Raw genomic sequence first — 66480 nt, 5'->3', positions numbered from 1 at the left:
CACCATCATATTATCTCTTGAACTCTTTTTTTATTCAAATTTCTTTGTCTTGTAGTTCATTTGTATAATGTGGAAAATAGAAAAAGCAGATTTAAGAAAAACAAAAAAAAAGTTGCAGAGGAAAGAAGAAGAAGAAGAGAGATAAAAAAATGAGAAAGAAGAAAGAGAAAAAGGAGAGAGAAAATGAGAGAGAAAAGAAAAAAACGAAAAAAAAGGAGAAAGAGGAAAGAGAAAAAGGAGAGAGAGAAAAAATAAAATATGCATGTGTTTAAAAGAAGGAGAGTAAAAATACAAATAAGTTATTTTGCTAATTGAGGTACAACTAAAAATAATAGAAAAATAGAGTAAAAAAGTAAATTTTTGAAATTGAGATATTTAGAACAAATAAGTTAAATAAGTTGAATCAAGTTCAACCAAACTATCAATAGTTTTATTTTGTTTAATTTAAATTTTAAAAAATTTGATTATTAAATCATAGTCACATTTCAATCGAATAATACTCAAAATTTTAGTGTGGTTAAAATTTATATTTTATATCTATCTCATTCTATTATTTTATTTTCTATGAGTGTTTTAATAAAGAATAATACTAATATTATATAAATCTTTCTAGATTGTTTCCTCAATTACCTAGTCCATAGCTCACTCTCTTAGTAATGCAATTGAGAGGTGAACTTTTCAAAAGTTGATAAGTTATGGTAAAATTATTCCAGAATGATTTCCAATTTGGTCACCATATTATATACATTCTGAAAAAACATGGCCCCAAATAATAACTAAAATATAAAGTATAATATTGTAATGTCAATATTTGATAATTTAAAAGCAAATAGGGGATGAAGGGCAATAATATATAGTTGAAGTCAATTCAAGGTATGTGAGCTTGACCTTTTGGATGAAGTCAATTTGGCAATTTGCTCCTTTATTTCTGCCAATAATAAGAGTTCACATGGCACATATGGTGTCTTGTAGTCCTTTCTACATTAATCGATCCATATTTTACAATCTATATCATTTTATTCTTAAAAGGTAAAAAAAAAAAATTCTCATAATTTTTATAAAAATATAAATTAACCTATTTATTTTTTTATGTATAATTAGACCCTTTTTATTTTCAAATAAAACAAATAACCCCTTTCGTTCAACACCATTAAAAACACTCGTTAATAACTGACATGTCTCTCACAATCATATAGAAAAAAGTTCAAAAATAATTTTAATGTTTAAAATATTTACTGAAAATTTGAGGGGGTAAATGTCCTAAAAATAAATTAAAAGGGTTTATTTTTTTAATTTTAAAATAATGAGGGTTTAATTGTTTAATTTTAAAAATACACGGTTTAATTTTGCCCAAAAAAATAAAAAGACTGATTTGTATTTTTAAAAAAAAATTGAGAATTTTTTTTATACCTTTTGTCTTTTTTTTTTAACGTTCATTTCACTTTAATTATTGATTGGTCAACTAGTTATATAAAGTGGATTGAACTTTTATTAGTGAGAATTGCAACGCAACTTTTACATATAGAATATCTTTGGAAGGTGATTTATTTGATCTTATGTTCATTTTTTTCATTTAAATGATAATAAATGTAGATATTTGGTGAAAGAGCCATGCAAACTCTAATCATAAACCCCCACCGTGCCGAACCTTAACCTTAGCCGCCGTGTAGTCACCCAACTCTGGTAAGATTGATGCACATCAGAACATTGTGCTATTCAAAACAGGATATCTTTCTCAACGAGCAACTGCGGAAGATCAATCTCGTGTTATCTACTTTAAAAGATCTACGTTCAACCAACGAGCTGTAACTCAAATGGTATAAACGCTGGGCAACAAATGCCAAGATCGTGGGTTCAAACCTCCCACAAGCGCTCCCCCCTCTCCAATTATCAAAAAAAAAAGATCTACGTTCATGGAAATTTTTTGATTTGCCGTAAGCTTTTATTAAATACAAGGTATTTGAATATATTACTCTTACGCATGATATTTTGGTGACAAATATTTACTGTTGAAACTCAGGATTATTGTCAAATTTCGTAATATGGACCGCCCACAAGTCTACATATCTGAAAAATCTGGACTATAATGACCAGCAGTCCAATCCCAATCACTACATTTTTTAGAAGCCGGAATTTAAAGTCACGATTTTGACGCCCAATGGTTGAAACTTAGATCACTAGATTAAATCTGTACATACATATTTGTCCTTTTTTATCCATACAATTTTTAAATTAATTTTGATTATTTTTATTTGAAATTCATTCTAGTCATATTATTTAGGCCTAATTACTAAAATAGGCCAAAACTTTTATGAAAAATTTCACAAAAATCCAAACTTATCTATCCTGAAACACATGATTTCGTTTCAATTATATCTAACTACATAATTTTACTTATATGGCACAAATGTGTGACATTGCCACATCACACATCAGCGCCACATAGTGGTCATATGAGCAAAATATATAGTTGGACATTATTGAGATAAAATCATGCGTTTCAGGACAAATTAGATAAAATTGAAAGATTTGAATTTTTGTAAAAAAAATTTTCAGAAATTTGGATTTTTTTATCATTTGGCCTATTATTTTACAAAGATATAATAGAAAAATTGAGGTAAATTTATAAAAAAAATAGAATATTAATTGTATTTTCTGTATTGTGTAAAAATAAAAGGGTGGATAATTATTTTAGAACGAATGAAATAGTTCTTTATTTACTAATCAGAATCCGACAACTTTATATTCTTGTTAGTTAAACATTTATGCATGTACTCAATTTTTTAACATATAAAAATTTACATTGTAGAAAATAAATTAAACTTTTTTTATAATTAACATTAGCTAATTTATTGGACCGTAAACCGGTGGGTCCCGGTTCGATAACCGGTTCAGATTTTAAAATACTGATAAAAGAGACTACTATTGGATTTTGATGATAGAGCAATGAATTGGTGTAGTGTGCTGTGCTGTTTGATGGATATATAGAAGCAGTAGGACATATCATCTGCTAAGTTACTTGATGACATTAATTAAGTAGCTGAATTGACCCTTCTCCACATGACAAACTTGTTCATAAATGATATAAAGCCTACTTGCTAAGTGATGCTACTCTTTTTCTCTTTTTGCAATTAATGAATCAACTGCTGCAACTTTTTTTTTATCATAAAATATCCTAAACGGATTCTAACAATAAATAGATCTCTTGCGGAAGTAAAATTCTGATCCCGAATTTTAAACGGCTGCATATATGAGTATGGTTCGAATCCGCGACCTCATTTAACTTAGGAGAGCGCCTTGTCAACTCACATGCGATTTTATTTTTGTTTTTTTGTTCATCAACCTCGCCCGAAAAACAGATTGGTCAAAATAAATATAAAATTTGACTCTGATTAACTATTGATAGTTTTTCTAAGAATTTTAAATGAATTAAATCTAACAAAGTAATTTATTTGACTTTTTGATTAAAAAAATTTATATTATAATTTTTTTTTCTATTTTGGTTGATATAGTTTCGAACGAAATGCAATAAAATAAATATAGTTGTTATTTGTTTTTGAGAAAATTACACTGAGTATTTGATAATCAAAAAAAAAATTCCTATAATACTTTAGCACCTTTTTTTTATCTCAACACTTGATTCCATCTTTTAATTTCATGTAACACTTGATTCCACCTTTTTTTTTTCATCCAACACTTTCTACCTTTTTATCTAATCCAACACTTGACCCCCACTTTTTTATTTCATTCAACATTTGATTCCATTATTTATTTCATCCAACATTCACCCACACTTTTTTAAGATTTAGGATTTAGAGTTTAAGATTTTAGAGTTTAGGATTTAAAATTTTAGGATTATGGTTTAGAATTTAGGATTTAGAATTTAGGATTTAGCATGGTTTAGCATGATAGGGTTTAGAATTTAGGGCTTAACATAGTTCAGGGTTTAAAATTTAGGATTTGTATGATTTAGGATTTAAGGATTAGCATGGTTTAGGGTTTAAAATTTAGCATTTAGCATGATTTAGAATTTAGGGTTTAGAGTTCAGGATTTAGCATGATTTAGTGTTTACAGTTTAAATATAGATTGAAATATAAAAAATAGAGAAATAAAATTTTAAATGTTAGGTTTCATATTTTTATTAAATTAAGTATTAGGTGCAATTTATTTTGTTTTGTAAGTGTTGTCCCCAAATAAAAAAAACATGAGTATTTTTTAGATTAGTTTTACATAATCAGGTAGTTTTCAACTTTTCCTCTTTTATTTTCAGAGGTTTTTATCCCCAAAGATAAAATCCATTGGTACAGATTAATAACATATTTAAAAGATCATATTAGACTTTCGTTAAAGTTGGACTTGGATATGCCTTTTACTCCGATAGACCGGCTACACATGACCCGCTTGTTCCATTGAAGATTTGTATTTCCGATCATCTTTGTCAATGAAATTCTTAGAAGATAGAACTATAGCCCATTAAATCTTAGATCTACAAGACATTATCTCGAAAGTCTGAACAATCGCTAAAAATTCTCAAGCGATCTAAGAAAATAAGCCACACAAAAAGATCCTAAGAAAGACGGTATGACAGTCGTAGAGAACGACAAATGAGAGCAGATTTCTACTCGCACAATTACTGGGTGGCGAGTATGCATTGACTACAGGAAGCTGAATGCAGAGACCAGGAAGGATCACTTCCCACTTCCTTTTTGTTGAAGTGGGAAATCCCACATTGGTTGTGTGTGTAAATGGACATGTGTTTAAATATTGGTTGGGCGCCTCCACTTGACACCAATTGGTTTTAAGATGGAATCTAACATGGTATCAGAGCCTTGTCCATTTACACAATTTGAATTTCGCCCGGTCCACGTGAGTTGCGCGTGAGGGGGGATTGGTTACTCGGCCCGGACTCGCTACGCGTGAGGGGGAGTGTTGAAGTGTGAAATCCCACATTGGTTGTGTGTGTAAATGGGCATGTGTTTAAATATTGGTTGGACACCTCCACTTGACACCAATTGGTTTTAAGATGGAATCTAACACTTTTATTGATCAGATGCTAGAGCGGGTGGCAGGACATGCATTCTACTGTTTCCTTGATGGTTACTCTGGGTACAACCAGATTATTATTTTCCCAGAGGACCAAGAGAAGACTACATTCACCTGCCTATATGGCACTTTTGCTTATCTCCGTATGCCGTTTGCTTAACAACCGACATTTTCGGTTCCAAAGAAATATTGAACCGCCCTAAAATCTCTCAGTTCATTTTTGGTCCGATTTTTAACATAATCAATGATCCAACCATTTTATTTTTGAATTAAGTCATACACATTCATCATGATATAAAAAAGTTGCTTAGCACATATTTTCTTCTCATATTTAAAAATATTTATTTTAAATGAAATATTAAATAATTAAAACTCAAATTTTAATCTTTTTTAATCTTTTTTAGGGTTATACAACATCCATGAAAAATAAAAATACGAAAATTTCATTAAAAAGAAGTAACGTGTTTTTTAATTTTAGAAAATAAAAAATAGAAAATAAAAAATAAATAGATAAGCAAATAAAATTTTAATTTTTTAGTTTTTTATTTGAAAAACAAAAAATAAAAAAAATAAAAAAAAATGAAAACAGAAAATAGAAAATATTTTCTACAATTAAACAAGATTTTAGTTTTTTTGGGACCATCTTTAAACCAATGAAAAACATGCAACAAATCCATTTAATTTTCATTCAAGTAGGAAAGAATTTTCAAGATGCCATTTATTTCTTACAGACTTTTCCACATCAAACTAACAAGCGTTGATGTCAAAAAAATCACGATCTTTACACATTTTTTCATTTTAATCACGAAGTTTAAATTTTCACATTTTCATGCACGAACTACCGCTTTTTCTCAAATTCATACACGGTGCTGAGGTGGCACTCATTCATTGGTGTAAAATAACCTCCACCTCATCGAATTACACCAATGGAGCCGTGACACCTCAGCACCGTGCATAAATTTGAGAAAAAGTGGTAGTTCGTGCATAAAAATGAGAAAATTTAAACTTCGTGATTAAAATGAGAAAACGTGTAAAGTTCGTGAATTTTTATGACATTAACCCAACTAACAAGTAAACGAGCAACATGCATTGCTATTGTAGAGGGGAATTTAGGAAGAGTTTATGATAAACAATTGACTATTTTATAATTTTAAATTTTTTGAAAAATTATTGATATATAATTAAATAATATAATTTTATCATCTTAAAATTTATAATTTTTCCACCTTAAATTTTATAGTTCGCTAATTTTATCGACTTTATTAATTTTTCATATAATTTTATATAAAAGTTTTAGATCTGTCGTTGACAATGGTCCTATACAAATGAACCAAATGACCTTTGAAATGTCAAAACTAATCCTCTAAAATTTCCTTCAGTGGAGGACTGACTAGTTCCATCTTTCTCAACCACGCAAAAAAAAAAAATCAGTTTCCAATTCAACTTTAATTTTTATGTACTTCTTTGGCATTGGTAGGCAAGTGAGGATGCCCAATTCTTTCAATTATTATTACAAAAAAGTCCAAAACTTATTTTGGTATTACATTTAAAGACAAAATTAGACTAAATGACCGGTCCCAGAATTATGGTGGGATAAAGTAAGGCGGCCGCTCTATTTCTATTTTAATTTTTTAAAGTTAAATATGAATAATTATTTTACAGATAATTAATTTTTTAAAAATTAAATCAAACAATATATCGTTTGATTTTAAAAATAAATAAATTTACATAACATGCCAACAAACTCCAATTCTATAATTTTAAATTACAAGCCACCTTTCATAAAAGTAGACCAAATTAGATTTGCACGGAAATTAAATAATAAGTAATTATAATTAGAAGAATATACTAATATAAATGGTTGAAATTAATGAGTGATAAAATTGACATTTCAGCTTACTTAACCAAATTAAACAGAAATTTTATTTATATTTTGAGACTTCCAAAATAGAAACTTGGCCTATATTTTAGAACACCCAAAATAGAACATTAACTATTTTTACGGGACGAAAGGAATATTTGATAAACAATTTAAAGTTATTTTCAAATGAACCAATTGCTTCATACTGTAAACATAAAATGCATAGTAAAAATATTAATCATCAATATATTATTTATATATTTTAAAAATTATAAAAAAGACGATTAGAAGGATAGATAAAGAAATTGATTTTAACTGATTTATGGATTGAGGGTTTTTAAAATCCATGGATTTTAACAAAATCGATGGATTCTAAATCAATGGAATTTAAATCCATAGATTTTAGAATTCTATCGTTTGGATTGAAAACAAAATCAATTGATTTTTAACATTATTTATGGAAACAATTAAATAGTATAACAATCCATCATTTATAAAAAATGATGGATTTGGACTTTCCCACCTAGTAGGTGGGAAATCAAAACCCTCAAAAATGATGGATTGTAGAAAATGAGGGAATTTATAAATCCATGGATTTTACTAAATTTTTTTCTAGGCAAACGATGGATTTTGTCAAAATTCATGGATTGTTTAGAATCCGTCGTTTAAAATCCATCAATCCAAACGGTTATATATATTTGTTATGAAAGGAGGACCAATTCACCTCCTCAACTTACTACTAAATATCGAAAATGTCATTTTTGACAAAATTTGTCGAACAAATCTGAACTTTTACCAAATCGTATTATTGTCATCCCTCTATATAAAAAGAGAGAGAATAACACACCTAATTAACCCTAATGAAAATCATATTTAACCTTAATTAACATTTTAATTAAAATAAATTATCCCTAGTTAAACCTAAGTTATTGCTAATCCACCATCAACAGAATCACACGTTGTCGCCGAGCGTCGCTCCAAGCCGCTGCTACTGTCATTCTTCACAAAAACAGCAAAAATATCTAAATCGCTTATGTCACAACCTGCCATTTGGCGCATGTTGTTCGCCTATGTCATTCTTCATTCTTCTCCTCCGGTTTAGTCATTCGTCTATATCGTTCAACATTTGTCTGTACTAATGTTGTTTCTGTTGTTGCTATGTTAGAGGCGGAAGGGTTTTTTTTGCAGCCGGCAGCCAGTGGTGGTGAAGAGAAGAAGTGAAATAGTTAAAGTGTGGTCAGTGGCGGAGCCACATGCATGGTAAGAGGGGCATCTGCCCCTCTTATTTTACCAAAAAATATAATTTTCTATGTAAAGTTTATTTTTATTTGTATTAGCTATTTAAAAATTATTATAGATTGACCCTCTTAATTTTAATAAATTTTAAATTTTACATATTATTCAAAAAAATAATACATTTTGCCCCTCTTATATTTAATTTCTGGCTACGCCACTGGGTGTGGTAAGATCTCTAATTTTATTTAAAATAAATTAAATTTTGGCTTAATCATCAAAAATTCCAAACCTATACGTTTTGTGTCAATTATAGCCAAACTTTTAAAAATCACCAGATTTAGCCAAACCTTATATGTTATGTTTCTTTTTTAGCCATTTTTGAATTGAACCGGTTTTTCTGACACCGTGTCGTCCACGTCACCGCCAACTAAGCAATTGGGTGGCATGTCAGCTGAAATATTTAAATAAAGTTTGGCTATAACTGACACCAAAAAAATAGGTTTGGTATTTTTTGAGTGAATAAACCTAATTTTAAATTCAAGCCAATTTTTAAATTTAATAATTAGTAAATTAATTATATTATTTATAAAATTTATATATATTTAAAAATAATTAATATTTCCTATTTAATACTAATTAAAATTATTTTTAATTTTTTTATTAAATCTAATTAAATCTAATAAATTTATATTATAATATATTTTAATGAATATGTAATTAAAAAATAAATTAATATATTACTTAAGAATTAATGTTGAATTAAATTTGGTGAAAGGGTTTAATGTTTTTGATGATTTTGAACTTGATTTATTATTTTTAATGTTGTTGAGATCTTGTTATGACTGGGTTTAGATAATAAATAAAATAGTTATGTGTAAATTAAGGTAAGTTTTTGGCCATGCCGAGTAAAATGACATATGCGTTTATGCTTATAAATATCATGATATATATAGATTACACCACAATGAGTTTCACTTTTTAAAGAAAAAAAATGAGAAAATAATTACACTCGTCCTTTAAATAAGCAGTCTATCCAGTGATTATTTTTATATTTATGTGTGCATAGTTGAATTAAGAACATTGTCGTATGTTTGTTGTGTATATTACTCTCGGATTGTTCGTCGGAAGACGAAAAATTGGGTTTCAAACGGCGGCGGTGTCAAAGAACTGACGGCTGAAATTTTAAGATGAATATGACATTTTTTGTTTTTCATAGAATTTAAATTAATTATATATCCATCAAATATGTAAAAACAATTATTTAAATTATTTAAATTTAGTAAAAAAATAAATTAATTTTAATTATCGTTAAATAAAAATATTATTTTTTAAATATATATAAATTTTATTATAATATAATTAACCATTTAATTATTTAATTTTAAAATTAGTTTTATTCACCAAAAAATACCAAACCTATGCATTTTGTGACAGTTATAGTCAAATCTTATTCAAATATTTCAGCTGCCATGTCAGCCAATTGCTTAGTTGGTGGTGACGTAGACGACACGGTGTCAAAAAAACCGGTTCGATTCAAAAATGGCTAAAAAAAAAACAGAACATATAAGATTTGGCTAAATCTGGTGATTTTTATAGGTTTGGCTATAATTGACACAGGACGTATAGGTTTGGCATTTTTTGGTGATTAAACCTTAATTTTTTTAATTTTTTTAAAAATTGGGGTTATAATTGATATTTTTAAAATATTGATATTCGAAAAACAATTAAGAGATAGTTTGAAGAATTAAAGTTTTTTTTGATTTTTCGTCATTTCGTAATGGTGCATGTATTTCACGAATATTGGTGAAAGCATAACAATGAGGATTTGATACGAATTGACAAAGTTTTGGGTTTCTTTGATCAATTTTGGTGGAAATGACCTTTTTAATATGATGATGGGGTTAATTGATCCTTTGTTTTCTTTTTAATTTTATACTTACTATTTGTCGCATTTATCTTTAAGACAAGAATTAAGAAAACAATTAACATGGCTTAATTTATAAACACTTTTATTATATTAATCCTACATTAAAATTTATTTATATTTATTATTACTATTTTTATTTGTTTATTGTATGTTTTTAATAAATTAATAGAAGGCGAATATAGAAAAACAGCCATTAATACTTTTTTGATATTTTAGAATGATAAATATTATGAATCAAAAACAAATTTCAAATGCGAGTGTATATGTATGCAAACGGTCTATATTTTGGGATGGGTAATTAATTAAGACATGGTATTAATGATATAATCAACTTGCCGTTGAAAGAAATATTTAACGCAGTCTAATAAAGTTGAATCTTAAATTTGTAGTGTTAGATTAAAGGTTTTAAATGGTAATCCCAAATGAAAGCCATTTCAAAGAGGAACATCTCTTAAAAATCAAAACCTGTTCTTGGCTGCCCACATGTGTCCAAGTCCGCAAACATTATTTATAGAATTTATTATTGATTGATTAGGACTAGTGGCATAAATAGAATATGAAGAAAGTAGGGCACAAGGAAAAAAAATATCTTTTTATCCTTTAATTTCTTATCGTCATGATAAAAACAGTCCAATCTGACAATAAGAATTTAAATTTACGATCTAATGGTTTGCTGGCTGGCGTTTAACCATTTGAACTATAGCTTCATCAGTTCCACTTTGTTTTTTAATCGCCCCAAGTGCTACTAATTTATCTTTAGTTAAAAAAATTTGGAGATGAATTATGATTGTGCATGAGTCTTGGAGATTTTTAAACTCGAGGTGAAAATCAATGTAGAGTTAATCAAAACTAAAAATTATTTTAATGAAAATAAAATAAGATTATAACCGAATATTATATCAAATTTTTATTAGTAATTTATACAACATTTTATTAGTATTTGATATTATTTTATAGTATTATATAAATAAAATTTTACCTTTTTTACATGAAATTTACCTTTTCTCATAATTTATGATTAAGTACAAAATAATATTCACAATTCTTGATTTCTATTTCAAACTATTAGATCTGCTGGAATTAACATATCAAATCATATTGACTTTCAATTTAGTTCGATCTGGTGATTTTTACTTCGATATATTTATGAAAATCTCATTTTAAAAAATTTCAATTTTTGATTCGGCTTTTTGAATTGTACACAACGCTACTGCGACTGATTATAGTAAAAATTTTAATTTTTATAATTTTATTTTCTTTTAGATTAAAAATTCAATCCATGCATAACATATGATTTTTTTTTTCTTATATTATTTTTCGAAATAATCAAGTTGACTTAAACCCCTTACTCCCCTTAATCTATCTCAATTATATTGAACAGCGAAATATTTAAAAATATATATCTACTTATATTTTGTTTATTTTGGTGGCTAGTCTCTTTTGTGTTTATATTATTGTTTTATTTTAACTAATTTTATTAAAAATCTCTATAGCAAATCACATTGACTTTGGCGATAAAAAAAAATCATATCAACTTTCGATTTAGTTCGTTCTAGTAATTTTCACTTCAATACAATTATAAAAATCTCATTTAGAAATCTTCGATTTTTCGATTTTTCGATTCAGCTTTCCGAACTGTACACAACCCTACTGAGACCAATTATAATCAAAACTTTAGTTTTTATAATTTTATTCTCTTCTAAATTAAATATTTAATTCATGCATAACATATGATTTATTTCTTATATTATTATTCGAAATAATCAAGTTGACTTTACCCCCCTACTCCCTTAATATATCTCAATTATATTAATTAAACAACGAAATATTTAAAAAAAATATCTACCTATTTTTTGTTTATTTTGGTGACTTGTCTCTTTTGTGTTTATACTTTATATTATTAAATTTAACTAATTTTTCTTATTCAAATTTGGATAGAGTTTAATTAAAACACGCTCATATACTCTTTCATAACTGTCTCTCTCTTTAATATGTCTGAATTAGTCAAAGTCTTTGTTCTCTACTTGCTTCTTCTTCATTACCATAACTTCAATATATATTCACATTAATCTCTTCCAAAATCAAACACAAAAAGAAAAAAAAGATTTGAAATTTATATTCTACTCTTGCATTACTCTACTGGGTATTTAATTTCTTGATAGAACATTGCTTAATTTTCCAACTTTTTTGGAGCTTTTTTGAGTTACAAAGCTCCTCCTCCGGCCATGGCTGAGGCTGTTAAAGAGCGGAGTTTAACGGAGACACCAACATGGGCGGTGGCTATTGTTTGTCTTGTCATGATTGCTATCTCTATTTTGATTGAGCATATACTTCATATGATTGAAAAGGTACCATCTTTGTCAAGTTATTAATAGTTTTATAAGTCAAATACATAAAAAAATAATCTCGGTTGATGCTAATTTGTTATTGTTATTACAGTGGTTTAAGAAGATGCATAAGCCAGCTCTAGTGGAAGCACTTGAAAAGATTAAAGCAGGTTAGTTAGTTGGTTAACAGAAGTTTTTAGCTAGGTAGGTAGCACAGATACGGACACGGGAAAATGGGACATTTGGACACAGATACGGCGAAAAACAATGTTATTTTAAGGCTTCTTATGTTAAAAAGAACTTTCGTGTTCGAAATGTTAATTTTCGTGTTGGAAATGCTAAGTTTCGTGTCGGAAATGCTAAGTTCTTGACACGTTGCTAAAACGGAAAATGTTGATTTAATGAACTGTCCGTGTTACGAGGTTTTTAGTGTGCTCAAAGCTAGATCTTGTATTCCAAGTGTTTGATTTTATGCTAACCCTTTTGATGATGTTTTTGTGTGTGTGCAGAATTGATGCTTATGGGATTTATATCCTTGCTTCTAACAGCATTACAAGACCCTATATCTCAAATTTGTATATCAGAAAAAGTAGGATCTACTTGGCATCCTTGCAGCAAGAAGCAAGAGAAGGCTCAGGCAGAAGCAGATAATTTAAAAGCTAGTAATAACGGTCGGAGACTTCTTAGTCTGTTCTTCGATGTCGGTGAGAGTACTAGACGTTCTCTAGCAGAAAAAGCTGGTGGCACATGTGAAGCAAAAGTAAGAAATAAGAGCAACATCTTTTTTTTTTCTTTAAGGGTATATAGTTTTAATTGATTTGTTTAATGTTTTCAATTACAAAATTTTCAGGGTAAAGTTGCCTTTGTTTCGGCATATGGTGTTGATCAGCTGCACTATTTCATCTTTGTATTAGCAGTTGTTCATATCCTTTACTGCATAGTTACATATGTTTTGGGCAGTATTAAGGTATATATTTGCAGTCTCATTCTGTTAAATAATTGACTTTCGTTTACCCTTTTCTTATTCCGTTGATTTTAATCAGTTATTTCTTATGGCAACTTAATTTGGATTTGCAGATGAGAAAGTGGAAGGCTTGGGAATATGAGACAAAGACTATCGAATACCAATACCATAATGGTAAGCTACTGAGTTTATGTCTATATTGTACGGAAACTTCTCATGTCTTATGTTTTAGCGTTTCATTTCCATTTCCAGAAACGATTCTAAAACTCAAAAACTCTATTTGTAACTTATTTTTGTAAAGAATATCGTTTTGTCGTTTTCTGTTTCGGTGTTTCCCGTTTTACCATTTTAGAGTTTCATTTCCGTGTTACATAGACAGCAAGTAGCAACAATCTTAGGCATGTTGAACTAATTGTTCAAGTCAAACTTGTGTACTGCAGATCCAGAGAGATTTAGGTTTGCTAGAGATACATCGTTTGGGCGAAGACATCTTAATTTATGGAGTAAATCAACAGTTACTGTTTGGATTGTGAGTACTACAACATGAACCCTTCTTTATCATTTCTACAAGAATGGAAACTACGAAACTCGGTTTGTTTTTGGATTGACAATTAAGGTTGTTTTGTTTTTGTTTTCAATATCAGGTGTGTTTCTTCAGACAGTTCTTTGGATCAGTTACTAAAATTGATTACTTGACACTAAGACATGGATTTATCATGGTACGTTAGAAAAATATAGTAATGGATCGAACTTTTTTCTTGGCCGAGTTATGATTAATAACATTTTATTGATATAATCTTGTTTCAGGCACATTTGGCTCCTGGAAGTGAAACAAGATTTGATTTCCAAAAATACATTAACAGATCACTTGAAGATGATTTTAAAGTTGTGGTTGGGATCACTCCAGTTATATGGTTTGTTGCCTGTCTGTTGCTGTTAACCAGTACACATGGTGAGTGTCTAGTTTTCTACTGAAGATTGAAAACGCTAAAATGTTAATATATTATACAGGATTACTGAGAAATTTGTTTCTGTATTGCAGGTTGGTATGCTTATCTATGGCTGCCATTTATCCCTCTAATTGTAAGCACAATACTGCACTTGATATCTATGTTGCATGGGAACTTGTGGAGCTATACTTTTCAGTGTTCCGTTCATATTTCCGAGAGCTTATACTGATACTATGAATTGGGTATATATGCTGTGCAGATAATTCTAGTGATAGGGGCTAAACTGCAAGTGATCATTACTCAAATGGGACTAAGGATTCAAGAAAGAGGAGATGTTGTTAAGGGTGCTCCCGTTGTCGAACCAGGTGATGATCTATTCTGGTTCGGACGTCCCCGTCTCATCCTCTTCCTAATTCACTTATGTCTCTTTCAGGTATGTCTCTTACATTTCCTTTTGACATCTGAACATATATAGCAACATTTTTCTATTTTGTGCTCATGTTTACACATTTGTTGTTCAAATTCTGTATTGCAGAATGCATTTCAGCTTGCTTTCTTCGCCTGGAGTGTGGTAAGCGCATTGATCTACTCAATCATTTCATAACTATGTTGCACGGAAACTTATCAATTCTTACATTTCTGTGTTTTGTTTTTCGTTTCTGGAAATATTTCTAAAACTTCAAAACTGAACATTTATAATTTACTCTTTAAGAAAAATAGTATCATTTTGCCGTTTTCCATTTCAGCCATTTAAGGCGTTGTCATTTCCGTGCTATGTAGTTTCAGAATGTAATGAAGATTTTTATCTTATGTTGCTTTCAAGTCTCTTGTCCTTACTATACTTTTCCTCTCATTTTTCAGTGGAAAATTGGTCCCAAATCTTGCTACCATGATAAAACAGAAGATATTGTTATCAAAGTTTCAATGGGGTGAGTTTTATCAGCATAAACATGCATTTCTTTGCCTGTTCTTGCTTGATCTGCCATAGCTAATGCAATGTAAAATCGAAACTTCTCAGGATTATCATACAGGTTCTGTGCAGTTATGTGACTCTGCCTCTTTATGCTCTAGTGACTCAGGTGAGGATAAATGGCTGTAACAGTCTAATCGACTTAAATATCAATTTGCCCCCTGAATTTGTATTCGATGGACAATTAACACCAAAACATTTTTGACGATTACTTCTCTAAACTTGTTCCATTTTACCAATTAACTCAAAATCTGATCAACAAACCCAATTTTTTTTATCAATTATCTCCCTAGAGCTGTTTTCGAAATTGATACATTTGGTATAGTTGATAAATATTGACAAATTCAAGGGACTAATTGATAAAAAAAGTTGATTACAATAATTGCTCAACGCATGCAAGTTCAGAGGTCAAATGCTACTAGATTTAGAGTCAGTATTAATTAATTCTGAGTGTTAATTCTGCATGATCTAACAGATGGGTTCGAGCATGAGACCGACAATTTTTAACGACAGAGTAGCAGCAGCGCTCAAGAACTGGCATCATGCTGCAAAGAAACATACTAAACACAGCAAGCATTCTACTACACATACACCGATGTCAAGCAGACCGGCAACTCCTACCCACGGCATGTCACCTGTTCATCTATTGCATAACTTCCGTAGCAGTACTGCTCCCGATAGCTTACAAGCTTCTCCCAGAAATTCTCACTATGAACCAGACAATTGGGATCCTGAAGCGTTGAATTCCGTACACAATCACGAAACTGATCAACTTGAAGCAGAGATTGAAATTCCTGTAGTTCGGGAGCAAAATGTAGCCAACGTAGCCGTTCCAGAATCAAGCTCAATGCAGTTGCCTCCAGGACCGGGTTCCATTCGTACCCAACATGAAATCGGCATTAGCTTGCGAGACTTCACATTCAAGAACGGATAAAGGTCCGGTTTGTATAATAATGCACATAATTCAAGGCGACGCCAATACGCTTTATTGTCTCGGCAATTGTGCATGACCGTCGAAAACATATTCCGGAAGCAGAATTTTAGTATAGATTTTAAATTATAGGGTAAAATGTATTCATTTTGTAATGTGTACAGTTGTTGTATTGTACATCAGAACTCAGAAACCAGATTTTGTATTAAATCAAGGGCTTTGCAGCCTGTCTGCTCAGCAACAAAGGCTGGGATGTTCAAGGCAATAGATTCTTCATACTAATTTTTTGTTTCTTTTTTTAAAGGCAGTAGTACCCTGTATACAATGTATTGTAAAGCACAGTTTTACAATTTTTCAATTTTTTTTCTCAAGAATTAAGATTTTTAGGTGAGACTATAACTCCACAAGGAGATGTCTATCGAGATTGAAGTGTGAAATACTTTAAATAATTAACTAAATGCGGATTTACAAGAACTTTAGACCTTTATTTTATTGATAGAATCCTCATATCGTTTCAATTTTTCAAGGATTTATTATAAGATATTCATAAACTTTAGAGTATTTTGCAATGTCAACACTAACTTTAAAACTTGTTAAATCCAATGATCAACTTTCATTGTCTGACAAGTCGGAACACCGAGCTATATTTTTTTTGAAAAAATGTTGATGTGTTGTCGTAAGTGTATATTCTGGTGTCCATCGGTATTTTTTTCAATAAAAAGTAACTCGGTGTTCTTATTTGTCAAAATATGAATATTGTCAATTGTTTTTATCAAGTTTGAATATTCGTGTTGTTATTGTAAAACACGTTAAAATTTATGTTTAGATTTGCATTTAATCCAATAGTCAATCTACCTAACATATTTTGAACACTTAACCTGTTATTTGAGTTTTCAATTATAATTTTATTATCTTTAATTCTAAATTTAAAGTTTATTTATACTAAGTGCAATAAAATATTTTTTGTTTCAAATTTCCCTAAATTTTGTGTATTCTTCAAATATATATCAACTGTTGTACCTGTAATATTGTGTAGAGTGTGCACGAGTCTTGAAAATTGACACTTCTTAAATTCAGATTGATTGCTAGTATATGAAATTGATGATTTAAAGTTTAACTAGAATGATGTTTGATTGATGCTTAATTTTTCCTAATATGTGGTTTCCATTTGAGATTCTTTTTTTATCTCTTCTAAAAAATAATGATTGTTGTGATCATGTCCACTAATACTTTATCTATTCAACATTTATCACCAAAAATTCCTTAATTTAGTCTTGTTTAAATTTTCCTTGCTTTGGTCTTGTTTAAAATTATATGTTTCCTATAATAATATTTTTCCGCACAAGCGTTCTTTCTCTTCCACAATTCAAAAAAAAATATCTAGATGACTTTGATAATTATTTTTTAAATTTATTATTCTTTTTAAATCATACTCATAAAATTTAAAAGGTTTAATAATCATAACAACTTGTGGAGTGTTGTATTAATTATAAGTTGCTTGGCATGGAAATTTAGGAACTTGATGCTCCAACATCAAGCATCACAGCTTGTCACCAATTTAAGTTGCAATATAAAATTATCAATTATGGTTCGATAAATATAAAAAAAAATGGAATAAATCTTTATCTTATTTGAGGGTTGAATTTCATCAATTATAGAACTTATATTATTTGTAGGGGTGAGCAGAAACCGAACCAAACCGTGAAACCGGACCGAACCGAACCGAAATTCAGTGTGGTTCTCGGGTATTTGGGGATTGCGGATTGGTTTGGTTTTAAATTAGGGGAAGTTTGGATTTCGGTTAATGATTTGGTTTGAGGGTTTCAGAAACCGAACCGACCGAATAACCGAACCAACCGAATACACCTAAACTACGTCGTTTTAACCCCTACCCTAATATGCCCTAAAACGGCAGCGCAGCACTCAACATATTTAAACTCCCCTTAAAAAATTTGTAACCCTAAACTATCTGATCCCTTCATCTCCTATGCGCAGCCTCTCTCTCTATCGATTCTCTCTCTAAAACGCTCTGAAAACCCTAACCCTCGAACCCTAATTCTCTCTATTCTCTCAGTTTCTCACTGATTGAACCTTAGATCTTACACAATACAATCTTCCTTTAGTCATAATCCATTTTCATCAATTATTTTGTGCTTTGAATCGAATGAAATGAAGGATTTGAACCTTCGATTCGATTGAAAAAGAGATCAATCTGATAATCTCTTAAAGTCTCAGTCTCTTACTGAGTTTATCAAAGATTATGTGAGTATATCTTCGATTATCCTCTATTGTAGAGGTTTAATTTCAATTTTATTTTTTAGGGTTTTGATTTCTGCCCTATTTGATAATCGTTTTTTCCCTTTTCATGTTCAAAACGTGGGATTAATCGATTTGCATCCGATTATCAGGTAAATAATTGATATCCATTTTTCAGTTTATTCCAATTCTTATATCTGTTATGATTTTCTCATTTAATCTGTAACTGATTGGTTTCTTTCTTTCATTCATTCCATGTTCTGAACTGGGGATTTCTGGAAACCCTTTCGGCTTTGGCTTTGATTTTACAAGAACAGGTAATTAGTATTTAGGGTTTTAATTTTTCAAATTGTTGTTGTGTTTTATGTTCTTAATATATGAATGTAAACTGACAAATTGTTCTGTTGTTTTGTCTTCTTGGCATGTTTCTGAAAACGTCAAAAGATTCACTCACTTAGTGAATGAGTGAATCTTTTGTGGTGGAAGCCCCTGGACCCTTTGAATCACTCACTAAGTGAATGAGTGATCAAATCTGAGACTGAGACCCACTTGATCCGAAACCTAAATACTAATTTGCTTACCTGCTGTTTGGTTTGCATCAACTGGTATGTTCTTCATTCCTTGTAATCTTGATGTAATTGAAATGTTGGTTTCTATATGTTGGTTTGGCAATTTTTGTTTGTTGATGCCTCAATATGAGATTGGTTTGTTTCTTGATGCCTCACTAGTCACTAGTTTTGTATATACATGGTCTATTGGTCTGTGCTTCACTGTAATTGTTGTTTGATGAATCAAATGGTAAAAATCTAAACTTTAAAGTGGTTGGAAGCTAGTTACTGGCATGCTGTTTCATGTTATTTGATGCCTTTGCAATTGTTATATGCTAATCTTTGGTCCTGTGTCTCACTGTTATTCATTTATGATGAATCAAATGGTAAAAACTTGAAAACTTAAAGTGGTTTGGAAGCTATTTATTTGCACTCTAAGTCTGTAAATGATTTTTTGATTAAATGCCATTCTTTTCTCACACAGATGTCGAACCTTGAGCAACTTGGAGTTGCTGGTGTTGGTGTTGAGGGGGTTGTTGGCTCATCTCCTGAGTTACCCCCTTCAACCCAGCAGCAGCAACCTGTTGCTGTTGGTGAGGGCTCATCTGAGCCTTCTCAGCAGCAACAAGAAGTTGCTAATCCTGATGCTACTGGAGCTAAACCAGTTGATAAAAAACGTAAGCAAGTTAGTGTTAGATCTAAAGTTTGGGATCACTTTGAGCGCATTGTTGATGAAAATGGAAAATTAATCTTGTCTAAATGCTTGTATTGTGCAAAGACTTATAACTCTGATACTAAAATTAATGGGACTTCTACCCTTAGATCCCATATTCTGTCATGCCTTAAGAACCCTCATAGTAAAGATACTAGACAGGCCTTGTTAACTCTACAACCTGTTGATGCATGTCCTGCTGAAAATGAAGGGAAGGGACAATTGGGGACTTGGAAATTTAATCAGGAAGACATTAGGAAAGCACTGTCTTATATGTTAATCATTGATGAGCTACCTTTTAAGTTTGTTGAGGGTATGGGGTTTAAGAAACTAATGAGTGTTGCATGCCCTAGGTTTCATATTCCTTCTAGATGGACTGTTAACCGAGACTGCTATCAAATGTTTCTTGATGAAAGGTTGAATTTGAAAAATACTTTGAAAAGTGGAAGCCAAAGAGTTAGTATCACAACAGACACATGGACTAGTATTCAACGTGTTAATTATATGTGTGTTACTTGCCATTGGATAGATAATGATTGGCTGCTTCATAAAAGAATCATTAATCTTGTACCTGTTTGTGGGCATAAAGGGGATTACATAAGTAAAACACTTGAGAATTGCTTGCTAGGTTGGGGTCTTAAAAATGTTTTCACAGTGACCATGGATAATGCTGGTAATAATAACACTGCAATTGCTGCATTTAAGAAAAAAATGATTTCTTGGGGGACTGATGTGTCAAGATGTGAATATTTGCATATGAGATGTATTGCACATGTCATTAATTTGGTTGTATCTGATGGCTTGAAAGAAATGAGTAGCTCTGTTAAGAAAGTTAGAGATTGTGTCCGTTACATTAGGAACAGTCCATCTAGACTTAAGAAATTTAAAGACCTTATTGCTGATGCTAAACTTGGCACCAAAAAGTCCCTCTGTCTTGATGTGGCAACCAGGTGGAACTCCACTTACCTTATGCTTGACACTGCTTGCTTATTTCAGTCTGTTTTTGAGAGTTATGAAGCATCTGATGAGAATTTTAGGTCTGATATGATTGAAAGCATTCCTAATTTTTTTGATTGGGAAACTGTTAAGAAATTTGCAACTTGTCTATCCTATTTCTATGTCACAACATTAAGAATTTCTGGTTCTTTGTATGTCACATCCAACATGCATTTTCAAGAAATTTGTGACCTTTCTATTATGTTGGATGAAATGCTTGTTAATGAGGACATAGAAATTGTGCAAATGGGCAGAAAAATGAGGGATAAGTTTAACAAATACTGGGGTGATCCTCAGAAGATGAATGTTCTGATTTTTTTTTCACATGTCTTTGATCCTACCAACAAAATGAAACATCTGCTGTTTGCTTTATCTAGTTTATTTGGTTCTGATCAAGGTCCAAAGTTGTTTGAAACTGTGAATGATAAGTTAACAAGTCTGTTTCTTGAGTATCAAAAGGCCTCTGTGAATGCTACTTCATCTGCATATGTTAGTCTTAGTCAATCTGCAGAGGGTGTTTCTGCTCAAACACCAGTCCTGCCACCACCTGCAAAGAAACATATGTCCCTTATGAAGGCCAAATTTGATATTCAGAATAAGAGTATAGAAAGTGGTAGTAGGAAATCTGAGCTGGAAGTGTACCTGAGTGAAGCTACGGTTGAGAATGATGATGCATTCAATATTTTGAAGTGGTGGAAGCTAAACTCAGGGAGATTTCCAATCCTTTCGAGGATGGCTCGAGATATTCTTGCTGTCCCTATCTCTACTGTTGCCTCTGAATCTGCTTTCAGTACTTCTGGAAGAGTACTGGACTGCTTTAGGAGTTCATTAACTCCAAGATTGGTGGAAGCGCTGGTGTGCACTCAGGATTGGCTTAGAGCAGAATCTTGCCCTTTGGTGATTGAAGAGTGCCTGGATGAATTGGAACCATTTGAGCAAGGTTATGTGCTTCAACTTTGCTTTTTCTTAATTAATGAAATGTTTTCTTTATTTGCTTCAAATATCTAATAATAGCATCTGCTGTGTTTGTTCTTATTGCAGAGTTGCCCAACTAAGAAGTTGGACTCTTGCTGTTTTTTGCTTTTGTGTGACAACTTGTGTGGAAGCCAATTTTTGCTGATGTTGCCTAATGCTGCCTGTTGCTGAATGCCTAATGCTGCCTGGACTGACCCTGTCCCAAACTGAAAATACATGGTGGTGGAAGCACAAAGGTTTTGATTTAACTTAAATGCCTTTACATTTATTTTAACTAGTATTGGCTTGTAGTGTATTAGTTTGAGTTTTAAATTGCTTTTAAACTTCAAAATGCTTTACTTTGTTGTTTTACTTGTACATTACTTCAAAACTATCTATTTAAAGGCTTTTAACTTTTCAATTTCTTACTAAACTGTCTGTTTTGGTTTCAACTTTTTATTTCTTTTAAGTTTGAGTTTTTTTGGCTATGATGAAGCTTCCACCACTTCAAAATTTTGATACATAAGGCCTTGATTTATTTGCATGATGAGGCTCTTTTATAGCCACCGTGCGGATTACATCGCCTTATCGTGATTTGAAAACCTTAACTCTGAGCCACTGGTTTTTAAAAAATGTCATTTTCTAACTTTAAAATGTAAATACTTGCTTGCTGTTGCTGCATTTTTATAGTTCAAGTTTGCTAAATTGAACTACTTGAACTTTCAACTTTTCAATTTCTTTAAGTCTGTTTTTGTACTTGCTTTTAGTTTGAGTTTTTGGGCTATGATGAAGCTTCCACCACTTCATATAATCTGAAACATAATGCCTTGACATATTTGCATGATGAGGCTCTTTGTTAGCCACCGTGCGGATTACATCGCCTTATAAAGATTTGAAAACATTAAATCTGAGCCCCTTTTTTTTTAACAAAATCTTTTTCTGACTTTAAAATGATACTTTACTTGCTGTATTTTCAAGTGCAAGATTGTTAATATAAACTACTACTTCAACTTTCAGTTTTACAATTACTGTAAATTGGTTTCAATTCAGGAAATGATTCTGAATGCCATCATTAATGCTCCCAATCTGCTGCAAATGGCTCTTTTTTGAATGCTATAATTGGCAGTGGCATAGTTATATTTTTTTGCTAACTTTTAACTATTAATTTCATTTTTGGATGAATGTAATATACAACTTGCTTTTTGATATTACAGTTAAAATTGGATGAATGTAAAGGTTTAATTATTGATTCATTCAGGGTCTGTAATTTATTTAGTTATTGATTCATTCAGAATTTGTAATTTGGCTTCTAATTTTTCTAATTATACCAGTTTGTATTTAGCAAACTTTCAAAGTCTGTAATTTATTTAGTTTAGATCAGTTTGTATATTAATGTATGTATAATTGCCTTCAATTTTGGATGAATGAGAATGGATGTTTTTATTATTTATGGTTTAAATTTTTTTTAACAAGGCTTTTGAGTATATCAGCCCTTAAAATTAATGGGCTTTTTTAATGGCCCAAACCGATTTAAATAACCGATACCAAACCGAACCGACCGAAATTTTCGGGTAAAAAATATTTCGGTTTATGGTCAAAAAACAAACGGTTCGGTCCCCAATTCTACTAAATTCGGTATGGTCGGTTATGACTATTTGGAAACCGAACCGAACCGAACCGACCGATGCTCACCCCTAATTATTTGTGTGTGAATTGGACCTTTTAGCTTGAGTTCTCATTTCTCCAACATAAAGTTTTTTTTCTCTCTTAAAATGTTCGGTGGCTTATGCCTTATGGCCCTTTCCCCTCTGTTTATCATGGCCTTCGAGTTCATTTAAATGGTCTAATAATTTTAAAATATCTTTTTTTGTTTGATATTTTTATGGAATATTGGCAAAATAAATTTTCATGTCTCAACTTCATAAAAATTTAATCTTATTATTTAAATCATTATAAAATTAATATTAGCATTTTTATTTTTTGCATTTTGTAGCTGAAACCATGCTCATATAATTTTTTGCATACGTGGCAGTTAGATTAGTTACATGTATTGGAATATTAAATCGCAACGTTTTAAGAGAGTTACAAATAGAATCCTAACTTTTCTTATTTTTGCCCTATGTAGCTTAAAAAGAGAGAGACAAAATTGCCGGAAAATGATTTTGGGCTACAACATGCAAAAACGGGAAATGGTAGAATTTATTTTGTAACGTTTTGAACAATGAAATTAAACCGCTACAAAGTTGAAATGTTATAATTTATTTTGCCAATATTCCTATTTTTATTTATAGTCTTGATTTTTGAAAATTATAAATTTTAGCTTATTTTAGTTTTTAGTTTTAATTACATTTTCTTAAATTGGAGTAAAAAAAATATGTCTTTACATTGTTATTATTCAAATTCGTATTTGTAAAGAATTTTAAACAAGAAGTAATATTAAAGGTATATTTTAACTTTTTCATATTTTGAAAACATATTGTAGATACACATATATGCTAATACATCTCTTATATAGTCTATTTTGTTCAGTTATTGCTTGTAATTTGTAGATAATAATTGATAGACAATATTTGTTTAGTAAAATATAATTAACTATTAATGTTGTTAATATGTAATGACCTTAAATAGTATATTTATTTTTTTATATTATAAATACAATTATAATTAAATTTAATAAATATAATAAAATTGTTTTTATAAGAAACAACATTTTTTAAAAACTATTTTATACAAAAAAATTAAAAAATATATAATTAAGTTAAAAATCTTTTAATTATAACTACTACAATAAAAATAAGTTAAATAATATTAAAACGGTTATCAATTGTTGGCAAACAAATTAAAAATAAAATTTTTCTAATAGAAATTGTTTGAGACTCAAAAAGTTAACCGGGACGTTTTTGAAAAAAAATCATCAAATATTTGGAGTTTTTTGAAGAGCAAAAATTAGAAACTCCACTGAAAAGACGAACTAAAAGCCAAATATATTTCCTAAAAAAAGGCAAATATACAAAGTTAAAACTTTTAGATATAAAGTGAACATATGAAAGATACATTTTTTTTTTCGAAACAGTATTTTTTTCTATTTTTGATTGATATTTTACCATTTTATAATTTTTCATATTTATTTGTATCAAGTACCACAAAAATTAATTGAAACAAAGATATTAACTCTTTATTTTTCATTAAAAATATTTAAGATCGTAAATATATTTCTAAAATTTTAAATTATTTTTAATTTAGTGTTTATATGTGAAAAAAAATGCAAAAATAATAACTCTTATTTAGGGCAACATTGGTCAAGTAATGAAATAATATTCTTGCTGAGGATAAAGTACTTTATAACAGAAAATATTAGAGATCAGTTTCTTTTTATATTTCTTTAAAAAGAGAAAATTAATACACTATGATATATTTTATACTACTCTCTGAGTATTACATACTTTACTTATGGATATTAACAATATTCTATGTCAATGTGAGGGACTAAAATAGATAATCTCAAAAATATAGGGATTAAAGTGGGTAGAATTAGATAGTTCTTAAGGGTATAGTTATATTTCTTCTTTTATACTTTCCTTATCGATATTAAGAAGGGCATTATTATTCTGAAGTCCCCATATATATTATGGTTCACATTTTAGGTCCTATTATTTAAAAACTAAATAATATGGTCCCTTACTTTTATTTTCATCGATAGTTTGTTCCCTTTTATTTTTGGTGTTAGTAAACTGAGTTAAAGGACTTACGGGTAAACTAATTTCCAAATATGAGGGACTAAATCATAGGCAGAAACAAAAATGGAAGATCACGTCGGTTTTTTTATTTTTTTTTTAATTTTATCCTTTAACTCGGTTGACTAACAACAAATATAAACGAAAGTATTAAATTATTGACGGAAATAAAAATAAGGTACTATATTGTTTGATTTTCAAACAGAAATGACAGAAATGTGAACTATTTATCTATCTATCTATCTATCTATCTATAACTATTCTATAAGTGTGAAGGGGGGGACAGGCAAAATTACAATGTTAGCCTTCAATAATTAAAAAAATTACGAAGTTAAATACAAATTGAATTCTAATAAAAAAAACTTATTATTTATAATTATAAATCTAATCCTATTAGTAAAGTTGTCTTAGTTAAATAGAAATCTAATTTTTTTACTTAGGTAAGGCAAAATTAAATCAAAATTCGCAGCAAGTCCATTTTAATAAGAATTATTAAACTAATATGACTCTTTTCATAAAAGAAAATAAATTATAGGACTTTAATTTCTCTAACAAAAAAATTACTAAATAAAATTCTAATTTAAATATATGTGTAAGTTATTGTATAAAACACAACTACTCATATGGACGAATACAAGTACTATAATTAATTGAAACGGCATAGTAATAAACAAACAATACATGGTTAAGCTAACAATAATTAGTGGAGTCTCCATGGAATTTACTGTCATCATTAACAATTGTAAATTGAAGATGCAAGTTTCTATCAAGGTGTATGTTATGTTGTTGCTTTTTTATAAAATATATATATGTTCTGATGTTATAATTTTATACCTTACAATTTTATCAATTCTAATCTATTTGTCATAGGATGCATTAAGCTAATAGCTAATATAAAAGCAATATGTTATAAGTTATTAGCTTACGGGAAATAATTCATGTTTGCTTATTGTATTGTAATTTAAAAACAAAAAATTCCTACGGAATTCTAGCTAACTATGGTAAAACAATAGATGTTAAAATTTTAAATACAACTTCAAAATAAATTATTTTGTGCCAACTCCACTATAAATAATCATATGTGATTCAATGAAATTTAAACACTATAGTAATACTACAACTAATTAATAAGATACAAAAATCTGAGATTTTAATTCTTAAAAGTAATTAAAACGGTAAGAAATTGAAATTAAAAAATAAGAAATTATAGTTGAAGTATAATTCTAATAATATAAGTTCAATAATAGATATTATCGGTGTAAAAATGATGACATGATAATATCTAAGTAATTTGAAGTTGAGCTATATAAAAATATATGAGATTGTGTTGTACAAGGAATAAAATTACATAGCTTTAATTAATATTTAATATGTACAACGGGTCATGTAAATAAAAATAATGTATTTTCAAACTTAGTATATTAATAATTTAATTAACATTTAATATATACAACGGGTCATGTAAATGTCGCTCACGTGCGTAGTGGCGAAACGCTAGTAACTATCTTATATGTGGAAAAGGGGGAGGGCAGTGGCGGAACCAGGAATTGTTTCCAGCCCGGGCTAAACAACATGCAATTAATAATATATAAATTCATTCATATATGACTCTTTGGTTAATAAGGTTTCCTTTAAGCACATATGCACGTCTCACTCCATCTCTAATATTAATTTCGTGTTGATCAATCGAAATCCGATTTGCGTGATCCGCAATTATGCTCATAAGAATCAAACTCAACATGTGCTATTTTTTCTCCCAAATTGGTACTCAAATTATCTTCTCCATCACAAGAGTTGACATTTTTTGTCGTTCTAATAACAAATTTATCCATAACCTAAATTATATTATTTTGAATTTTTGATTAATTTTCATCAAATTATTTTCTAAAATATTCACAAAATATAGCCAAAAAATAAAATTTATCAATTATTTATCAACAAAAATAAAATGACAATAATGAAAATTATTTGTTTGTTGTAGTCTAAACACTTCTTTGATTTTTCGGTGAATAAATCAAGTTAAAGAATCTACAAAATCAAGTTAATATAATTATTTCACAATATTTAATATATATAAATTAAAATTTATTTATTTATACAAATAACTTTTAAAAAAATATTACTTAATATGAATATTGTTTAATTTTGGAGGAGAATTTGTAATTAGAAAAATTAGGTTAGAAATTTTAAAAATTAGATTATAGAATTTAGTTGAAAAATCTAAGGAGTATATAAAAATTTGATGGTTTAATGAAGGATTTTATGGGATAAATTAAGGGTTTGGTTGTGTAGTGGGAATGTGGGAATGGTGAAAATAATTTATTTTTCAAAAAGTGAAGAACGGGACAAATGAAGCAGCAGCAAGGGGACAAAGAGTTAATTAGACAAAACACGGGCTTAGCCCAAAATAATTAGATAATTACGGCACTAACTTTGAAAATTGATATTTGTCATTCTCTCTCATATTTTTTGATTTTTAACCTTTCTAATTTCAATTTTTACACTTTCAAAATGAGAAAAATACGATCCTAATCGGTGAGTCTTTCTTCTCCAACTTCGATCGTATGCTTCCGCCGGGTTGTTTTTTTCCGCCGCGAGTCATCTTCATATTTTTCTAGCCGCCGCTCGTCAAAACAATCTGCGACTTGTCAAAACCATCTATCATCATCCATTGGGTAAATCGGTTTCTTGTTAGGGCTGTGGTTGGAATCTTAAGGATTGAAACTGAAAGGGGTTCGAATGAGAGAATTAGAGCAATGGATGAGATTGGAATTGAACTGACAAACGACACCAATTAAAGTTTGCTCAAGGTGGAATTGGCTTTCTCTGCTTTCTTCTTTCTCAGATAAATTTACTAAACTCATTTCACATTTGAATTTTATTTTCTGGTATGTTTTATTTGATGTTTTTTTGAGTTCAAGTATAGTTAATCGTGAATTTTGCTTCTACATCAGTTTGTTTTAAATTGTTAAAGCTTTAATTTTGGATAGATGGATGTTGGTAGAGTTTTAATTTTGGATAGATGATGTGCCGCTATACATCGCTCACAGCAGAAATCATCGTAAGCTCGCCTCCGACGCAAGCCCTCCGCCATCACTAAAGCACTCAAACAGCAACCACTGAAGCATCCACCTTGAATGTAGATAATTATTTTTTGGGCAGGTGCTTTGTGTATTACCAGCAAAGTCATTACTGAAGCAAGATGAAGAAATGCTTATGAGAATAGAACGTTAATGTGTGTAATATTTTAGGTGTTGGTTAACCAGTGGTTAACATTGGTTAAACCATTGGTTAACTTGTAATAAATTTTTTTGGTGTTGCAGTCATTTTTTTTTTGTGAACGACGGTGGTGATGTGGTGGTGGTTCGATTTTTTGGTGTTGCACAACCTGTATTTTTGGTGTTTGAAGACATGCTTATGAGAATATCTATTGATGTCTGTAATATATTGGATATTAATTTTGGATAGATGGATGTTGGTAGAGTTTTAATTTTGGATAGATGATGTGCCGCTATACATCGCTCACAACAGAAATCATCGTAAGCTCGCCTCCGGCGCAAGCCCTCCGCCATCACTAAAGCACTCAAGCAGCAACCACTGAAGCATCCACCTTGAATGTAGATAATTAATTTTTGGGCAGGTGCTTTGTGTATTACCAGCAAAGTCATTACTGAAGCAAGATGAAGAAATGCTTATGAGAATAAAACGTTAATGTGTGTAATATTTTAGGTGTTGGTGAACCAATGGTTAACATTGGGTAAACTATTGGTTAACTTGTAATAATTTTTTTTGGTGTTGCAATCTTTTTTTTTTGTGAACGACGGTGGTGATGTGGTGGTGGTTCGATTTTTTGGTGTTGCACAGCCTGTATTTTTGGTGTTTGAAGACATGTTTATGAGAATATCTATTGATGTCTCTAATATATTGGATATTGGTTAACCATTGGTTAATATTAGGTAAACTGTTAGTTAACTTGTAATAAATTTTATTTTGTATATATCATTAATAAAATCGTTAGTAAACTGTTGCTGAATTTTCTTTTGTTGCTAGTTAACCATTATACCATAAATTGCAATATATTGTGTGACTTCATATTGCAACATATTTTGATTTTGTTAGCTATATGTCTTTAGCATAGAATGAGAACTTCAATTAGTTAAATTGTGTTAATTAATTCACAATATTTTTAGGACACAATTGGTTATTGTTTAGTATAATGAAGTGGTGATCAATTTTATTGGTCAGCTTTTGGTTAACTTTTAAAACCAAATGAACTGGTCTAATTCAATATATAGTTGGTTATCGTTTGGTTGACCATTGGATAACTAATTAATTGACTATAAATTTATCAGCGTTTTACTCACAATTCATTAATAGAATACTAAAAGTAAAATTAATAATTCTTTTTACACGATTATAGTTTACCAACAACTTACTTATAATTTATCAATGATATATTTAAAATAAAATTTATTACAAGTTAACCAACTGTTTACCAAAGATTAACCATTAGTTAACCAACACCCGAAACAATGCATCTCTCATGAGCATTTATTCAAACACTTAGAGTGCAACATCAAAATCAGACCATCCCGACAACCACCATCATCCACAACCAGCAAATTTGACAACTTCTTCAAATTACAAAGAAAATAAATAAGAAAACAAGAGGAACATTAAAAAAGAACAATTGTTGCCTCCACTGATGGTGTCATTGCTAATGGTGGGAAGAACGACGACGTTTTCACTTCCGAGTAGCGACGGCGAGCTGATAAAATGACATCGCTGCTGGCGTTGATGATACAAAGACGAGATGGAGAAGAGGACATTGTTGAAAAGAAGGACGACCTTCATCACGGAACTCAAACTCACCACCGCGGCCTCCACCATCGCGACCTCCACGTCCGCGCTGAATCTTCTGATCAATTCGATTTTTTCTTTGTTGTCTGATACAATTCCATTTATTATTTCTGATTTTGATTTTGAATTTTAAAAATTGAGAGCAATTTTAGGAGTGTGTGGATCATGAGCTGATTCTTTTCCTTATTTTTATGATTAACATATTCTTACAATTTAGAAAGTATATTTTTGCAATAAATAAAAAGAGAATCGTAATTATCAATTTGGAAACTTAGCTCCGTATCTTTGAGATTATTTATACTAATAGTGGGTAGTTATCAATTTTTCTCGGGGACAAACTTGAATATTAAGCCCAAACGAATTGTTGTTTTGGTCTCAAAAAAATTGAAAGAAAGGAACCAAACGACTTGTCGGTTTGCCTCTTTAAAAACCTTAAGAAAAAGAAAGAAGACAGGACGTCTTCTTCTTCAATTCCTGCGCACAGTTGCTGGCAGCCATGGCTTAACCTTCAGATCCACCTCCGGCTTCATCCAAACCAGTCCCGGTCCTCCATTCCACTCTCCGTCGGCAGCCCTGGCTCGAGCCTACCCGAGCCTAAGGGTGGTTCCGCCCCTGGGGGAGGGGGCAGGCAAAATTACGCTAATAGGCTTCATTAAAGTTATAATTTATAATTGAAAAGATAATGTCAATAGATACAAAAGTGTAAGAATTTAATAGTAAATAGAACTCTAATATCCCGTTAGAAAAAATAATAAGCCTAATAAGAGTCCTAGGTTCTAAATCGTTGGATAATAAAAAAAATTAATGCTATGATATTAGTTTATGTACAGGTAAAAAGATCTGATAATTATTTCATATTTTGTCCTAGCTGATTCTATTAATTTATGTATAGATAATTATTTCATATTTTGTCTTTTTCACCTCTCATTATCGCGGCCAAATAATATTCATTGGTTGTACAGTTATTTATTATATATGTTACTTTCATCTACAATTTTAATTTTAATAAATAATTAACTAATTAATTAAATTTGAATATTTAAATATATTTTGAATATAATTTTGTTATATGTATATATGTGACGAGTCATGTAAATATTATTTGTGTGCTATAATTTCAATCTAAATATAAAAATATATAATTATTTATTTATAAATTTAAATTAAATAACGGGTCATATAATTTATCATTTATATCTGTAGCACGTACAATAAATAATTATTATTAACAATTTGTTAATAATTAAAGTATTTAATTTTATATTATATTTATTATTAAATATATAACGGGTCATGTAAATGTCGCTCACGTGCGTAGCACGTGGCGAAACGCTAGTCTATAACTATCTTATATGTGGAAAGGGGGGGGGGGGGGAGACAGACAAAATTACGCTAATAGACTTCATTAAGGGTAAATATTATAACTAAAAAAAGGAAAATAGAAAAATTAATTTAAATAATATAAATAAATTAGTTAGTATAAGTTTACTAAAAGTCTAAATCTAATGTGAGAAATAAAAGCAGTAAAAGTAAAGCAATAGTGTTAAAACAATTGGTTTACGTTCAAAAAGAAAATTTAGTATTTGGCTTAATGTGAAACACTATTCTACATAAATATACAGCAACAAAAATCTCCAATTTTTTGAAATTATTTTACAATCAATCCATATAGAAATTTTAGTGTTTTAGTGGCGTATGATTAATGTTACAAATAATAAAATATAAGAGTTTAATTCAAATAAAATAATAAAAATTACATATATATATATATTAAGCATGAAGAGTTTAACTTTAACTTATATTAAAAATATCCAATTACTAGGAAATTAAAATCAAAGTAATTACGAAAACAAAAAATAAAAACCATAACTTTGTTTGAAATAAATAAGAAGTTATATAAATATCGCCCACGAACGGGTCCTATAAATATCGTTCAAGTGTCATAATTTTAATTTAAATAAAAAATAATACTCCCTCCGTCCTAAAACAATAGTCCACTTTCTTTATTTGTTTTGTCCCAAAACAATAGTCCACTTTCCTTATAAATCACAATTCATAGTGTTTATTTTCCAAATTGCTCTTATTTAAAGTGTATCATTTATTGCTATTTGCCTATAGTCATAACATTTAATAAGGGTATTGATAGGAAAAATGAAGATAAATTTGTGAAAAGTTAAAGCATTAATTATATTTCTTAAACTATGTGAAAAGGGAAAAGTGGACTATTGTTTTGGGACGGAGGGAATAATATTTATTAAAAGTTAAAATATTATATTTAATATATATAACGGGTCAAGGAAATGCCGCTCATGTGTGTAGCACGTGGCGAAACACTAGTACTATATATAAAAGCACGGAGGGGGGGGGGGGGGATAAGCAAATTTACTGAATAATCCTTTACAATTTACTACTAAATAAAGGTTTTATAGTCATTAACTAATTAGTTATTTAATTAATCACCATTGTAATTAAAGTCCTAATTAGAATAGATAGCTAAATTATCTCCAATTTAGTTTTTAATATGTAAAAAATAACTAAATTGTCTCCAAATTAATAGGAATACCTATCTTTTAGTTTGATTAAAATACAAAATTAAAATACTATATTTGGTCAATATAATATTAATAAATTTCTATCTTATTATTTTCAAAAAATTTATTAATAAAATTAAGTTAATTATTTAATTATGCTTATTATAAAATCAAAAGAAGAATAAAATTCAGTATGAAAAAAAATTAATAACCGAATATATTATATTTACTTTTACAAAAATTCTATAATTTAATATTAATTACAAATAAAAAAATTGATATAATTATAATAAATTTACTAATATGTTCATTGATGAGTTACGTTACGAAAAGTTTTATAGTCATTAATTAATTAGTTATTTAATTAATCATTATTGTAATTAAAATTCTAATTAAAATAGGTAGTTAATTAATCATTATTGGAATTAAAGTTCTAATTAGAATAGGTAGATAAATTATCTCCAATTTAGTTTTTAGTATGGTAGATCACATCCTAAGATAAATCCTTTGCTCAATGACTCAGATAGAGCAACTGCATAAGATTTACAAGCTATGTGGCTCACCTTCAGATGATTATATTTTTCAATTTATATCTTAGAATATTAATTAAGCTATGCGGACAAAATATGATTTTTAATGCATAAGATTAGAATTAGAATAAGATTTGTGAAGAAAATTTTTCAAGTAATACAAACAATAATATCATGTGTTATTTTTTTTTTATATTAGCGGTTGAATAACAAAATCTGTAGTTGAAAAGTTATTCTATCAATAAAAAAATTACTAAATAAATTGTTGAACATACAAAGTTTAAGTCCCTTAAACTTAAACAATAGTATTAAAATCTTACTTTTTTTTTACTAAAATCTTATTTGAGTATTTTATAAGTTCACTCATTTAATATTTTTATTTTATAATATAATATATAATTATAGATTTAATTATTAGTTAAGATATTTAATTGTTAAAATATTTAATTTAAATAGTAAGATAGATATATTACTAAATTAATACTATTAATTATACATAAAATACATTGATATATTTGTTTCCCTGTTTTTTAAGAAAACGGTTGGTGCCTTTGAAGTGTGTGCGGGCGTGCCAGAGGTTTGACCTCAAATTGAAAATTAAAAATTGACCAAGCGATTGTGACTGATTTTCAAAGGACGTAAAAAATCTAAACGGTTCGTAAAGAAAAACTCTTGAAGAACTTTAAAAATAAGAACAAACTTCTGCAATTAAAATCTAAAATTCAACACTGTAAATGAAACTACTGCTGAAATAATGTTTAAAAAACAAAAGATTGAAATTGCGAAAGCTGTAAAGCGTTTACAGAGGATTGTATAAAATAAAAGCTTTTGGTTGTGATAATCTCCTGAGAGTATTGAGTTTTTGTTGAATTTGGCTGGGCTTTCAAATCGTCGTCTTCTTCTCTCTTTTATAGCGTTTGTAGAAACTGCCTGATGATAACTGCCTCTTTAACTGTCCACGTCTTCACAGCGCTTCCCACTTCTAAAAACTGCTCCTGAAAAATCGCTTTACAAAAAGCACGTGACTTCCTGGACCTTGGCCAATTGAGCTTCTGGGCTTCTTCTTCTAACGGGCTTCTGGTCTTTTGATTCTGAAATTCTTTTTTCCTCCAAGATCAGGTCAAGGTCAAAAATAAAACCTTTGAGAAATCTCTTGGAAATTTGAAAATCAAATGAATTAACTTCTCAAATCTCTTGGAATTAACTTCTGACAGTTAAATCTCTTAGAATTAACTTCTGACCGTCAAATCTCTTGGAATTAACTTTTGACCGTCAAATCTCTTGGAATTAACTTCTGACCGTCAAATCTCTTGGAATTTAACTTTTATTTGGAAATCTCTTGAAAAGGTCAAATCTCTTAGAAATTTCTTGGAAAAGTCAAATCTCTTGAAAATCTCTTGGAAAAGTCAAATCTCTTAAATCTCTTGGAATTAACTTCTGACCGTCAAATCTCTTGGAATTTAACTTTTACAGTCGAATCTCTTGGAAATCTCTTAGAAAAAGTCAAATCTCTTAGAAATCTCTTGGAAAAGTCAAATCTCTTCAAATTAAATCCTCCACGTCAAATCTCTTGAAATTAATTTCTCCACGTAGCTTTTTGTATCTTTTTAATAGAATATGTGCTTTATGGCCTTCGGGCCATATTTTTAATTTTGGCGTAAACAATGCCCCCCATGTATGAATGACTTTAGAAATAAAGCCATTTATACATGATCTTTCTTAACCAAAATTAACTCAACTTATACATACTTGTTTTATATGTTGCATCGCTTCAACGGCAATTTCAAATGCTTTAGCCGCTTCAGCAATTCTCATCGCTCCAGACGCTTCTCTAGACGCGTGCCCTATCATTTTCAAACGCTCTAGTAGTTCCAAGCGCTCTAGGATTCCAAATTCTCTAGCAGTTTCAGACGCTTTAACGTTTTAAGGGCTCTAGCAGACGCTCTAGCGGTTCCAGATGCTTTAATAGTTTCAGGTGCTCCAACTGCTATAAAAACTCAAACAACAATAACAAAAGGTGGCCAACATGCCTACCTTTCTTAAATTATAGAATTCAATCATACAACCATAAAAACAAAAAAAATTAAAACACAACAAAAAAAATGATAAATAAACAAGCCATAGTTTGGCCGAATTTTAGAGAATCTGAATTTTCTCTAATTTTTGTACATCTATATTTTTCAGATTCTTTCATGTTTGTCGTGGTTTCGGCCTCATTTTTTTTTATGGCCGTGGTTTCGGCCTTTTTTTTATTTAACATTTTTCTTCTCTGCAGTAACAAATCCTACTGCAAAAACAACATTTTGAGGCGCCTCTAAATTTTTATGGTCAAGAGGCGCGAGTGACTTCTCAAACTATTCGACCACCGTGTGAACTTTTTCTCCTGGCCCTGCTGTTGCAGGCGCACCGTCCTCCTCCTGAGAGTCGGATACATCTTTCTCTAAAATACTGCGAGTTCTTGGAGCCATCTTTCTAATAGTCCCACTGGGCGTGCCAAATTGTTTCCCTGTTTTTTAAGAAAACGGTTGGTGCCTTTGAAGTGTGTGCGGGCGTGCCAGAGGTTGGACCTCAAATTGAAAATTAAAAATTGACCAAGTGATTGTGACTGATTTTCAAAGGACGTAAAAAATCTAAACGGTTCGTAAAGAAAAACTCTTGAAGAACTTTAAAAATAAGAACAAACTTCTGCAATTAAAATCTAAAATTCAACACTGTAAATGAAACTACTGCTGAAATAATGTTTAAAAAACAAAAGATTGAAATTGCGAAAGCTGTAAAGCGTTTACAGAGGATTGCATAAAATAAAAGCTTTTGGTTGTGATAATCTCCTGAGAGTATTGAGTTTTTGTTGAATTTGGCTGGGCTTTCAAATCGTCGTCTTCTTCTCTCTTTTATAGCGTTTGTAGAAACTGCCTGATGATAACTGCCTCTTTAACTGTCCACGTCTTCACAGCGCTTCCCACTTCTAAAAACTGCTCCTGAAAAATCGCTTTACAAAAAGCACGTGACTTCCTGGACCTTGGCCAATTGAGCTTCTGGGCTTCTTCTTCTAACGGGCTTCTGGTCTTTTGATTCTGAAATTCTCTTTTCCTCCAAGATCAGATCAAGGTCAAAAACAAAACCTTTGAGAAATCTCTTGGAAATTTGAAAATCAAATGAATTAACTTCTCAAATCTCTTGGAATTAACTTCTGACAGTTAAATCTCTTAGAATTAACTTCTGACCGTCAAATCTCTTGGAATTAACTTTTGACCGTCAAATCTCTTGGAATTAACTTCTGACCGTCAAATCTCTTGGAATTTAACTTTTATTTGGAAATCTCTTGAAAAGGTCAAATCTCTTAGAAATTTCTTGGAAAAGTCAAATCTCTTGAAAATCTCTTGGAAAAGTCAAATCTCTTAAATCTCTTGGAATTAACTTCTGACCGTCAAATCTCTTGGAATTTAACTTTTACAGTCGAATCTCTTGGAAATCTCTTAGAAAAAGTCAAATCTCTTAGAAATCTCTTGGAAAAGTCAAATCTCTTCAAATTAAATCCTCCACGTCAAATCTCTTGAAATTAATTTATCCACGTAGCTTTTTGTATCTTTTTAATAGAATATGTGCTTTATGGCCTTCGGGCCATATTTTTAATTTTGGCGTAAACAATATTAATAATAAATTTAATTATATGATAAATCATAAATAAATATTATTGACATCAATTAATTTTATAAATTAATAAATTAAAATATTATAACTATTATAACAAAAACTCTAACTAATTTAATACCAACTATAAATAAAAAAATGCTCTGAATTAACTAACATATACATTGACGGATCATATTACGAGCCACGTGCGTAGCACGTATTGCGAAACTAGTAATATATAAAGGGTCTCATAATTAGTTGCTCTATTAAGTACTAGTATTAACAACAGTCTTATATTAATGTGGGACGAAAGTAGATAATCACAAAAATATAGGGACTAAAGTGGGCAAAATAAGGTAAATCTTAAGGGTATATTTATAATTACCTCATTATTAACAAGTGTCTTTCTGTTTGTGAAACATTCATGCAATTGATTGATCAGATTAACTGAAATTCCGAATTATTTTCATCGTTGATTTTCTAATCATGGAGATGAGATCAAATCCTACGGTTGATAACTCTCAACACCATCGCCACCATGCAACTCCGTCCAAACAGCCTCCCGCCGCCCCTAACGCCGTCGATACCTCCTCCGTTACTCAAAGGTTGCAACACTTTCTTGTGTAGTCAAAGTTAATTTAAAGGATTAATATTATTTGGTTTTGTTTTTGTTTCTAATTGTTTTTTACGCTTCTTTTTGCAGATTACAAAAGGAATTAATGTCACTAATGGTATGATAATTTGTCTTTTTTTACTTTATTTTGTATGTCTTTAATTGATTTATCAGTGTATTTGTTTTTTACATTTGTAATTTGATTTCTTGATTTGCATGTTACTGTATTGTTTGGATTATTTATTTTGTTTTTTTGCTGTTATTGGTGAAGTTTTAGTTTGATTTCTTGGGAGATCGTGTTAATTTTGGTTTGATTTAGTTATGATTTGAAAGAATTGAGTTGTGGCAAGCAACCCAGGTAGAACGGACACTTCGTTGATTATCAACATGTCTTGTTTGTTTCGGAAACGTTTTGGACATTTCTACGTTTCGGACAAAAAAACTTCATTTTTTTCATAAGAAACCCTAGGATAGAACTGTTTCTCCTTGTCCGTATCCAAGTGTCATGTGTCCCATATCCGTGTCCATGCTACCTAGGTAGCAACTGTAGGTTTTCCAATCATGAGTCGAATTGAATTGAATTCTTGCAAATTTCAGTTTTTCGTGAATTAATGGTCGAATGATGTTCTTGATCTTGCCACTCGATAGTTGATTTGAAAGAGAGAAAATAACTGTTTTGATACAGATGAATGGTGGAGATCTTGGAGTATCAGCATTTCCTGAAGGTGAGAGCATTTTTGCGTGGATTGGTACGATTGAGGGTGGAAAAGGGACTGCTTATGAGGGTTTATCGTATAAGCTCTCGCTGCGTTTTCCTATGGATTATCCCTTTAAACCACCACAAGTCAAATTTGAGACCAGTTGCTTTCATCCAAATGTTGATCAGTTTGGCAACATATGTCTAGACATACTACAGGTGCAAATTAGCTTTATAGTTTTCTGTTTTTGTTAAAGTTTACAGTTACTGGTAGATTGAATTTCATATAGCGGTATGGAATATGGAATATGGATACATTTATCTTGAAAATAAAAGTCAAATTTGTGCACTTAGAGAACTATGGTATTCATGTATGTCTCCTGTGCATTAGAGTTGTGTGTATTTCTCGTTTTGAAATTGAACTTTTAGAATTAAAGGTCCGGAACTAGTGCCTTATGGTACACTTATGTTAATTTAGAGTTTAAAGTTTTTCTTCAGTTTTTGTTTGATGAAAATAGTTGGAAAATGTGATGAAATGCTGTCGAAGTCTTGTTCTTGAAGGAAACTTTATCTACACAAAGTCTCTTTGTATAGTGGACAATGACATAGAAGACAAATTCTGATGGATGCTTAATATTAGCAATGTGGAATTCTCTTTTTATGTCTTTGCAATACTAATTTATCTTCGCTTTATTTTATTTTTCTTTCGTTTAGGATAAGTGGTCTTCAGCTTATGATTGCAGAACCATTCTTTTGTCAATTCAAAGTCTACTGGGAGGTCTGCTTGCTTTCTATGTTTACTTTCCTTTTTATAAAGTAATCACTATTTTGTTCACTTATCACCGTTGGATGAATGATCATTACTCTCATCTAATTGGTTAAATGAGCAAAGTACACTTAAAACCAAAGTAAATGTAGAGTTTCCCTTTGGTCATAAACTGTCATCACCTAACTGTTTCGTTCTCAACTTTTCATGCAGAACCTAATCCAGACAGTCCTCTCAATAGCTACGCTGCAAAATTGATGAATGACAAGGAAGGTCAGATGGACATAATAATATTCTCTTTTCTCGGTTTTTACTTTTCTATTTTAGCTTAATAGGAAGGCGTTCTTTTGGTGCAGATTATAAGCGGATGGTCCACAAACATTACTACGCTGGAGAAGTAACCGAGAGTTGATCTGCTGATTTTTTGTGGCAGCATCTGATATGATCTACTGGGAAGCCTTTGCCTTGAAGAGTTTCAAGAGAAACTTGGAGTGAGTTTGAATGTTTTTTATTTCACTCTCAAACGGGATTTGGCACATGAAATATATGCATATAAGTGCTCTGCGTTCCTGATTCTCTTGGCTGATCTAAACATGCTTATATTTCTTTTTTGCTATCTGCAAGAAAAAAAAATTAGTGTAGGCGTACTTGTACATTCTTAAAAATCATTGAAATTTCTGTCCTTGTATGCTAATTTTTAGGGATATTATCCCGTCAGGTGTGCCTCAACGATAGAGGTAAAAGGGTGCAGCTAAAGTTTTGTGCTGAATTATTCAGGTTCTTATTATCGAAATGGTTGATTTCTTCAAAGTGCCTTGTTTACAGAATTTCGAGCTCTTTCAGTATTCAGCTGTAGTTGTGTTAATTAGGGGTGTGTGTATTTGGTTTATACTAACTGAATGGAATTGTTGATTCTTATTTAAATTGAACCAAACTGATATTTTAAAAAAAAATTAAATATTAGGGAAATGAACCAATAAGTTTGGTTTTTTTTTTTTTTTTGGTTCGTTTAATTTTAATTTACATCTCCATGTGGATTTGCAAGAATTAGGCAAGTATGAAACATAAATACAAATCATTTCCCATATAAACAAGAATCAGACAAGTATGAACTGTAAGGTAGAGCAACTGCTTTGCAAAGATGGTTAACTCTTTTACATAGGTGGTTGTGTTATGTCTCCTTATTATGGGAATTCGATTCAATCATTGAACCAAATTGAATTAATCAAAACTAATTTTCTAATTTGTCTTAACCCAACTGTTTCTAAGATATATAAAAACTGAATTCTAACGAAACCAAAATAATTGTTTGATTTGATGATCAAACAATTATTTTGGTTGACTGAATAATCAGATTTCATTAACATTAATTACCAGATATATAAAAAATAATTCTAGTGTTAATTGTTATTTACATACAAACTTAGAGGATAAATTGATATACAAAATAATAAAATACATTCATTTCTTAAAAAATTATAAAAATAAAAATTCAATCACGGTTTAACTTTCAAACTTTCAAACTGTAAACCACATTACATTGAATTAACCAAACTTTTCAAAATCATTTACTATAAATGAACCAAATCAACTGAAAATCAAATCAAATTTAAAAAATATCTATTTTGTTCAGTTAATAGGATATTCCTGAAACTGTATGGAATTCTAAGGAGTTCTTAAAGTTCATTTTTCTAGTTAACTTTCTCACCTACGTATGTGTTTTCATGACTGCTATTGCTTTGTTGTTTGTACTGCATAACAAAGCAGAAAATTGCATTAAGTGCTAAATCTTGAAATAAACTAAGCATGTTTTATAAGTAGCTCTCTCCATCAACCCTTGTTTAGGGTTTCCGGTTGATCTATCGTGCAAGAATTTGTACAACATGAACGAAATATACGACTAGAGCAACAACTTTTACTATGATATAATAATAACAGTAGAGAGCAATATGCATCACAAAACTGCTATCTGAAAATCAAGGAAAAAGACTAATCTTCGAGTAATACTGCACAAAATCCGTAAGTTGTCTTCAAAATACAATGATTCACTTGCTTTTTGGTTCATGTTCATTTTCTGAGTGGTCACACATTCTCAGCAGCATCCTTCTTCGAGTCTTCTGAACTCCTTGCAGACAACAATATCTCAGATGCCAATCTTTCTTCTAGTGCTCTAGCTCCCCTTTCTCTGCAAGGGGTACACACATTAGATAATTCCACTCTTGTACTCGTACAAAGTGCCATTTTTGTTGCTCTTAAATCTATAGGTTTGAAAGTTCGACAATGACCTACAGCTTTTAGTTGGATTCTTTGTGGTTTCACTATTTTATTGAAACTCACATTCTCGGGTTTCAATTACATTTATCATTGCATAGTTTACCATAAGTGTGATATTCAAATCTTTGCAATTTGGAAGTGCATACTTGTGATAAATTAGTTTTTATTCTCTAATACGCTCAAACTAACTAAACAAGAACCAAAAAAGGCTTTACTTTTGTTTTTAACGCATATGCACCAGCAATTTTCAATTTCAAACAAGCATAATGTTTTTGTTAGATTGAAAGTTTTCTATGCTGATGTCTGGTAGCAATAACTAGAACAGTTACCTCCTCCTAGATGCCTCAATGGGGTCAGAGCCAGGCAGAGGAGCACCTCCCACGGTATAACCATCATCTTCAGATAAACTTTCAGATCTTCCGCAAAGCATCCGATGGAATATTGATGCAATGGAATCAACGACTGGTCTGCATTGAGAGAGACAGTTGGTTAGTAGTAACAGGCAGCCGAAAAAGAAATGCAAAATTAGCTCTATAAAACTGAAAGACTTGAGTTTTCAAAATGAAATTAAGCATACCTAAGAAATTCAGGGAAGAAAGTACAGAATGCAAAATCATCATTTGGATCACCCCTAAGTTTTGATTCCGGTTTCTTCTGTAGGTATCTCAAGTAAATCCAGCTCATGTATGTACCAAATATAATAGTTGGAAGATATGTTGCAGACTCTGGTGTAAAGAAACTTATAACAATAGCGAGCAAGATCACAAGTGACGCAAACCACTGCATAGCAATTAAACCAGACACAATTAATAAGATACCTCTTTCATATTTCATTTATTTTAATTCACAGGCAAGAACCAAATCAAACTATGCATTTTATACCTTTGCCTTTATTCTCAATAAAGATAGCTCTTGGTCAGGTATAATTTGCTTCATGCCAACCAAGAAACCTGACAAGACCCCTTGGAAGCCGGAGATAGGCATATAACTATCACGAAACATAATAATTAAAGGAAAATCAGAAAACCCACATGTGTTTAGTTGAGCATAATGTTCTCATTGCTCACTGTTATGTGCCAAAGTGAGTAAAATTGTTCAAGCATATTATTTTCGAATTTAGAACTTACAGGTAATTTTCCTGCCTTGTTACGTAGTACAAAGCAATAGCAGTTATGAAAACACATACAGAAGTGAGAAAGTTAACTAGAAAAATGAACTTCAAGAACTCCTTAGAACCCCAAACAGGTTCAAGCAGCTTCCCCATAATAAGGAGACATAAAATGCTGGCAACCACCTAGATAAAAGATTTAACCATCAGGCCGTTTTGTGAAAGTTAACAGAAAAGGAAGAAAAATTATGCAGCACGATGTAAAATAATTACAGAAAGATGTAATTACTAAGAACTACATACCCCATATATAGATTGTTCAATGTAACCAGCTGTTATGAGATTCCATCCAAAAGGAATCGTCCTACAAAAGAAAAAAATGAAATCAGAACAGTTTCAAACTTGAAAAAAAGAAAATCTTTTTGGTTCTTGAAGAATGAGGGGAAAAGGGGATTGATCGAGAATTATCTCTTGTTCATATTCTAAAATATCGTATCAAGGAGAACAGTGCATGCACATATGAAGGTTTTAAGGTTCAAAATAACTAATAGTAGGAATACCACCTCATCTGGCAGTTAAAAATTCTTATACTTATGTCCTGGTGCCGACATAAATTGCATTTCCCTTTGTGAAGTCATTTAGGCAAACTAGATCATGTACAAATTCAATTCTAATAAAATGGTCCTCGTTTGGAAAAGAACAGATTTTCTTAAGATTAACTGAATCCATATGTGATAACTGCAATAAAAGCCACTCCCTCCGTTCTTTTTTAGTTGTCCATTTAACTAATTTTATTTGTCTATAAATAGTTGTCCATTTAGAAATCTCATGTGATATTAGCTACTTATCTTCCAAGTTTACCCATCCCTAATAAATGACTTTATGTTTTAATTTAAAAGGCATTTATTAACTAATAGGGCTATATTAGTATTTTTCTTTATAAATTAAGACAAAAGAAGCACTATCTTGGTATGTGCAATATTGGCTAAATGGACAACTAAAAAAGAACGGAGGGAGTATCAGTTACTTCTCATTTAGGTTATTTTTCGTAAACCTTAATCTATGCAAGCCATCTAAAAGAGATAGACAGCTAAATAGACCTATGAAGTGAAAGAACAGAGAATTAAACTCCTGAGAACTTTAACTTCAAAACAACAGTAACACAAACTATACCAAATCTTCACATACACAAAACTTCAATAACTAAAACCTTAACTCTAAAAACAAAACTCACAATTTGTGCAACTTAAACTACTCCTAAAGTAATCTCATCGCAAAGTTCCGTAAATACACACAGATCAATAACAATCCAAAAAAAACTCAAAGCTGAAAAAAACACAATGTGCATTAAAACTAAAGACATACAAATCATAAATTAAATAAAAATGATGGCGTAGTAAAGAAATTACTTGGCCGGAATAAGAGCGAGATACGATAGAGACGGAGGAAAAAGGCGAACAACAATGTGACCGGCGACGAGTACAACAGCTAAACCCTTGCATAATCTGGTGAATCCGCTAAATAAATTGGCCGTCCCCTACACACAAATCATTACGGTTAATACAACCAATCTAATAAATTAGTAATCACACATCAACGCAAATTTAAACTAAATGAAATGAAAAACTTCAAATTAATGAGTTTAAGCTAAGATCCAAAGCATCAACAAAATTAAAAAAAATTAAAAAAATTGAAGATTAGAAACATTACTGCAGAAATTGCAGGAGAGCTCATCATGTATTATGAAAATGAAGCGTACAGAATGCGAATTAATTTGTATAAATTGATTTTAATTTTGTAATTTATGAGATTTTGTGTTGGGATAGTAGCCGCGATGCGATCTTTCTTCTGTGTGGAAAACGAGAATTTTATAATTTATTTTTCATTTATGAAAATTATAAATGAAATTTATTGATGCCTTAATCGGCAGGACAAGCTGACGTTTCTCGAAGGTAAAATAAGTATATAGTCCTTATAATATTATTGTATTTTCATTTTGGACACTCAACTGTTTTTATTTATCAAAAGTACTTTCTTGTAGGTTTATTTTGGTCAAAAGTAAGTCCTTCCGTCATTGAAGGTAATATGGTACTAATAAAAGAATGAAAAATCTTTAAACTTTATTTTTAATCAATAAGATACTTATATTATTTTCTAAAAAAAAAAGTTTGCTACAATTTCAGTATGTATATATATATATATATATATATATATATATATATATATATATATATATATATATATATACACACACACACTAGAAATCATAAAAATTCTTTAATATTTACGTATAGTGGATATACAGATTAATACTTGAACTGAAAATTTAGTATGCATAAATAGGAGTGAGCAATTGATCGATTTAATCAAAATCGAACTTCATTTTTAAAATAAATATCTGAATTATTTTACTTTAATTGAAGAGACCAAACTTTTGTATCCCTGAAAATTTTACGAAATAAAACCTCCTGTGCCTTTAAGTGGCTTAGCTTTTAGGATTAATTGCAAAAAAAGAAGTTACAACTACTAGATATTTTTAAAAATTTAAACACAGTAAATCAACTTTGATATGAACTATTAATTTTTCGACAATTTAGAAAATCGAATAATTATTTTGACAAAAAATGATGTGATATCACAAAACATACATAGACGGAGATATCTATCATCTCCCATATTATGCTGGAAACTTTTTAGATAGAATTTTCTGTTTCAATTTATTTGACAATTTCAATCACCAAGACACGTTAAATCTTTTTTTATTATACATTTAATGAAAATAAACAAAACCAAAAATTAATTAAGTGAATTGTCATAAGAATGGATAGTATTTTACACACATTAATCAAATTTGTAAATCTATGTGCATGATTTTTTAACATCAAATAAAGAGGAATGGAATGAGCAGCATATTTATGTAGGAACCATGAATTTTATATCAATTTTATTCCTTGTCATGACTCGTTACCTGAAAAGAGAGTGCCAACATAGCAATTCCAGAGTAATGTGTTAATTATCCTTGAGCACAGCTCGGAATCTACAAAATATACTGCGATACAAACTCGAGAAGCCATTGGTTGATCCGTTAACCTCCCGCACCATATCACTACTAGTCTACTACTATAGTCTATACTCAAAAAGGTATAATTTTTAGGCTGAAAAAATGGCAGGTTATCTTATGCAACTCTTCCAGTTCAAAGAAAAGTCTTTGCAAGTCTTTCATATGTACCTTCTTAGCCTGCCGAAAATCCTTTGATATACCACATCCTTCTTCCCCGATAATTTTCACACGCATATATTACTTAGAGAAGCTTAAGTAAAAGGTAGTTAAGCTCGGTCCTGAAGCCAACAACTTCAACTCAATCCTTTCACCCCGAATTCTTTTCTTTGGGGAACATTACACTCGAAATTAATGTACAAGTAGGGACCTCAAGTCTTCTCTGCTGTCGAATACAGTGCAACTGTTAAAAGGCGGGTTTCCGAGTGTCAAATCTTTTTCCTGGGTTTCAGTAGCATCAAATTAGGACTTCAGGCACTAACTACTACTCTATTCGGAGCAAGTGAAAGAGGAGCGATATAAACTTCACAGAAAGAGACCATAACTTGATGACAAGCCAGTGCTGAAGCAGCAACAAACATAGCTACAGAAGTCCGGCAAAATTTTAGCATCAGTACTGTATCTTTCCTTGCCGAATTTAATATCCTGGAAAAGATTACTTTCAGCCGTCGATCTTGGAAGATGGATTGGTAGATGGACACACGTGAAGATGGACTTAGCTCTTGCTTGTCGGATTCACTTGTCAATCTTACTTGAGAACTGTACTTAATTATTCTTTCTAATCTAAGAGTTTGAACCATCCATTGATATAACACGTCAGCAATGACCTTGCAAATTTGTTTTCTGAAGACGCTTGCCTCCTTAGACACCATTGCTCTCACTAATGAAGCTCCGTCCTGATAAGAGGAACACAGGTGAGAACAAAACTAGTGAGCCCTAAGATCATTTCAAGTCTAAGGCTTCAACAGCTCAACTGACACGGTCCCAATCAGAAATTATAATGGCTTACTATAATTTACAGTGATCCGTACAGAATACATGGTAAGTCACCACGGGGGTGGAACTTCCAACACAACATAAAAAGTAACAATAGTAATGATGTAGTAAGGAACGGAAGAGAAATAGGTCAGGTTGAAAATCACTCACTGCAGTCATTAGAAGCTTTCTAAGAACAACGCCATCTCTGGACGAAAGCAGCAAAACTAAGCGTGCAACGTCAACAGTACCACCAGATGACCTCTTTGTTAAATAATCAAGGGAGCTTCCACTCTTTGGTGCTGCTGCTCTGCTCAAGACTTTCCTGCAGAGCAACCAGTATTCATTTGCAGATTAGATGATGTTCATATTGATTTAAAGAACAACTTTTGGGATCAAATTGCAACCAGAACTGTAGAATGAGCAATTGGCAGTACACCAGAGACTGAATATTCCATAAATCCTAGTTAAAAATTTCAAGGTGCAAACAACAATGTTTCTCTTTTTTTAAACCTATACTACTCGGGGGAGAGAGATAAGAAAATAGATATATTTCGGATACCGATGTTAAAATTATTTACTTTACACTGTCCTAGATGAGATAATTAAATAACAGATAGCGCCTGCAATGGTTTAAGGGATATCTCAACTTACCTAGTTGATCCTACTTTTAGGAAAAGAGCAAGCCTGTCCCACCGGAATTCTTTCCTTTTGTTCAAAACCACCTGGATGAAGAACAAAATTGACACACAGCACTAATAATTAAATAACGAGTTCTGATATAGATTCTAGTTTAAGTACTTCCTGTGGTGAGGATAATTAGCATACGTAACACCATTTTGCAATAATGCTTATCACAAATGTGTAAACCTTCTCATCAAAATACAAAAAGGTAAAACCTAATTTCAGAACAGACTTCATTATTTTTTGTTATCCAATTTCATATTAAATGATTTCATTTTCCAAGCTCTAGATGCATCCCTGGCTACTAATTGAATAATGATCCCCAGGTGAAGTGCAGCATCTTCTGGTAAAGAGCTATGAGGCTCATGAAATTATACTTTTTTCGACTTCCTGTATCATCCATCTATCCCAATGCTACACCATCATTCCACATTTTTTCCCTCATTTTGATTTTTAACAGTATCTGCAATATGGAATAAAACATTTACAACCAAGCAGTATAATATAAGATAAAGCATTTGATACCGAATGCAAAATGCTCCTTGTTTCAGCAGAATTTTCAGTGAGTAGTTTTCTGACAACATATGGGTATGCAGCTTCAAATGTCTTAAAGTTTGGATCCGCAGTTACTGCCAGACCTGACAAGGTACAAGCCAAAACAAAACCATTGTAATCAGCAAAAAACTGCAAGTTTCATAAAAATGTATCAAAAGATCGACATTGTTGAAAATGCACCAAGCAAAACATTAAGCTGGCCAACAGGAGAAACATATTGAATTCATGTATGTCCTCTTCCTGAATTGGTCGTCTTTGTGTCAAGATAAGCTTGAAATTGTAATGGGTCTGAAGGGAGGTCCCTCTAGCTAAGTTTTCAAGGGAGCAGCATAGTTCCTAATATTCAGGATAATCTGACTGTAATACGAATACAAGATTAAAGTAGTGTAATGAGTGGGCCTCATATTGTATCTTTGTTAAAGAGGCCTTTCTTGCTAGGATCCACCAACAGCATACCTACTTGAGTTTTTCTCAATCATTTTTATCTTAGATGAGAATTGTTCTGTTACTACATATTGAAAGATTAATACAATGTCTCCCTGTTACCGCTAATCTTACTATGTATTATGGTGCTAGAAAATCTAATTATCCACCTTTCATCTTGTTGATTCAAATGGATGTGAGATGTTTAGCCATTGGCCAAATTGGACGAGTGAAAGAATTGGGTCAGCAATTAAAAATTAAATCAATTATCTTACTCCTTTTATACCATGTCAAAACATTTGAATCTCCATAAAATGTCTGCTCATGCATAAACAGAGTCGAGCATCAAAAGGAGATGATATATAATCATCTATATATAGAATATTGATTAGCTTCTTGGATAGCAGGAAAATAACTCAATCTAGGAAAGTAACAATCTGGAAATTCATCTAGAAACAGCATTTCCCATTCTTGATAAATTAATTCGATCTATGAAAAGAATTCCAATAAGATTTCAAGTAAAGCATTCTCCAGTGTTCAAACTTTTCAAAGAAAATTGCATTTAAGCTGAACTGCTCTTATTGTTGCTTCATTACTAAAGAATAATAATTTACAATCACGCAATGTAATATAAAGGCTAATGTCGCTTTGTTTCTAAAGAACATATATAATATTGATCATTTGACATTTAATATGGCATTCAGCAAGTTACCTTCCAGTGATGCAAGAGAGCGTAAAACAAGAGTGTAGTATGGTGGCATGCGAAAATGATACTTAAGGGCTACAGACCATATTTTGCTGAGAACCTTCAAAAATGATTCAAGAACTCAGTAAATAAATATAATAGATACAAAAGTACTATGAACTATTATCACATGGATAAGGGACAAGGACAAAGAAATGAAAAACAAGTAAAATTAAACAGTGAAAAAGAAGTCATGAATAATAAGTTGAGAGAAAGATCTGTTTAGTTGACAATAACTACTTAACCAAACATGTGAAATTTCAATAACCAAAACATTTCTTGGAGTGCCCTATAAATAATACCTTCTAATTTGATTTGCATTCACAACAGCCACCAAAAATTGTTTAGTAGGGAAAGTGGGACTCCTGTTTATGATATTCAGTTTTAGAAACTTGATAAAATTTCTACCATGTCAAATACAAGAAACCAACCTTCTTTTATTATCATAATTTCCAAAGGATATCAAATATCAATCTTCCAAGTCATCTAATAATTTGGGTGAAAGTACATCTTATCTAACAGTATCTTGTCTCAAAGAATCACATACTAGCTCACGGCCTTCATTAATGATGAATACTATCGCCACTGAATCATCGATTGCAAAAGTTGGTTCTAAGTGTTAACCGTGATCTCATCAATCAACAGAAGCTTAGATAAGGTAACCCTGGTATTGTGGCTCTCATATGCAACTATAGCCTCGAGGGTGTTGGAAAATGCACAACAAGATAATTCACTTGTTTTATGTGTCGGAATCTTACCCTGCTGAACTTGACATCAGGAATTCCATTTGTAAATTCCACCTCCCCCAAAGATTCTTCTAGTTCCTGGAATAGATATCGAACAACCAGTAACATCAAAAAGAGTCTTAAATTTTAAGCTCGTCATTGATTCATGTGGTTATGTTAGGTTGCAGACTAACATTTATTTTATTATATTCGGCTACCTGTTGCTTAGTCGCAAAATATTAAGTTAATATTATTTAGGGACTAGGGAGAAGATATTTTACCATTGTAACCCGCCGAATATTAGTCCCCGGCTTAACAATATCCATTTCCGTAAGAGAACGCACAAGAGATTCCCAGTCACCATTTACTATGTGTACTATAGATGCAAGCATAGCAAATTGATGCTTCTTTTCCATTTGGCATAGTAAACCAAAATCCAAAAATCTGGCACCACAATTGACAAGAGAGGTAAACTGTGTCCTTAATCATGAGTGGTGAATGGAACTGGAGTTCTTCATAAATAAATTCTCAATTCTTTTTTCTGATTGGTGTTTGTGCATTGGGACAAAGTGTGTTTATTGAACACATTTCATTATATTTAAATATATAATCATACATACACAATCAAGAAATTCAGTAAGCATCAGAATATCAGAATTTTATCTGGTCTACAACATAAAAACAGAAAAAGGTACCCTAATTTTCCAGATGACGTGTAGCGCATGTTTCCTGGATGTGGATCCGCATGCAACAAGCCTGTTTCTAGGAGCTGAACCAGCGATGCTTCCACTCCTTTGCTAACCTGAAGAAACCAAAACACAAGAAAGTTATCAACATTTTTGCATCGCTTACGTATAATAAATGCCTGTTTTTATTGTAACACCACAGAATTTAATCACTGACAAACAAATACTGGTTTTAAGAGCTCAAGACTACCTACAGAATTAAGAGAAATGAGAAAATATGGTGATAAAAATACTATACAAACCAGATCAAGCAGTCGCCTTTTTGCTTCAGTTTTCTGCCGATTTGAATATGAAGAACCATGATCACTAGCATTACCAGCAGATAAAGAGAGTAAATCAGTTGAACTCTCACCAACCACCCACTCCAGAGTCAAAACTCTCTTTCGAGTTAAATGATTATATACTTTTGGAATGTACATAAATTGAAAGGATGAATGAACATTCTGCAAAGAAAATAAATTAATAGTCAAGCAAAAAATCTCAATTAGCGAGGTGTGACTGTATTTAAAATGATTAATTTTTTCTGTTCAAAGTAGGGTAAGTCAATGTCATTTTAACCAGATTAAACTAGATATATCTTTTTTCTTTTCCAAAACTCTTTTCAAATACCTTTACTCTTTTATAGAGCCAAATCTAATACCTTCACCGAGCTCTACTAGTCTCACACAACATACCACTGTTTTATCAACATAAAAACAAAAAAATGTAAAAGCGCTCTCTTCCTTCCTATTTGTTTGCAAGCATGTTGAGAATTATGAATGGATATGAGAGTACACACCCAATTAATGGTTATGCTTCCAATGAAAAGCAAAATTTAGCATATGATATGAAATTTAGTCGAATGGCAGCTATTGCATCAGACTGGGTGTTAACTCCTAGTAATCATAAACAATTTCATTGAACCACTTAAATATACTCCCACCTCAATAATCAGAAAAATTCTTATTCCAGTAAGATGCGGGACATGTAGAATTATGCAATTTGTAGTAAATATGCTCAGTTACCAAGTTCTTTAATTGAAGTCCACCTCCACAGGGAACAGCCATACAAGTGTAGCACATAGTAATATGTGTATTTCTTTCTTTTAACCTATTTATACAAAATTTAATCTTAGATATAATATTAATAGATACCAGAAATTTGGAGGCATTGGCAGCCTCTAGAGTGTAATCCAGTTCCCCAACTAAACCTTTCCCAAGCTCATCGGCATAGAGCCGAAGGTCACTTTTTCTCTTTGCTATCTTCTGCAGTAGCCCTAGCTGAAAATTAAAAAAAAAATCATGTTTTATGATACAGAGAGAGAGAGAAACAAAGGAAAATTAAGATCAGTACTAACCCCAAGGCGGAGAATATAAATATCTCTAACTACCACATGGCGCAGATTAGGACGCTGAACTTTAACGGCTACATCACATCCATCAAGAGTATTTGCACGGTACACCTAAAATGAATGCAATTTTTAAGTACTATTAACAAAATTGTCAAGCTTTGGTGATGAAATTGACAGACAGTTTGAAAAGTTCAAAGTTGTTTTTAATCTACAATATAACAGGTAAAAAGTGCCACCTGACCAAATGATGCTGCAGCTACAGGTTCCTCAGAGATGTAGCTAAAAATGGATTCAACAGGAGAACCGAATTCTTCCTCAATGATTTTCATTGCCGTGGTCCTAGAAAAAGAAGGGATTTGGTCATGTAGCTCAGAGAGTGCCTGCAAGAATAGTCCAAAAATACATCTCTTCAACATTAAGTCTTAGTATATTAATTAAATCAGCAAGCTGTCCATGGAATGCGCCAGAAAGTACCAAAAAAAGAAACATAAATCAGGAACATTCTATTGCTAGAAGTTTACTGTAGCCGTCACATAAGCAAAGACCTATCATGGACTAAGTGCATGTTTTACAAGAAAAAGCAAAACTAATGGAGATAAAAAAATAATCCTCGTCTGACCTTGGAAATTTCAGTACCAATTATATCTGGTCTTGTGGAAAGAGACTGACCAACTGCATCAACAAGCAATTGATAAGTTATAGCTGAAAGGAAGATACATATATCTAGCATATAATTTCAGCTTTTCAAGACCTATTCCGAGAATTAAGTGTGATTGGGGAAAGAAGCATGAAAACTGTAGAGATTTAGTTCAAATCAAATTTGAATTCCGACCTTTGATGAATGTAGGACCCAAGTTTAGCATTGTTTCTTTTAACACAAGGCCAAAATTGTATTGTGAGATGTTCTCATTTGCATCCGCATTCGAATCTGGTTGCATGAAATTTGTCATCCCATAGGTTCGAATTTTGATTGTGGCAGAAGCGAACGCTGAAAATACCTTCCCTTGCACAAATTTATAAGCTCGATAAGAATACATTTCATAGCATTGTCTAAGTTAGAACTTGATCACAATATAACCCAGAAAAGGGGGGAAAGGATTTTATCTTATTAGATGAAAAGAAATTGCATCACTAATGCTAGTTATTTCTCTAGGATTGTACCTCAAGAAGTCGAAGAGCAACCACATGAGGCCTGCAACTGAAATAGTTAGCAACATCTTCGGGATCATAAACTTCAGGAAGCGGCTTGGACCACATTTTAGATCGATAGTAGAAGTAACTAGCATATGCCTCCAATGCTTTAAGATCGGCCATCATTAAATCAATTCCAGTAAGTCCTGCTTAACACATGCCACAACTTAATCTCTATACCCTTAGGAAATTCTATTATATTCTATTGACTAAATTTACTTCCTACTTTCAAAATGAAATTGATATCATATATAATACCAAAAAAAGGATATGATTTGGCAAAATTTACACATGATTTCATTTGGAACAAGTCCAATACCTAGTGCTTGACAAGTCCGAAGATACATAAAATTCAATTCATATGGTAGTCATTTCATTTCTCTACATTTAGAAAGTTCATAGAGTTTGTAAAATCCAATTTCTCTCAACATTAAAAAAACTCAAAATGACTCGGGGGTGAGCATAGGTCGGTTCAGTTCAGTTCCGATTCGACCGAAACAGACCGTGCTGAAATTCTCTAAATGAACTGTAGTGTTTTTAACCAAACACCGAATTTCTTTTTGACCGAATTTTTGGTCAGTTTGGTTTTAAAATTTGGTTTGGACTAATTTCCAAAATTGAATAAAAATCTTAAAAAAAATTGTAAAATAAGAAAAAAGCCTCGAAATTTAGGATTAAAGTAAAAAAAACCTTATAAATTTTGAAAAGTTCGGTCCGTTCGAAATTTTCAGTTTTACAACCAGAAAACGAAACCGATAACAAAACTCCAAACTTTTCTAAAATCTAAACTACCCACCAAACCAAACCGTTTTTACTGAAAGAACCGAACCAAACAACAAATTCGGTCTGGTTCGTTTCTGCTCACCACTAAAAATGACACATACAAACACATCATATTCACAAATAAACTCCAACATGCAAAAAATCATAAAATTATCTAGAAAAAACAAACAGACAGCTCTCTTAATCAAATCACAACCTAACAAAATTACAAAATCAACAGCAACTTTGCATATACAATTAAACTTTAGAAATTACTTAAAAATATAATTAACGAGCAAGATAGTAGACCTGGATAAGAAGTTTCAGGCCAAGACTGAGGTTGCAAAGGAGCATTAGAATGATTAGGGTCTTCAAGATTCTTCAACCAAATAAAATCATCTAGGGTTTTAAACACTTGCGGAAGTTTAAACGCGTCATTAGCCCAATCAACTCCTTTACTCATTCCTTTCTTTATAAAATCAAAATCCTTCCGCACAGTTTCTCCGAAGTAACTCAAGTTTCCGATCACCCGAACTTCTTTTTTCTTCGTCGGCGTCTCCGGTGTTCTCCGGAAAAAACAGGTGGCCGGCTTTGCGTGAAACGACGCCGTAACAGCAGCAGATGTAGAAGCTACGGCTAGTGTAGCCATGGCGGGTTAATTAAATTAGTTTAGTGATGATGAATTCGTTAATAAAATCATTGAATTGGATTGATAGTAATGCTCCAAGAAGAAGAAGTGTGAGTGTGTGTCAGCTGTCAGTTACAGTTTTTTTTTTTTTTTTGAGCCTGTGAACCTGTGGTCAGTGGAGAGACACGGTGAAGTGGAGAGGAGGACTCAAGCGAGGTCGTGTCTATGTTTGGAGTTTTACGTGTTGGATATTCATTAGTGGTGTGTGGGTAGACCTGTTTATGAGCCGCGCTCGGTCCGCGCCTACTGGACTTTTTTATTTTTAAGTAAGTTCAAGTCCGGCTCAAGCCTGGACCAGGCTTCATTTTTATTACTCAAATCCGGCTCTTGCACTCTATTTTTGCAGGTTTAAGTCGAGCGCTTTCGAACTTACATGTAAAATTAATAAAAACAAAAATTTGAACTCATTCATGAAATTGCAGACTCGGTCCGTGTTTGAACCAAAACTTTCTATCGAAGCCCGGGCCTAAAAGAATGGATTTGGTGGATACTCAAACTCATAAACAGGTCTATGTGTGGGTACACAATTATCCTAATGTAAACCCCAGCCTTAATTCGCTCTTTTATATTTTCGGATCTCAATTATAACCCTCGTACTTCTTCCACTAACAAAATGAAAAAACCCCTCAACATAACGGAAACATCCAATCCCGACGGGACATGTATATTATAGGGAGTAAGTTAAGAAGTTAGAAATTCTGAACAAGAAACTAAGGAACGTATATATGAAAATATATGAGAAAGGTATTGAAAATATAAGATCACGAGACCTGAATCCGAATGACAAAGAATGAAAGTTATAGTACAATAGCTATAAAATATTGTCGATGACTCTTCAAGGAGAACGAGAACGCTGCATGTGAAAGGTTAGCACATGTTTCATATCGCAGATGGTACTAAATATATAATTTGAGGATTTGTATATTAGGACCAACGAAGAAATCAAAGTAAACTAACGTTTAAAGTATATAACGTATTAAAGACAGAGGTAACTTGATAAGAACCTTGAGATGAGGATATATAAGCCCGCGATTGTTGTGTGATATTGCGTGCGAATTAAATAATTAGTATTTATGTGATTCGGTGACTAGGCTTACGTATGAAGTAGTATATGGTACGGGGATGCTATGATAAGCATAAGATATAAGCGTTAAAGGATGTTTGATAGGAAGGCATGGATTTAAAGAGGTAGAAGGACTTACAAAGTTACAGAGTTAAGGTCTGGAGAACTTACAAAGTTAAAGGTTTATGATTTAAAGGTAATTGTTTAAAACGGTTTTAAAAGCATAATTGTGCCTAGACCCGAGATAGAAATGCATTATTGCCACGACGTGAATAGAACTGCATCGCTACATAAACATTAAATGGAAAGAATAATAAATGGATTCATACATTAGTAGGACATGCATCATGCTCATTTGGCCCAGACAAGAGGTAAGTTGTAGCAACTCTTTGGGGATGAGAGACGTCATCACCCTAGAGCACAATTATGCTAATCTTTAAAGGATTTGAATGTGATTTTATGGAAGGGTAATTTTCTTTGAATTGCAAAGATGATTGAATTTATTTTTAAAGAATTTTGTTTTAAAACGTAAGTATACCTAGACTGGAACTCTATAACGAAGGTAAAATGCTCGGGGTTAAGTTACAAACAACTCTAGAAGGCACGACGAATGTGCATTGGAATACAAAATGAAGATTTACGCTTTGAATATACAACGTTGGTAGTAGTTCAACGAACTATAGTGCGAGTAGAATAGTAAGACGTATCTATATAGCGATGTATATACGATTAAGCGGTAAGCTAAGACTCCATCTGTAAATGAGGTGTTTAGGACATCATGCTATAAGATAGTAGATGTATAAAGAAAGATAACAAAACCTAGTAAGCGAATTGTAAGACTAATGTAGTAGAGATATGGGGGCAATCTTTACAAATTAAAGAAGCGAATTTTTAGCAATTTTAGGGAATCGTCAAGATTAGTAAAACTAAAGTATCTTTTAATGGAACCGTTGGATCGGTTTGACGTTGGAGTATGGCATTCCTAATAAGTTTATTTAGGAATGAACCGTGATGATCGTTAAACGGAGAGCCAAACGACTGTGTTTATGAAAAGTATTACTAGAAGATTTATATGAATAGAAAGGACCAGGCTAGTGAACTATTTGAGGAAATATAAGATGTATTGAGATTATTTATTGAAAATCCATATAAATACGAATGATGTGAAGTATTTAGTTAAAGAATGTGGCACACTTGATCATGCCACAAGACTCCAACGCTGCATTACTTTTGACAAAAGGTATAAAATTAATTCTAATATTTATTTTGGTTCTCACTTATTCTCTTAATGTTTTCGAATCTTGATTATAATCTTAAAGTTACTAAAATCTATATTTTAAACACAATAATTTATATAATTGGCAGTGGCAAAACCAGAAATTAATATAAAAAGATGCAAAAAAAAATTAATTTTACAAATATATAAAATAAAGTATAATAAAGTGGTTAATAACTATTGAATTAGAGAAAATTATACAAAAATTATATTACCGCGCTGTGTTTTCTCTAATAACCTCTTTCAGTTTTTTTACATTTTCTAATTATTTATTCTTTATCATCAATGACTCAGTGTTTCAATTTATTTCATTTTCTAACCTTGCTTTGATATTTTACACGTGTCTATATTTTTTGATTCAAGAAGGAAAATATTGCAAACCCCAAAAAAATCAACGGTCTGATTTGATTCTTTAGAGTATTGACCATAAGAGCACCATGTATCACTTCTCTCTCACTGCTAATCTCTGATCTCCGATGCCGTACTCTGATCTATAAACTATGTTCATTTTTATTCAATATTTATATGGATCTTCCGATGACTCAATTGAAGAATTCATCAACAATGTTGGCAGTGCTCTAGACTCTATATCCTTCTTCTTCATCTTCTACAATTAATTTTCCAATCTCGGTAATCACCACTACGTTACCTTTTATTGTTGTGGAATCTTCTCATGAAACTGAATTAAACATGTGCTTAAATGTCATCATTTTTCTCCTCACAAGTAAAATTTATGTCAATATTCATTTTCTATTAATATTAAATACCCGGTTGCAATTAGATTTTCATATGAATACATTGGTAGTATTTAGATAATGATATAGATGGCCTACTGATGGTTTTGTCAATATTTTTTGCAAACATTTAGCTATTTCCTTTATCTCGAATAATGTAGCTGAACTGGTTCCGAAACATATTTGTGTTGTTTTTTTAGATGTATCGTACATATTTTATAGATGTATTATTATATTATAAAACAACTCAACTAACGAAGAATGTATCTTTTTTTTCTAATAGTCGTTGTTACAAGCTGTGCAGGTCTTGGTGCTCCAACAATTTTTTTGCAAAAAGTTTAAACTACTTTCTTTATTTCGAAGAATGTAGTTGAGTTGGTTTTAAGACGAATCTGTGTTGGTTTTGAGATGTATTTAAAGTGTTTTTAAGATGTATATAACTTGTTTATGAGATGTATCTGAATTATTTTTGATTTTTGATTTCTTATGTAAATTTAATGAGGATATTATATAATTATTTGTTCAATTTATTATGTATATACATAGTGGCTACATAAATGATACATCGTATATACACCAATCATAGACTAACTTTCTTTATTTCGAAGAATGTAGCTGCGATAGTTCTGAGACGTATCTCCGCTGTTTTTGAGATGTATCTAAAATGTTTTTGAAATGTACATGATTTATTTATGAGATGTATCTGAATTATTTATGAGATGTATCTGACGCGTGACTGAAGTGCTTTTCTGACACGCATTACAAACGCGTTTTAACGCGTTTTTACAGCTGTTTCACACATTTTCTCACTTTTTTTTAATTTAAGTGTGTCTGTCTATTATTTAGTGGTTGGATAGAAAATATAAACTTTTTCTTTATTTTGTCATGAAAGTAAAGAATTTGGATTTTGGCTATTTGAATAATATTTAATTTATTTTTGAATATTTTTGTTTTTTTCTCATTAAATTAATCTTTTATTTGTGTTTTAATTAAAAAATTGCTCATGTAATTTTTTTTTAATTTTTACAAAGATTATCGATTGACCGCTTTGGCTTGTGGGTGCCTCCGCCCTTAGAAATTGGATGTCCCAATAAACAAAATAATTTGACATCAATTTAAAAACTAGTAGGCATGTAAAATTTTCATTTAGTAAAATTAGGAATATAAAAAAATTAGATGATAAATTTGATAGTTTTCTGTCATTTGTTTTACAAACCAAAACACAAATCCTAATTCTCGATTGATGTAGCGAAAGTCACAACTAAAAACAAGACAATTTAAATAATGTTGGTTACATATAATACAGTAATAAAAAATTTAAACCCTATTGATATTCAATAATAAGAATTTTAGAAATTAAATATCAAAAGTTCATAGATTCAATTGAATACCGAAATTTGGAAAATAATAAAATTTGTCCCAAAACAACATAAACTACCGTCTAACAACTCATAATGTTGGTTAAATAATAAAGTGAAATAAAAACCCTAAACTGTGGATAATAGGAAAGTAAAATAACAAAAGTCTAAAATAGCCGTAATCGCAAAAACGCTATTTTGGAAGCCCAAACGACGGAATTCGGACCAAAAGCAACAAAGATCATGAGCAAAGCTGAAGAATATCGATCATTGGCCCATTTCCAATAAATTTAGGCCTAGGAACCGTCCAAATTGCACACCACATATATCAGAGCAAAGCTAAAGAATATCGATCATTACCCCATTTCCAATAAATTTAAGCCTAGGAACCGTCCAAACTGCACTCCTCCAACTTTGGCAGAATTATGAAAATGCTTTTACGCCATTTTATGCTCCCTTTTTTTCAAGAAGTCAAATTCTACTTCCGCAGTCGTATCATTTCCGTTAGGGTAGAAAAAATTTGACCTCGAATTTGCAGTAGGCTCATCATAAAAAGAACCACCATGAAAAGAAATCAGATATTTGACGTTGAACACATTAGCCATTTGGATATGGATATGCAACTTTAGATGGTAAGAAAATTAAAAATTAGATCTCATGATTCATTTTACTAATTTTATTACGTAAACATTAAAAAAAGAAAGATATAATTACAATAGTAAAAAAATTAAAAAATTAATTCATAAATATGTTATAAATATATTTATGGTTGAACCGGTCGGTACTATCTGATTTCGGTTCATCGGTTCTAACCAATTCATTATGGTTGAACCAGATTTTCTGCTCTGTAAACTTAAAAAAGCGAACAGGTGATTAGTTTCCGTTTTAATAGGTCAAACCGGCCAGTGCGGTCCGATTTTTAAAACACAGATATATATTGTAGACGTTCGCTGCAGGACTTACCGCCAAGTCAAATAAATTCATAATTTGATTATTTATGCGACAAATTTAGTTTTTTATATTTATACTATTTGTTTCATCAATACAGTCGACCCTTTAATAACTAAAATACATGGTGGGTTAATTTTTTATTAAATATTAATTATTAAATTACTGAATATTACACAAGATATAATATTGAAGTTGGTTCTCTGAAATTTTATTAATTATTAGAATTATTAATTTATTAAATATCAAATATTAAAAAGTTGACTGCGTATATATATTTATTTGAAAAAAAAATACTTTTTTATATTCATAATTTTGACCATTTTATTAAATATATCTTTAAAAAATAAATTGAATATTATAGTCCGTGGTTTTGAAAATTAGAATAAATATATCAAATCCTCAGTTTAAACGTAATTTTAGGAACATAATTCTCATTTTAAATCTAATTAATCCTTTCTAAATTTAAGTAAAAGATCAATTGTGTAAATGATTATTTATGAAATAAAAAAAATAAAAAAATAAAATAAAATTTGTTTAAATTGAGGGTTTCAATATTTTTACTTATAACTTATAAAACTGACGACTAAAATATCTGAATTATTTGTTAAAAAATTATATAGTAACATGGTTAAAATTGAAAATATAGAAAGGCCTTTTGCTTTTCTTTGTTTCCCCTATTTAATGTAGTTCATAAAAGTCACTTATCTTCTTTACCTTTCCTTTGTAAAAACCTACAAATACAGAAAAGTCCATGCAAGAGTACACACAGCATAAACTCTTAAGAAATTATTAAGGAATTACAGTTTTAATAATAATTATTAAACTTTGTAAGAAATTATAAATTTGTAAGTAATTATCGAACTTTTAATAGGAATAGTAAATATCAAACATCTTTATTAAAACAATTTCTTTTACAGATACATCAAGTGTTTAGAATAAATCTCAAACGATACATTTAAGTTTTTTTATATATCCAGACTAATATTCATTTGAACCGGATAGATCTTTACGTAAGATAAAACTCTAATTCTAAATTTTAAACGGCTACATATATGAGCATAATTAGAATCCGCTTTAAGTTAAGAGAGCGTCTTACCAACTCACTTACATTTTAAAGATAAAAATAGTTAACTTTAAAAAATTAAGAGAAATAATAATTATGATATTAATATTTTGGCTTAATCACCAAAAAAAGTCAAACCTATACGTTTTGTGTCAATTATAGCCAAACCTGTAAAAATCACCAGATTTAGCCAAACCTTATATGTTCTGTTTTTTTTTTAGCCATTTTTGAATCAAACCGATTTTTCTGACTCCGTGTCGTCCACGTCACCGCCAACTAAGCAACTGGTTCGCATGTCAGTTAAAATATTTAAATAAGGTTTGACTATAATTAACACAAAAAAAATTAGGTTTGATATTTTTTTGGGTGAATAAACTTAATTTTAAATTCAAGCCAATTTTTAAATTCGATAATTAGTAAATTAATTATATCATTTATGAAATTTATATATATTTAAAAATAATTAATATTTCCTATTTAATACTAATTAAAATTAATATTAATTTTTTATTAAACCTAATTAAATCTAATAAATTTATATTATAATATATTTTAATGAATATGTAATTAAAAAAATGAATTAATGTATTACTTAGGAATTAATGTTGAATTAAATTTGGTAAAAGGGTTTAACATGATGATTTTAAACTTGATTTATTATTTTTAATGTTGTTGATATTTTGTTATGACTGGATTTAGGTAATAAATAAAATAGTTATGTGTAAATTAAGGTAAGTTTTTAGCTATGCCGAGTAAAATGACATGCGTTTATGCTTATAAACATCATGATATATATTGATTACACCACAATGAACTTCACTTTTTAAAGAAAAAAAATGAGAAAACAATTACAATCGTCCTTTAAATAAGCAGTTTATTCAGTGATTATTTTTATGTTTATGTGTGCATAGTTGAATTATGAACACTGTCGTATATTTGTTGTGTATATTACTCTCAGATTGTTCGTTGGAAGACGAACAATTGGGTCTCAAACGGCGGCAGTGTCAAAGAACCGACGACTGATATTTAAAAAAATAAATTTTAAGATGAATATGATATTTTTTAATAGAATTTAAATTAATTATATATCCATAAAATATGTAAAAACATTTTATTAGAATTATTTAAATTTAGTAAAAAAAATTAATTTTAATTAGCGTTAAATAAAAATGTTATTTTTAAATATATATGAATTGTATTATAATATAATTAATCATTTAATTATTTAATTTTAAAATTAGTTTTATTCACCAAAAAATACCAAACCTATGCATTTTGTGTCAGTTATAGCCAAACTTTATTTAAATATTTCAGCTGCCATGCCAGCCAATTGCTTAGTTGGCGGTGACGTGGACGACACGTTGTTAGAAAAACCGGTTCGATTCTAAAATGGCTAAAAAAGAAACAGAACATATAAGGTTTGGCTAAATCTGGTAATTTTTAAAGGTTTGGTTATAATTGACACAAGACGTATAGGTTTGACATTTTTGGTGATTAAGCCTAATATTTTATATAATTTACTCTAAATTTTATTATCTGTATTTATAAGTTGGAAAATATTTTAAATTTAGAATAAAATACATCATTCACCATTTTTTAAAATTTATTTACAAAAATATTGTAAAATTTTAAAAATTATACTTCGTACTTGATCATTTAAATATATTTCATATTCTATAATTTATTTAAAAAAAGTCCCCGAAAAACCAGAAAACCATCAAAATTACGCTGGCGAATCTTGTAGACCGGTCGACGAAGTTTTGTCGGCAGATTTTCTAGCCACCAAACGGTCAATATTTAGTCAACATATGGTATGCTCACTGACTTGTGGACATTTTACTAACTATATTGTAAGAGTGTTTTATAAGTGTGTTTTAAATGTATTTTAAGTGTTTTTTAAGGGTTAATTCCTAAAAAAATCACAAATTTTACATGAAGTTTCATTTTAATCATGACCTTTAAAAGTTGACATTTAAAGACATAAATTTTCATATTGTTTCAAATTCATCATTTCAGTATATTTTTATTAATTAAATTCTTCACTAAACCATTAATGAAAGACCCAAGTTATTAATCAACATCAAATCTTATTATCTTTCAGTTAGAGTATCTAGGATTAGGAATTTTTAGTTAAATAAAATACACCGAATTTTACTTTGATGATAGATTTGAAATAAAATGAATGTTCGTGCCTTTAATGACAACTTTTACATGTCATGATTAAAATGAAATTTCGTGTAAAGTTCGTGACTTTTTTAGGAATTAACCCTTCTTTTAATGGTATTTTGACCTTTGATATCTTTTAGGTATATATTTAATTTTGTTGAAGGTTATTTAAGAGTGTTTTTTAAGTGTTTGTGAGGTATCTCTTAAGTGTTTTTTATTTATTTATTGGTTTTCAGTGTTTTTTCGGTGTATTTTTAATGTAATTTCTCGTAAATATTTTCTTTTCAATATTTAGAGAAATTAACTTTCCGTCTTAGTATTTCTATAATTTTTTTTTTCAAGATAGATCTGAAAAGATTCCCTAAATTCGGTATGAAAATTTTGTAGCTGTAAATTTGTATGGATGGAGAATGTCTATCAAAAATTATTTATTATTTACATTTACTTGGTAAAAAATAATAATTAATATTATTTCATGAACAGGGACTCTCCATCCACAAAAATCACAAATTCCCATTTCTTTTTTATTTTAAAACAAGAAATGATTACAACCACACAACACTAGGATAATTACACATAACCCACAAATTGGATTGAAAAATCCTACGTGGCCCAATAACATATCCAAAGCAAGTCATCTTAGCCAATAAAAATCCCCATTTAGATTCTGCATGCATCTCTATTTTCCCCATATACTAATACTCCTCAACCCTCCATTACTTCACATAATTCTTCTTCTTCATCATCAATCTCCACCATTTCTGCAACTAAAATTCAGATTCTAAGCAAAAATGGCGGCTAACACATTGATGAGCTGTGGCATTGCCACTGCTTTTCCTTCTCTTCTTTCTTCTTCCAAGTCAAAATTTGCTTCTTCTGTTCCTCTTCCTTATGTTAATGGCTCATCTCGGATTACCATGTCTGCGGAATGGATGCCCGGCCAGCCCCGTCCTCCTTATCTCGACGGTTCTGCTCCCGGGTATGTATTTTTGCAGTCCGTATGAGTATTTTTTTAGACGAAAAATTATTCGGTTGTTTAAATTGTAAAGAATTTATATGGTTCGTGTTTAAATTAGTCGAAGTTTTAGAAACACGTTAAAGTTTATGATTTATTTTTGTGTTTCAGCGACTTTGGATTCGACCCTTTGGGACTAGGAGCAGTTCCAGAGAACCTTGAAAGATTTAAAGAGTCTGAGCTCATTCACTGCAGATGGGCTATGCTTGCTGTTGTAAGTTACTCAAATTTTTTACCCTACTAATGTTCTAAAAGTTTAATTTTTATTATTTTTATTGGCTCTAACCAAATATTTTAATTTTATCAATTTTAATTTGATTCAGGTTTCTTTTATTCTAGTTATAGCCTACTTATAAAATTGGAGTAAGCAGAGTATGTTTAGACTCACATGACTACTGTATTTGGACTATTTTAAAAAGAAATAATATCCATTTTAATGTGTATCCTAGCTATGTGATAATTCTAAATATAAAGAATATTAAAAAATGAATTCTATACCAGTTTTTATTTAAATTTTTATATGATTAAACTATAAATTATCAGTTTATTCTAAAATGACAGTCGTAAATAAAAAAACACATGAGACAACAATCACGTAAGCCGAAAAATACATACGTAATTCTAGTTTTTGTAACCCATAATTGGAACTAGATTGTTTGATTCAGGTCAGACTTGATGGACTCAGAGACTAGAAGTGTCAAAATGAGCCGTGAAGCGCGAACACAATTCGCCTAATATTTAAAGCCAACGAATTAAATTGAAATTAAATGTGTTGGTACAACATGTCGTATTGCAAGTTTAAATGTGAACTGTTCTATTTATGACATGGTTTACGACGTACGGTGTTTTTTTTGTTGATAATAATTAAATTAAATTTGTTGTGTTGATATAAATGAGTCGTGTTAACCCTAATCGTGTCAATAGGAACACGACCTGCCTATCCGTTTTGACATCTTATCCCAAATGTTAAAATCTTCTATGTCACTAAACTTGATTTTCTTTCATTATTTTTGAATAATTGGAACTGAGGGGTTTTTTTGAATTGCAGCCTGGGATCCTATTGCCAGAGGCCTTAGGATTGGGGAACTGGGTGAAGGCACAAGAATGGGCAGCAATTCCCGGTGGACAAGCAACATATTTAGGGCAACCAGTTCCATGGGGAACACTTCCTACAATTTTAGTAATTGAATTCATAGCGATTGCCTTCGTCGAGCACCAACGAAGCATGGAGAAAGACCCCGAAAAGAAGAAATACCCTGGTGGTGCTTTTGATCCCTTGGGCTTCTCCAGGGACCCTGCTAAATTCCAAGAGTACAAGCTCAAAGAAATCAAGAACGGTAACCATTTCACCGAATCATCATACCTTGTTTTAATTCGTAGCAAAATAATAATAAAACGTCGGATATTAGAACTAATCAAACACATAAAAATCCTAGGACTATTAAATTTATCATCGTATGAATTAATTATTTGCTATTATTTAAAAAAACGGAACTAAGCGAAAATTTGGTGGGCAGGTCGGCTGGCATTGTTAGCATTCGTAGGATTCTGTGTGCAACAATCGGCATACCCAGGAACCGGACCTTTGGAGAACTTGGCAACTCACTTGGCAGACCCATGGCACAAAAACATTGGGGACATTGTCATTCCTCCATCATTTTAAAGATACCAAGTCTCATATCGTATCCATTGTACAATTTTATGTAATCATCTGTAATCAAACTCAATCTCATATCTTTTAGCTCCCTAAATTTAGAAGTGACCCTTTTATTTTTATTCCTATGCTTATGCTCTCTCCTAGTTTATTGGTATATATAAAGTTATTTTTAGTAATGGAATAATGAAAAAGCTTTAATTAATGTTGTAATTAAAGTTATAATCAAATTAATTTAATTAACTAAAAATAATACAATTAAGGGTATTTTAGATGTTCATCGAGTTAATTATTTTTTTGAAAATAAAAACAAGCCTACACTGGAACATTTAAAATATAAATCAACCTATCTTTTGTGGATGGAACTATAATGTAGTTTAAAAGAAATATGTATGTTATTTTGCCTGCATTGTCCTAACATTTTATGCAAATAGTAAATATAATAGGAGACACTTTATCGGAGGGAGTTGCATTTTGACAAAAGTATAAGCCATTTCTATTAATTTTGAAGTCTAGGAGTGAGTAAAAACCGAATCAAATCGGAAAGTCGAACCAATACAAAACAAAAAAAATTGAGGAGTGGTTAAAATGGTTAATATAGAATGATTTGGTTTAAAATTTTAAAAAATCTTGATTTTTGATTATGGTTTGATTTTAAAAGTCGTCTTAACCAAACCGAGCCGAAAAACATAGAATATAAAATGTTGTCGTTTTATATATGGTGCAACTAGGGTTATGGGTGGGTTTAGCATAAAAACTCTCCTTAAAAAATTAACCCTAATTGCATTTTACTCCCTGACACGCTCTCTCCTGTCTTGCCTTTCGGTCTTATCTTTTCTCTCTCCTCTCTATACTCGAACAAACCCTAATATTTTACTATCTTCGTCTCATTTTAC

At 30.8% G+C, this 66480-nt stretch overlaps 6 protein-coding genes across 6 annotated transcripts; 4 read left to right on the top strand and 2 right to left on the bottom strand.

Annotated features, from left to right (window-relative positions):
- The first annotated feature begins 12056 nt into the window (after positions 1–12056).
- LOC126660010 (MLO-like protein 2) lies at positions 12057–16492 on the top strand. Its single transcript, XM_050353338.2, has 14 exons — positions 12057–12416; positions 12508–12565; positions 12905–13155; positions 13246–13362; positions 13473–13533; positions 13800–13888; positions 14004–14078; positions 14167–14311; positions 14402–14442; positions 14569–14742; positions 14845–14880; positions 15171–15238; positions 15328–15388; positions 15755–16492. Exons 1-14 carry the CDS (start codon positions 12294–12296, stop codon positions 16211–16213), a joined length of 1758 nt encoding a protein of 585 aa, XP_050209295.1. The 5' UTR covers positions 12057–12293; the 3' UTR covers positions 16214–16492.
- A 2277-nt stretch (positions 16493–18769) lies between these two features.
- LOC126660009 (zinc finger BED domain-containing protein RICESLEEPER 2-like) lies at positions 18770–22849 on the top strand. Its single transcript, XM_056103961.1, has 3 exons — positions 18770–21662; positions 21764–21933; positions 22727–22849. Exons 1-2 carry the CDS (start codon positions 19499–19501, stop codon positions 21775–21777), a joined length of 2178 nt encoding a protein of 725 aa, XP_055959936.1. The 5' UTR covers positions 18770–19498; the 3' UTR covers positions 21778–21933; positions 22727–22849.
- A 14512-nt stretch (positions 22850–37361) lies between these two features.
- LOC126659656 (uncharacterized) lies at positions 37362–39850 on the top strand. Its single transcript, XM_050352969.2, has 6 exons — positions 37362–37569; positions 37668–37695; positions 38263–38493; positions 38989–39052; positions 39254–39313; positions 39397–39850. The coding sequence occupies exons 1-6, from the start codon at positions 37451–37453 to the stop codon at positions 39450–39452; spliced, it is 558 nt and encodes a 185-aa protein (XP_050208926.1). The 5' UTR covers positions 37362–37450; the 3' UTR covers positions 39453–39850.
- Positions 39851–40830: 980 nt separating this feature from the next.
- LOC126662348 (rhomboid-like protein 19) lies at positions 40831–44299 on the bottom strand. The gene is made up of 8 exons (XM_050356305.2): positions 44133–44299; positions 43832–43959; positions 42726–42786; positions 42442–42608; positions 42197–42302; positions 41892–42094; positions 41644–41781; positions 40831–41225 (listed from the first exon to the last, which is right to left on the bottom strand). Exons 1-8 carry the CDS (start codon positions 44157–44159, stop codon positions 41123–41125), a joined length of 933 nt encoding a protein of 310 aa, XP_050212262.1. The 5' UTR covers positions 44160–44299; the 3' UTR covers positions 40831–41122.
- A 1035-nt stretch (positions 44300–45334) lies between these two features.
- Positions 45335–54464, bottom strand: LOC126660133 (uncharacterized). Its single transcript, XM_050353473.2, has 16 exons — positions 53926–54464; positions 52825–53000; positions 52496–52661; positions 52283–52335; positions 51900–52043; positions 51670–51774; positions 51467–51592; positions 50576–50776; positions 50283–50389; positions 49869–50031; positions 49621–49686; positions 48830–48923; positions 47665–47777; positions 47110–47180; positions 46627–46780; positions 45335–46376 (listed from the first exon to the last, which is right to left on the bottom strand). Exons 1-16 carry the CDS (start codon positions 54263–54265, stop codon positions 45951–45953), a joined length of 2505 nt encoding a protein of 834 aa, XP_050209430.1. The 5' UTR covers positions 54266–54464; the 3' UTR covers positions 45335–45950.
- A 9166-nt stretch (positions 54465–63630) lies between these two features.
- On the top strand, positions 63631–65706 carry LOC126660724 (chlorophyll a-b binding protein 6, chloroplastic). The gene is made up of 4 exons (XM_050354374.2): positions 63631–63894; positions 64042–64144; positions 64979–65267; positions 65448–65706. Exons 1-4 carry the CDS (start codon positions 63707–63709, stop codon positions 65591–65593), a joined length of 726 nt encoding a protein of 241 aa, XP_050210331.1. The 5' UTR covers positions 63631–63706; the 3' UTR covers positions 65594–65706.
- The last annotated feature ends 774 nt before the right edge of the window (positions 65707–66480 follow it).

Source organism: Mercurialis annua, linkage group LG8 (genome assembly GCF_937616625.2).
Source record: "Mercurialis annua linkage group LG8, ddMerAnnu1.2, whole genome shotgun sequence".
NCBI lineage: Eukaryota > Viridiplantae > Streptophyta > Magnoliopsida > Malpighiales > Euphorbiaceae > Mercurialis > Mercurialis annua.
Note: the sequence above shows the minus strand (reverse complement) of the source record. Positions and strands in the feature narration are given on the sequence as shown.

Coding starts and splice junctions, on each gene's coding strand:
- LOC126660010 (XM_050353338.2), top strand. CDS start 12,294: ATGGCTGAGGCTGTTAAAGAGCGGAGTTTAACGGAGACACCAACATGG. Junction 12,566..12,904: donor ACTTGAAAAGATTAAAGCAG/GTTAGTTAGTTG, acceptor GTGTGTGTGCAG/AATTGATGCTTATGGGATTT. Junction 13,889..14,003: donor CAACAGTTACTGTTTGGATT/GTGAGTACTACA, acceptor TTTCAATATCAG/GTGTGTTTCTTCAGACAGTT.
- LOC126660009 (XM_056103961.1), top strand. CDS start 19,499: ATGTCGAACCTTGAGCAACTTGGAGTTGCTGGTGTTGGTGTTGAGGGG.
- LOC126659656 (XM_050352969.2), top strand. CDS start 37,451: ATGGAGATGAGATCAAATCCTACGGTTGATAACTCTCAACACCATCGC. Junction 39,053..39,253: donor AATTCAAAGTCTACTGGGAG/GTCTGCTTGCTT, acceptor CTTTTCATGCAG/AACCTAATCCAGACAGTCCT. Junction 39,314..39,396: donor ATTGATGAATGACAAGGAAG/GTCAGATGGACA, acceptor CTTTTGGTGCAG/ATTATAAGCGGATGGTCCAC.
- LOC126662348 (XM_050356305.2), bottom strand. CDS start 44,159: ATGATGAGCTCTCCTGCAATTTCTGCA. Junction 42,303..42,441: donor ACAAGGCAGGAAAATTACCT/GTAAGTTCTAAA, acceptor GTTTCGTGATAG/TTATATGCCTATCTCCGGCT. Junction 42,095..42,196: donor TATTGAGAATAAAGGCAAAG/GTATAAAATGCA, acceptor ATTGCTATGCAG/TGGTTTGCGTCACTTGTGAT.
- LOC126660133 (XM_050353473.2), bottom strand. CDS start 54,265: ATGGCTACACTAGCCGTAGCTTCTACATCTGCTGCTGTTACGGCGTCG. Junction 49,687..49,868: donor ATATTCGGCGGGTTACAATG/GTAAAATATCTT, acceptor TATCTATTCCAG/GAACTAGAAGAATCTTTGGG. Junction 46,377..46,626: donor GAAAGCTTCTAATGACTGCA/GTGAGTGATTTT, acceptor TCCTCTTATCAG/GACGGAGCTTCATTAGTGAG.
- LOC126660724 (XM_050354374.2), top strand. CDS start 63,707: ATGGCGGCTAACACATTGATGAGCTGTGGCATTGCCACTGCTTTTCCT. Junction 63,895..64,041: donor CTCGACGGTTCTGCTCCCGG/GTATGTATTTTT, acceptor TTTGTGTTTCAG/CGACTTTGGATTCGACCCTT. Junction 64,145..64,978: donor GATGGGCTATGCTTGCTGTT/GTAAGTTACTCA, acceptor TTTGAATTGCAG/CCTGGGATCCTATTGCCAGA.